General features: G+C 35.3%; 2 protein-coding genes across 2 annotated transcripts; one reads left to right on the forward strand and one right to left on the reverse strand.

Annotated features, from left to right (window-relative positions):
• Window positions 1-27,474: 27,474 nt before the first annotated feature.
• LOC147076302 (uncharacterized) lies at window positions 27,475-37,777 on the forward strand. The gene is made up of 4 exons (XM_085941229.1): window positions 27,475-27,708; window positions 27,830-27,922; window positions 32,643-33,090; window positions 36,742-37,777. Exons 1-4 carry the CDS (start codon window positions 27,580-27,582, stop codon window positions 36,783-36,785), a joined length of 714 nt encoding a protein of 237 aa, XP_085797355.1. The 5' UTR covers window positions 27,475-27,579; the 3' UTR covers window positions 36,786-37,777.
• Window positions 37,778-54,332: 16,555 nt separating this feature from the next.
• LOC147076303 (uncharacterized) lies at window positions 54,333-63,471 on the reverse strand. The gene is made up of 4 exons (XM_085941230.1): window positions 63,254-63,471; window positions 60,764-60,913; window positions 58,358-58,495; window positions 54,333-57,426 (listed from the first exon to the last, which is right to left on the reverse strand). Exons 1-4 carry the CDS (start codon window positions 63,398-63,400, stop codon window positions 55,921-55,923), a joined length of 1,941 nt encoding a protein of 646 aa, XP_085797356.1. The 5' UTR covers window positions 63,401-63,471; the 3' UTR covers window positions 54,333-55,920.
• Window positions 63,472-72,089: the final 8,618 nt, after the last annotated feature.

Consider the following 72,089-nt stretch of genomic DNA (forward strand, 5'->3'; position numbering starts at 1 on the left):
AAATCGCTAGTTCTACTGTAATAATTAATCAATACATACTTTTAAATTTCAACATAATAAATGTATGTGTGTAGGTTTTTGCTATAAAATAATAATTAAAAGAGACTTTAATATCTATATTTTTATTGATAAGCACATACTTCTTTTTTTTAATCGTAAAAACTACCGGAATTCAATGAGAATTACCGAAAAATCGATATTGACATTTTCATTCGGTATTGCAATCCCTAAGTTGAATGCAACTGTCTAACCTATATATATATATTATAATTGATTTATTTAGATCAAAAGCTGGTGTGTTTTTACCATGTCCCACCTCTAAATTCAAATAAACAAAGTCTGATTTCGTCATTAATTTTGAGTGTGTAAGAATAAATTTTAGTGTCTTCAATAGCTTACATTATATGTTTTTTGAAAATATACACTTTTTCCGTAAATTTGGACCAATATTGAAAAAAATCACGTTTGAAGTGTTCCAGGATATTTGAAAAAGTGGTATTCCAAATTCCTTTACCACGATTTTAGTATGAATGCAAAAAAATGCAATTATTAATATGTATTTTTTTAATCTAGCAACACCTTTGTATAACACTGACCACCATTTACTCACTATCACTATTTATAATGGTGTCGTAAAATTATCTTAACCTTATTACATTGACATAATAATATGTTTCCTTTCTTTATCAGTATACAAACCAACGCATTATAAATAGTCATAATAAAATTAAGTTTATTAATCCGTAATTTCGAGATTATAAATTTTCTGTTTCATCTACACTTATAAAATCTCATATAAGCGTGTCTTTATCGCACATTGTGTTCATTAAATCACTCTACACTATCTCCGTCGCTTTAACTTGAGGATGCTTTTCAGGGTCACGATTGATATTATAACGTAATCACTGCATTCGGAAAACATTTTCCATGTCTCGATTTAATGCAATCTTTTATAAGTGAATATTTTTACTAAACATTTTTTTCTTTAGGTACCTACGTTATGAGTGGATATGATCACTGTGTTTGGAAAATATTTATTACGTGTTGGCTCGATATAATAATATTACTTATTTTAATCGGATATTTTTACATTATTAATATAATTAATACAAACATAATATTTATTCTTGTATAAGAACTAAGTGATTATACTTACGTATTACTAATTCATGGCCGGTTAGCCGACTTTTATATCCATCCAAAGCTCACTCTGAGAAGTTGTTTAGACTTGCCAGTTTGAACTATGGGACTTGTATACATTTTATCTCGCTCTGTCGTAAGGTTGACGCTCTGTTATCTCGTGGTGGAATTGACTGGGAGGCACGAGTAAATGGTTGCGTCGTCAAAGCTAATTTCACGAATGCCTACTGAAGGTCAGCATTTTGGGTTTGTGTCAATAGTACAGTTGCAGAGTTAATTAATTATATACAGATCAGTAAGGGTAATATTTGATATACTGTAAATCTCATGTGTACGTCTTGAATTTAGATTTGTTATGTCTACAGTGTTTTGTTCTCTTAATAAATAAATAAATAAACAATATGTAAGTACCTACCAAGAGTTGTACCATTTGCTTTTTGATATTACATATACGTGGAAGTCGCATTATTTAATTTGTATTTAATACCTAGGTACTAGGTAAGTACTATTATCATTTCTTGTCATGATTTTTGTTCTCACAACTTTATGTCTGTGATCCATTACCACGCAAGTCAGGCGATGTAGTCAGTCTCCGGACTATTTTTTTGCGTGGAGCACCGCAGATCTGTTGACTTTTAAATCTGCAGACCAGGCTCATTGGATTTCGATATTTTTCTCTCCGGGTTGCCAGACTACGTCCGTCGATCGTCACGTAAATTAAATTTGACAACAATTCGCAATCGTTCGGACCGAATAAAAATCTGTAATTATTTTAAACATTTTTATTGATTAATTTGTTACTTTACACATTACAAAATGAAAGATTTATCAATTATTTTTTATTTATATTTATTAGATTCTTAAAAGAAAACGTAAATCTTGTATTGTTTTCACTGCAATATTATTTTATGCACGTATATATATAAATAACACACAATTGTAGGATAATTGGAAGACATTAAGATAATCGTAACTTTTGACTTTTGACAACTCGATCTTTTAATCGTTCTTTGAGCAGTAGCAAAGCATAGACAAATTGGACGATTTATTCTCCTCGGATTTCTGGCTCGCAAATGGAGCACCGGGATTATTCAATACGGTCTGAAGATGTCAAAAGGCAAAAAACCTCGAATAAAATGACTCACATTGATGAGTATACAACATAATTTAGAATTTATAATATAAAGTTATAATATTATTGTTTTTCTAGATTTCTACAAAGAGAATTTGCACAAGGCATCACGATACAAGTATGAGTCAACAATCCTCGCCTGATGGAATGATACAGTATTCCGAAGTGACAATAGATCAGCAAAATATTAAAAAAGAAATCTTAGAACAAGACACTCCGAAGGAACTTCGACTTATTCTGAGAAGAGTAAAACATTTCTCACAAAATTTTATTTGTAGCATTTGTAACGCAGTATTTGGATGCGGATCTGCTCTCAAAAGTCACAAAGTGGTTCACACGGATGTGATTGATTACCAAAGTCATGCACCTATTGAATATAATGTGGGCCCATATATATGCTCGCGATCTAGTGATCTTAAAAGACATGAAATGACACATACTGGTAAAAAACCTTATAAATGCAACGTTTGTTTTTATAGATGCTCGAAACCTGGTAGTCTTAAGAGAATTGTTATGACACATACTGGTGAAAAACCCTATAAATGCAATGTGTGCCCATATATATGCTTCCAATCTAGTGATCTTAAAAGACATGAAATGACACATACTGGTGAAAAACCTTATAAATGCAATGTGTGCTCATATAGATGCTCGAATGGTGGTAATCTTAAAAGACATGAATTTACACATACTGGTGAAAAACCTTATAAATGCAATGTGTGCTCATATAGGTGCTCGGAACCTGGTAGTCTTAAAAAACATGAAATGACACATACAGGTGAAAAACCTTATGAATGCAATGTGTGCTCATATAGATGCTCGAATGTTGGTAATCTTAAAAGACATGAATTTACACATACTGGTGAAAAACCTTATAAATGCAATGTGTGCTCACATAGGTGCTCGGAACCTGGTAGTCTCAAAAAACATGAAATGACACATACTGGTAAAAAACCTTATAAATGCAATATTTGTTCTTATAGGTGCTCGGAACCTATTAGACTTAAAAGACATGTAATGACACATACTGGTGAAAAACCTTATAATTGCAATGTTTGTTCTTATAGATGCTCGGAACTTGGTAGTCTTAAAAGACATGAATTTACACATACTGGTGAAAAACCTTATAAATGCAATGTGTGCACATATAGATGCTCGCTAGTTCATAGTCTTAAATTACATCAAATGACACATACTGGTGAAAAACCTTATAAATGCAATGTGTGCACACATAGATGCTCACGAGTTAGTAGTCTTAAAATACATGAAATGACACATATTGGTGAAAAACCTTATAAATGCAATATTTGTTCGTATAGATGCTCGAAATTTGATAATCTTAAAAGACATGAAATGACACATACTGGTGGAAAACCCTATAAATGCAATGTGTGCCCATATATATGCTTGCGATCTAGTGATCTTAAAAGACATGAAATGACACATACTGTCGAAATACCTTAGAAATGACGCAAAAAAGTAATTAATACATAAAATCAAGCATACATGTGAAAAATCTTATACATACAATGTGTGCTCTCTTATAGATTCTCGTAAATGAGTTGTCTTAAAAGACATGAAATCACACATCGTCGTTTGTCTGTTCAAACCTCCGATGTGACATGATTGAAATTTTACAAGAGGGTGAAAAACTACTTCATAAGCACAAAAAGAAAGATAGTAATACACCCTTGGGACGTTGGTCCTCTTCTGGCGTCCATATTAAAACATTTAAACGGCCTAAGCATGTCATCTGATCCTGAATAGTCACTTGGGTAAACGAATCGTATGTCCTAATTCCTTGATTAGTGAAAACGATTACCTACTCGACATTAGAATAAAGAATATTTCGAGGGTATACTTGCAGAGCGCATTAAGTGAGTTTTTGCTGTTTTTCTGTTTTAAATGCCAAAATTCTTAGAATTTTACGCTCTACGTTCTGGTAAAACGCACTTAGTCATAGGATATACTGGTAAGAAAATAGAAACTGCATTAAGTCATATTGTTATTTTTTTATACTGACAGAAAGCATTATATGACCTATAATGCGTTTTGTGTGTACAAAATACAGGACTTGTAACATGGCATATGCATTAAGTGTGACATAATGCATTCTGTCAGTATAAATTTTGTCAATAGATGTCACCATAGGGCATAGGCCATACCTTTGCAATTTTAATTCATCTGTCTTTAGTGATTAGTGAAACAATACATTGAACCATTTGAAGAATTTATTAGAATGGCTTCGTCTCAAAGAGCAAAACATAATATATTAAAGATGTGTTGGAGTTGTTCTTATGATCGCAAAAAAGATTACATTCTAAAAAATGTTGAGATTGAAATTCCCGTTGATAGAAAACCAAGGAATAAAAAAAGGAAATCCAGACAAAACTAAAGAGTTATTTCTTTTTCAAGAGTGGACAAAAAGTCAGAGTCTGAAATATTTTTTTAGAGTACTTTACACATTTCAAATAGATCAGTAATTCACGCGTTTAAAGAACAAGAAGACGTGGGACTACAGTTTACGTTACACGATCGTAGAGGTAAACATCCCCCTATTCACAAAACAAGCAATGAGAATTTAATCCATATAAAGTCTCACATAGAATCCTTCCCGTTTATGGAGTCACTACACGAGAAAGGACATATATATATATAAGGTAATATTTAGACAGTAAATTAACAATTTGCAAAATGTATAGCCTGCGTAAAGACTATTGACACAGATAACCTATCATAGAGTGTTCTGCAAAAATTATAATTTATCGTTTTTCAAACCAAAAAAGGACCAGTGCACATTTTGTAATAAATACAAAGTAAGTTGCCCCGAAGACAACATCATAATGGAAGAGGATTTTCAGAGTCATTTGAAAAGGAAAAATGAATGTCATTCTGAAAAAGAAAAAGATAAGGATATGTCTAATAATGAGTCCTTATTCATGACTGTAACATACGATCTTCAGAGTGTGTTACATATACCATCCACAGAGGTTTCACTGATCTATTATAAAAGAAAATTAAATATGTTTAACTTAACTATTTACGAAGGTCCAAAGCCGAATAAAGCATTTTGTTTGGCTTGGACCAGAATAAATGGAAAACGAGGGAGTTGCGAAATAGGAAGTTGTCTCATGTGGTATCTCAAGCAGCTTCCATCGAGTGTAACTGAAATATCTTTCTTCTCCGATACACGCGGAGGCCATAATAGAAATTTGCAAGTATCTGCTCTTTTCTTGAATCTATGGAATGTGATTCTATGCATAGTGCCATAGAAAACAGGCAAAAGTTTGCGTCGATTTATTGTACCAATGACTAAATGATTTTTGAATGTCTCGTTTCATTTCGAAAAAGAAACCATACGAAGCAAGCGAGCTAAAATATACTGACTTTTATGACCTCAAATTTTTGTCGAATCAGTTAATAAAAAATAAAAACTTGGCGTAAATTGGCTAAAAATGAAATGTCTTAAATATGAAAAGGAAAAACCATTTACCATTCAATATAAATATAATTTTAGTGATGTATACGAAACAATAAACGTTTTAAAAATTAGAAATGCTTCGCGTATCAACCAAATTTGTTTTGTAGAAATCAAAAACATTCCACAATTATAATATAAAAATCCATTAAAAATAAGTTGTGCCAAAAAAAAGGATTTGTGTGAAAAAAGTGTAATACTGGACATTTTTCATTGGTGGTTTCAACAATTATCTGCCGAGAATAACAGCCATCCAGACTTACTTCCGGAGCCCGATATAAATGATTCCGATGCCGAAAACGACAAATAATAATGAATATTCTTTTTTTTAATATTAATACTGATACTAATCTAATTGTTTTCATGAATAAGTGCAATGTGCAAGTGCAAGGAAATGCAAAGAATGTCAATCAGAATAAAGGCTAGTCGTAATATGTAGCATACTATCCAATCTGCATACCCTTCAGAGAAATGTTATTGTAGTTTACGGTAAATAATTTAATTCTAAAAAAAATCTGTTTAAAAATTATTGCGATTTATTAATATTTTCATTGTATTTTTTCTATATTTCTCTAATTTGAAATAAATAATGTTATTTTCACTAAAAATATTATTTTTATTTGTATTATTATGTACCAATCTAATCATTAACATAAATAAATATAACAATAATGCATTGTCATTTATCTAATAATATGTCAAAGTTAGCAAATAGTTACTGACAGAATGCATTATGTCAGCGGTCACTTACATTTACATTTTTAAAAAAATATCCATACAACTTATCAACATCAAATCTTATGTTTTGTATGCCAAAAAGGTTATTCTTTATAATGTAGAAAAAAAATATATAAAACATAAAACATTCTACGTGGGAGAAAGCTTTTGCCTTTTGAAAGACTTAATGCTTTCTGTCAGTATACCCTCGATTTATATGTAATACTCGGAAGGCTTAAATATTAAGAAGTTGTTCTTGTATGCAACGCATACACGTGCATATTTTACGGGGAGAGTCGTAAGCGTTGTCACGCGATGTAAAAAAATAAATAAACAAAATCGAGCGACTTGCGACTAGTCGCTGGCGGGCAGGTCAAATCGTCAATAGCCTTCCATCGAGAGAAGTCGAAAAATTTAATAAAATAACACTTAGATTTACACAGTAAAGGGTAATTCATTGAATAATCTTTAATTAAATTTGATGTTTTTTATGAGTAACTGTGAATTTTCAAAATTAAAAGAATTAAAATTTATAGTAGGTATTTAAAAAAGAATTTCACCTGTCAATCTTAAAGTGAAATCAATTTAGTTAATCTTAGCAACAAAAAAAACATAACTATTAATTATTAAGTAATTGTTTTCTTTTATCTTGGTAGATTAAATTGCTTCATAAAAGGGATGGTGGTCTTTTTAAATAAGTGATTTCATTTCCTGTAAGTGTTTGAAGAGATTAGGAGCTGGAATTTATATAGACTCACTGTAAGCCATCATTTTTTGGTATTCGGTATTTTTTGGAAATATCTCCCAATTTCGCGTCTTACTATTGATAATATATTCAACATTGTTTTTCTGGTTATAATATTATAATTATTGGAATTTCCTATCGTAAGAAATTAAAACTAAGTATCAATGTCTTTTTTCCTGTCAAAATTATCGAACATATTATTAGCGAGTGGAATTGTGTGTGTATGAAAACCTGAATTGCTATGTTAATTGACTATCGATGTCATACTTTCTATTTTTTGGGGCATTAGCCACATATGTAGATATAATCTGAGGTCCTCTTTACTTCTAACGGTTTCAAAGTATTCGGTAATAATGTATAAATGCAAAAACAAAAAGTATCTTAATAAACAAATATCAAGTAGTTTTTAAATTTGTACCTATTTGGTATCCGATAAATGTCATAATATTGTTGTACCTACCCATTCAAATGTTGTATTCAAACCCATTTAAATAAATTCTCGTCATTGAAATCAGATAGCTACATAAAATGTATGTTCTAATGACTAAAGTACACATAATATATTTATAATTCTATAGTTAATTGTGGTTTTGTAACTTACCGAGCACTCTTAGGTTTTTATTACGATATTTTAAAATATCCTTTTTTGTCGATATGACTATAAATGATACCTATCTACATTAATTTTAAAAGAAGAATTAAAAAATAATTCTAAATGTATGTAATCTCGGCAATAAATCATATTGCAGGTAGTCGTAAACCACTAATAATACGAGGGTGGGTCAATAATTCCTTAGAAAAAAGCATTAAAACAGTTTTTATTTTTGTATTTTTTTTTTATTTCTCAACATAATCTCCTTGGAGCTTAATACACTTGGTTAGACGTTTCTCAATTTTTTTTAAACCGTCAGAAAAATAAGTTTTCGGAAGGTCCTCAAAATAAGCATTTGTCCGATCGATGACTTCTTCATTTGAAAAAAAACGTTGTCCACTTAGCCATTTTTTTAAGTTTGGGAAAAGGAAAAAGTCACTGGGGGCTAAATCTGGCGAATACGGTGGGTGGTCGACCAATTCGAACTTCAATTCTTCAATTTTAGCCATTGATCGTAAACACGTGTGAACACGGGCATTGTCCTGATGAAAGAGGATTTTTTTCCTGTTTAAATGAGGCCGTTTTTCTTCAATTTTGTTTTTTAGCTGGTCCAATAAAGATGCATAATAATCCCCTGTTATTGTTTTTCCTTTTTCCAATTAGTCAACGAAAATAATTCCACGTGCATCCCAAAATACAGTAGCCATAACCTTACCAGCTTATTTTACGGTTTTCGCCTTCTTTGGACATGGTTTGCCTTTCGCAATCCACTGCTTTGACTGTTCTTTCGTCTCGGGAGTATAGTGGTGTATCCATGTTTCATCTACAGTCACAAAGCGACGAAAAAATTCATCCGGATTGCGTTGCATGAGCGACAACAGGGCTTTAGAGGCCACCACCCTATTGCGTTTATTGTCGACTGTGAGCAAACGCGGCACCCATCTTGCAGAAATTTTTTTCATGCCCAATTTGTCATGTAAAATAGAAATGACGCTACCTTTTGAGATCCCTGTAACCTCAATTATCTCACTCAACTTTAATCTTCGGTCACTTAACACCATATCGTGGATTTTATTGATCATTTCTGGTGTAGTCACCTCTACAGGACGTCCTGAGCGTGGTTCATCCTTTGTTGATGTACGACCACGTTTAAATTCATTTAACCAGTTAGAAATAGTTGCAAGTGAAGGAGCAGATATGCCGTGAACTAAATCCAACTCATTTTTTATTTCCTTTGCTGTTAACCCTTTTATATTAAAATGTTTAATAACAGCTCTAAACTCAATTTTCTCCATTTTCCATTTTTCCATTTTCCACAAGCAAATTTTTTTTTAAATGTACGAGAAACACACAACAACCCGACCAATCTGATTGAAACTTCGCAGCATACTGAATCGGTAGTGCCGCTGCATGAAAACAAACCGCTTACAGTACTAGTCGCGCCACCTGTCGGCTTTTCTAAGGACTTATTGACCCACCCTCGTAGCTTTCGCCCGAAAATAACATTGAGTCGGGAAATGAAATTCAAATGCCACAGTAAACGTGACCCTTCTTTTGTTTATGAAGAACACAATAGTTGTAGTAAATGTTTTTTAGTGTTTTCAGTTATATTATTCAAACTTTTTCGTCGGACAAACCGGTATACTATTTTTCAGTAAGTACAATTAACAATTACTCATATTTTATTCATATCTTCTCATTTTATACCAATAATTAATTATAAAGTAGGTATCAATGTAAATAAATAATTATAGTAAACCTCTTGCATTTACTTCTACCTATTAAAATATTATAGTTACACTATGTACTATGTCCATAAAATTGGTAAATTGTTGGTAGGTACAAGAAATTCATTTTAGGATAACTGAATCATTTTGCTTCTAATTTCATAAGTAGGTACCACATATTAATATTATATAAATAAATATTATCATAAACGATTTGATGTTAGAAGGCATACACATAATAATATACAATTATATTTTTTCTTAGTAGTGAAGGGTGGATGTAGGCTGTTAAGATCCGACGTAAATAATGCATTTTAATATTATTTGTGAGTCATATGTTCTTGTTTTTATTGAACTAATACTACAATAAATAATAGATTACATACGGTTTTGGATAGTTTTGAAAATTCAACTAAGCCTTGCCGAAACAAAACCATAATATTTTTGGTACGCTCCAGGCGATCCGATAATTTTTTGCACACTTTTTCATTCATACCTATTTATTTTCGTTGAATGTAAAATACATATTACACGTCATGTTGTTAATTCATTAAGTCCTACTTTAACCCAATAATCTGATAAAAAATATCATTCCATCTATAAACTATCAAAAATGATCTATGATGAAATATTTTATAGGCAGACCAGTATTTTTTAATAATATAGATATTGCATATATGTTAAGGCTAGGCTTGTGCAGGGCTTAATTGAATTTTTAAAACTAACCAGATCCATCTGTAAATAATTGTAGTTTTTGTTCAATTAAAACAAAAACTTATGACTGGCAAATTTAGTGCGCGCTGTTTTTTCGGATCTCAACAGCTTACCTCCACCCTTCGCCATTGCAATATTTTTCTATACACATGTCCGTAAAATTAGTTTATTTTATGTAGCTTTACCATTTTATATCGGTTTACCTTTTTCATGTTATTAGGTACTAAGTTTAGGTAGCTAGTTCTATATATACCTAATGATTCTCCTCGATTTGCCACAGTTCGATTAACTGCCGCCCCAAGCGACGCTTAATCTGCCTACCCCCACGGGACGTCACTGAGTACGCGCCATAACTGAATCCATCTTCATATTTTCAACACCTGAGTAATTTCATAGCATCAGTTCTAAACATGAAATAAAATTTAAATTGAAATGAAAAATGTTCATCTCTCATTTAAAAAATAAGGATTTCAGTCAATTTCCACACTTGAAAGAGCAGAATGAATGTGCTGCGGATAATAGAAATTTGACCAAATATATTGAAAAAATCAAGATAGGTTTTGCAAGAGTAATTTGAAAGTAGTTTTCATGATTTTGCTACTGCATGCTCGCATATTTATAAACCCATTTTAATTAGTGAAAAAAATGTTATGCAGATGCCTAGTAACATACAAATGGAACTGATTGATTTAAAAACAAATTCTTTATAAAAATGAAATTTTATGCTTTTTATTTTTCTAGAATAAACTTTTTCCAGACCAAAATGCTTCTGACATAATTAATTTTTGGCCTTCATTATCCTGTGAACATTTCCTAGAGCTAATAAAATTTGCAAAAAGTTATATAATGTCACTTTGGATCGACGTACAGACATGGTGTGTAAATTCCCACCACCGCTCACGTTATGTATATGCAGCCACGTCATACGCGGCCGGCTAACATAACCCTTACGTGTGCCAGATCAAAGAATTTAAGCCCTCATTTTGTCCCGAGCAGAGCCGCACGGGACTGGTGATGCAACCTTGCACCGAAGTGCGAATGCATGATGTTAATTTATATGGCAACTATCAGAGTGACTTTAATTTGAAGAGTCGCAAGGGGAGTCGACCGTACGCTCTGGCGAATTTAGTAAAGGCCGCAAAATTGGTCTCGGTTGCCACCATGTCGGCGTGTCCTATTGGGCCCAAATGGAATCGGAACCGGGCAAACAACTCCGCTCGTTCGGGGCCCATAAGTGGACAGTCCCACAGGACGTGCTCTACGTCCTGCTGGTCGTGTCCACATGAGCAACCCGAACCATGTCTTGCCAAACCAAACCCCTGCAGTTTGGCCGCAAAGTTTCCATGGGCAGTCATGGATTGACTAGTCCAGTGGGTCGGCACCAGTCTCCTCGTCATGTGTCTCACTGATACATCTGGAAAGTATAGAAAAGTCTGGCGGCCCTTAGGGGAGGCCACCCATCTCGCCTGCCATGCCGCATATGCGATCTTGTAGACTAGCTCAGATACAGTCTTTCTTTAGCTCACGCCCTCCACTCTCGATGGCGGTGTCAGAGGGACACCGGCGAGAGTTGTATTGATCCTTTTCATAAGGAGAGTGATCGATCCTCTAATTTGAACGTGCAAGTCGAGGGGAAAGACCCCCGCAAGGACTGCCAGGGCATCCGAAGATGTGGTCCTATAGGCCTTAGTAAGGCCAATCAGAGCAGCCCTCTGTCCGCTAAGCAGAGCCCTCTTCACAATTGTCAGCGAGGCTTTGGTGTGCCATACGCTGGAGGCATAGCCAGCGATGCCCATGAATATAGCCTCGTAGGCGATTCTCAGGACCCGAGGCTTTAGGCCCCAATTGTTGCCCGCCAGGCGAGCAACCTTCTGATAGGCTGAGTTGGTCTTAGCCACAATTACTTTAGCATGCTTCAAAAAGGTCTGCTTCTCATCCAGAACGACCCCCAAGTAGGTCACCTCTCGAGAAAACCTTATAGCAGAGTCGCCGAAATGCACTGCGGTTGATCGCTTATTTATGTTTATCTTTGAGCTGCCCTTGAGGAGGATAGCTTCCGTTTTGCCAGGTTTAAATGCAAGCTTATTATGTTTACCCCAGTTTAGGATTCTAAATAATGCGTCCTTAGCTACGCGCTCGAGTGTCGGACGGCTCGACGAGCCAACTAGTAAAAGAAGGTCGTCAGCGTACGCGACGAGCGCGCAGCCCGGTGGCAGAGGTAACGTCAAAACATCGTCAAAAAGTATATTCCATAGCAAGGGGCCAAGCATGGAACCCTGCGGACACCCCATGGTTGTCTCCCTGTAAATCAATTCAGTGCTAGAGTCGTATATAACTTCCCTTTTATTAAAATAGCTTTGCACTAGGGCAAAGAGGTCCCCCGGGATCTGTCGGAGCCGAAGCTTAGACAGAATTAATGGCCACCATGCGGTGTCGAAGGCACTGGCTATGTCCAAAAAGAAGCCTGCCACAATGACTCCTTCTGAGTCCTCAACAAATTTCTGAGCAAATCTGATGGCGTCCTCAGTAGACTTGCCGGGTCTGAAGCCAAATTGCCTATCCGAGATAGGGTAGATTCTCTCAAGGTAGTCCTCCAGCCTTCTGCTGATTAAACGCTCCAATAGTATTTCGCTCCGGATAGTATTTCATCTTCCTGGCCAGTACTAGATATTGGTCTTCTGGATGAGACTGACATGGTGTATGCTTTCTCTCGACTATATCCAAAATCCTCAGTAGGTCCTGATGGTTGGATTTTAAAGAGCTGTCATGAGTTGTTAACTGACCCCCTACTATATTTATTTAATCTCAGCCTAATTACTTCTGTCTTCCCAGATTGTTGGAGCCTAACCCATATTCGTCCGGTGCACAAAAAAGGCTCGCGCTCTGAAATAATAAATTTTCGCCCGGTGGCTGTTCTATCTGCACCAGCTAAATTATTTGAGTCTATTTTGCATAGGTATATTTATAAACATGTAGACGGTCAACTGACTGACGCTCAGCATGGATTTCGATCAGCTCGGTCAACAGTTACAAACCTTATGACTTATACTGAATACATATCTCATTCGCTGAACGTAAATTGTCAAGTGGACGCAATTTATAGAGATACCTATGTCAAAGGCTTTTGATCGGGTAGATTATGATATTCTTATCAACAAATTAAGTGCAGTAGGTGGATCTATAAATTTTATCAACTTTTTCAAATCTTACTTTTCGCATCGCTGTCAATATGTGGAGTATGCAAGGTGTAGATCCGACGTCTTTCAAACTTATTCAGGTGTTCCCCAAGGATCAAATCTTGGTCCAATTATGTTTCTTATATTCATTAATGACATTGTCAATGTTATAAATGGAATCCAGTTTTTACTCTTTGCAGACGATTTAAAATTATATGCGTCTATTCACAGTGAATTATATTGTCACATATTACAAAATAATCTCAATTCAATTGAAATTTGGGCGAAAAAAAATTTACTCGAATTTAATACTGATAAATGTGTGTGTATTAGCTTTTCGAAATCAAGATCTCCAATTATTTTCAACTATAATATGTCAAATAGATTACTGAAGCGTCAATCAGAAATTAAAGATCTTGGCATATTGTTTGACTCACGTTTATCATTTCGCTCGCACATCACTTCTACGGCATTGCGTGCGAGCAAGCTTCTAGGATTCGTCATGAGACAAGCCAAGTCATTCAAGAATTCAACTTTTTTACGTACACTCTATGTGTCGTTAGTACGGAGTATTCTTGAGTATGGCTCCATCAATTGGAGTCCTTATGAAGTTTCCTATAAGCTTGTTTTAGAGCGTGTTCAGAAAAAAATTCTTCGTCATCTCTATTTTAAAGATTATAATTATTTTCCTTTTGACACCTTCTCAAACGAGTCTTTTCCGACTAACTTTCTTCAAGGACTGCTCGCCTTTCATTCTCTTGAAGCTCGTAGGTCACTTCTGCTCTTAAAGCATTTTTCCCTGCTCTCACGTGGTATCATTTTCAATCCCGATATTCTAGAAAATTTAAATTTTTACGCACCCGTCAATTACATGCGCGGTCGCAGCCATGACCTATTTTGGGTGAAAGCTGTTTCCTCATGTCAGGCTCACCAGGCACCAACAGCGAGGGCAGTGCGGTTGGTCAATGCACTCCCTAGAGATGTAGATATTTTTGGCGATCCATTATATATTCTGTTTTTTAAATTCTATTTTATTGTTTAATTTGTACTTTTTGAATTATTGTTGTTTTTTTTAAATTTTATTTCTTTTGTATAAAAATATTTTTTGCTTTCTTTTTTTCTGATTTTCCGAACTGATTACTTGTAATTTTTATTCTAAATGTCATGTTTGTGAATATCCTGAATTAATAATTTGTTATGTCCTCAACGTGTCTTTTTCAAATAAATAAATACATTACCCAGCACTGGCAGAAGAGTAATTGGACGGTACGCTTTTGGGTCATGCGGTGGTCGTGTGCTCATTTTAGGTATAATCCTAAGGAGACCCTTCTTCCAACAGTCCGGTAAGATGCCCCTGCTCATGCAGTCAGCATACAGCCCGACTATCTCATGAGGCGCTCGAAGCCACGCCCTTCTGGCAATCACATTGCTGATCCCATCAGGTACGGGGGCTTTGCCCGCCTTGAGACCATCAAAAATTAATCCCACCTCCGACTGAGTAAACTCAGGAGAATGCTGAGTCTTCAACGGCAAGATTGCAGATATTCTTAGTTGACAGGTTCTGTCATCCTCATGTGCCGTAGGTATGTCCTGTGAAATTAGAGCTTACAGCAGTATGGATACAGACTCTGCGCTGTCCATCGCAAAGGTGCCATCAAGGCGCCGCATAGCCGCCATGACTTTACCAGGCCTTGAGCCCAGCTTTATCAAGCGGAAAGGCGGTCCCCACGGATTATAGCCCCCCATTTCAGAGACAAAATCCCGCCAGTGCTTTTTCTTGGCTTTATTTAACTCTTTTTTGAATTTTGCCCTTGCAGATATATAAGCAATCTCCGTAGGTTCGTCATTTCTGGGTAAGTCGTTCTGAGATCTTCTAGCTCTTTGCAATTTTCTTTGGGCAAGTCTCATGGTCCTTCTCAAAGACGTCAATTTTGGTATCCACCATGGCGCAATGTTGGGTGGCCTCAGAGAGGTTCTACCCAGCGTGGACTCCGCAGTTTGAGTAATGAACGCAGTCAAGTCATTGGCTCTTTGGTGGAGATCGTCAGCCGACATGGCAGATGCCAGTCCACTAATTTTGACTTGAAAAGCATCCCAATTAACACCGCTCTTTCGAAAACGCCTGGGAAGCAGTACGCTCTCCGTTTGGCTCAATGGGGCCGCATCTCCCGCAACTCTGAACAAAAATGTGATCAGACGGTGATCGCTAGCCACCGCGTCCGTGTGGACCTGCCAGTCCACGGCGCGTCTGGCAACGACACTGGATGTGAGAGTGACATCAATATGTGACTCATCATTTCTGGTGGAGAAAGTGGCCGGCCCGTCAGGCTCATTTAGCACCGTCAAATCAAAGGCGGCCAAGAGCTCCTCGAGTGGCTCAGGACGGTCCTTGTTACGTTTGGGCCCGGAGGGGGCCCAGAGCAAGGACTGGACGTTAACGTCCGCCCCAAGAATTATCTGCTTGCCTCTGCAAGCATATAAGATTTTCTCCAGTTGTTTTGTGCAATACAGGGTAAAAGAACTGTACTGAAAATACGCAGATATAACTACAATGGAGAGCCCTCTGTTATTAGCAATCTAGAGAGAGAGAGATGCAACACAGTCAGTGCGGTGTCAATTACAAATATGCAAGCTAGAGATTTCGGGGTAGCTTGTATGATACGGCCACCGCTTAATTATAGTTTAATTCAACTTAACCTCAAAATGAATTTTGCTCTACAATTGATTATTTGTGTACTGATATCACGTTACTATGGCGTATTTTTATGCCATCTAAAAGACATCCTTACTAACGCATATGTTTTATTTATATTTCAGATGAAGCATACCGCAGTGATGTTGTGGATGGAGACAATACTACTAATAACCCTACTACTTATATTGCAACAGGTTTGTATGACAATAGTTAAGTTTTTTAGCTCGTTCATTACTTACAAATTGATATTATAGCCTCAGGAAGGTTTTAGTAGTATAATATAAGTTGTAGATGAAAAAGTGTGTACTTTACCATTGATTTACTTTCATCTTTATATTGCTAACATTATAATATTATCGCATTTGATTACAGAAGCCGGATCGATAAATAATGAGGTTGACTTGGGGTACCTTATCGAACGGCCTTTATCAGTCACAGACCTTTTACACATTTTCTGGTGTCCCTCAGGGTTCAAACTTAGTGCCGTTGCTTTTCTCGATTTTTATAAATGACGTACTTCCCGGGTCGTTTCGGATGTTACGGTATTAAAACTATTCTTTAGTCCGAAGCAGACTTGAGAGTGGGTCTATTGTTTGGGCACCGCATCAGTTGACGTATGGTCTTATCCTCTTGAGACCCATGGGTTCAGAAGAAATTATTGATACTCCTTTACTTGAGGTTGTATGGATACTATCCGTGGCTTTATCCAACTGACTGTCTCTTAGGCATGCTTACATACTGCAGTTTGCAATTTAGAATAAATCTTTATTTAGTTACGTATTTTTTTCGACTTATACGTGGTATAATTCTGGGCAGTGATGACCGGTGTGTCCCTCATAACTATCTTAGAAATAGAGAACATCAATTTTCATTCTCCCAAGGTGCAGAACCAACCTGCCACTGGTAATGCCAATTGGGAGGGCGATAACTATGTTCAACGAAATTGCTTCGGATGTTGATATATTCCACCTACGTGAGAATGAGTTTTGGTGGACGTTGTTTTATAAATTCTAAAAATGTCTGCTTATCTCATCCGGTGTACTTCCTTGTACCTATCTAATTAATATTGTTATATGTAGGTACATATTATTTCTACTGTTTAATAACATATTATTATAATCTATCTCTTTTTTATGTAATACTTACTGTTTTATATTTCTTTGTTTCTAAATGTCATGTTGTGAACGTATTAAACTTATAATTTGTAATGTCCACAATATGTTAAAAATAAATAAAATTGAATTTAAAATATGCCGATAATCATATGCGCTGAAGCACCTAATTTACGGTGACAACGGACAGAAAAATAATGAATCAAATGGAAATGATATCGGTAAACTGAAAATAGTTTAATCACCATAACCCGGGTGGGCTTATCTCCTCTTGTTTGTCTTGAATCGCCAGTCGGATACATTGTCAGACATCTAGCCACTGGTTATGGTCTCCCCACGTGCGATTATTAATCTTGTTTCATCATCCGCCCACTCCTAATAATTATCCTGCCTAGCAGTCTTTTGGTTATTATAAATTGCTGTAAGTATTTATTATATTTTTATGTGACCTATGTGCATGCAATATTATTTGCTTACACAAACAATATTTTTCCATGCACTATAAAAGTTAAATAACATAAATGAAATTGATTCATCATTAACATGTGTTTATATTTTTAATGGCTTAATCAAAGGATGTTTATTATGTTACAGAAATCATACAGAAAGGACTCGATGAAGATTTGGTGAACGATGTCATCGTAGAATATATGGAAGAGAGCAATTTAGATGAGGAGCAAATGAAGGTTGTCAATGAAGTCGAAGGCATCCTATCCGATGAAAATTTATTTCCAAATGTGGCTTCGCCTGAACCATTCGTCACAGAAGAACCTCAACCTCAATATTCAGTTCATCAATCTGCCAATAATACTTTGCGAAATATACAAAAGGAGAAAAGGGATACATGTTTACCCTATGAAAACAGAAGTGGTAATGTAAAATCTGCAAAATTGTCTAAAATAATTGATTGCCTTCATGTCGGTTTAAATGTAGTACACACTTTAATCAGGAAGATCGAAGACAGATTTGTCAAATTTACTGGGGATTAAGGAGCTTCGAGCGCAAAAGGGATTTTATTTTAAGGAATGTAGACAGTGCTGCTCCGAAAACCCGAAGGGTACGAATTGCTGAAGGCAAACTATTCAAGGACTGAAAGTCATACCACTTTTATAGAAATGAATCAAAAGAAAGGGAATGCCAAAACTTCTTTCTTAAAACCCTTTCTATTTCAAATACTGTGGTAACGAATGCTTTCCAGAGTAGCAATGAGCAAGGTGGATTTCATGGAAAGGATATGAGAGGTCGCAAAAGCTCTGTGAACAAAACAAGTTCAGACGATGTGGATTTTATAAAAAACCACATCGAAAAATATGCGACGATGGTGAGCCATTATACGAGGGCATCCACTAAAGGAAAGTATTTGGACAGTAGCTTATCATTTGCGAAAATGTATGATCAGTACAATATTTATTGTGAAGAAAATTACAAGATTCCCGCAAGTGCATTTATTTATAGAAAAGTATTTTGTGAGAACTATAACCTTAGCTTCTTTCAACCAAAAAAGGCCCAATGTATGACATGCATGCAATATTTAAAAGCATCAGCCCAAGAAAAACTAGCCTTGGAAGCTACATACCGTAAGCATATCGAAAGTAAGGATGCAGCGAATGAATCAAAAAATGCTGAGAAAAATATTGCACTGATTGAAAGCGACAAGTGTCTCACGGTAATGTTTGATTTGCAGAAGGTACTACAGATTCCCACGTCACAAGCGTCATTTGTATACCTACTATTTGAGTAAACTCAATATGTATAATTTGACTGTTTATGAAAGTGCTCACCCAAACAGAGGGTTTTGTTACGCGTGGTTTGAAGTTGATGGAAAGCGAGGAGCATGCGAGATCGTCTAATGTTTGGCGATGTATATAAAAAATGAAGTTCCGGTCACCACAAAACATTTAATTCTATATTCGGACACTTGTGGGCGCCAATATCGAAATATACATAAGGCTTTATTATTTTTGAACCTAGTTCAAACGTCAAATTTAGAAGTAATCGAGCACAAATTTCTGGAAAGCGGGCACACCTACATGGAGATGGGCAGTATGCATAGTGCCATTGTGCAAAAAAAGAAATTTCTGGACGTCTTTAGTGTCCAAGACCTGCTGAACATTTTTAAGGTGAGCCGTGACTGTGTCAAGGAAATCTTAAAATAGTAATAAGCCACCATATCATGTCAAACAAACAATGTCATTGCAAACAAATGACTTTTGGTGACATGCTGGACTTAAAGGCGTTATCAAAGTCTTCAATTAGAAATAAAACAATCAATGAAAATCTAGACAAAGTGCATTGGTTAAAAGTAAAGTGCTTTCGATATGAGAAACATTCTCCATCAGTGCTATACTACCTACCTATAGATATGACTATTCTAGTAATTATAAAAAAATAAATGTGTTCGGTAATCACCCAGGAAGAAGAAGTGATGTGCCAACTGTCCGAGACACACCGTGTGCTTACCGGTCGAATTAATGTATTTCAGAAGAAAAGAAAAAAAGACTTACTTAATTCCAATGTGTAAAAACAATATAATACTCGTACCACCAGAATTACACCCGTGGTATGACAATTTACCCACCTCTACTTCTAAGGGTAACAATGTTCCCGAATCATCACAGCTTGTCTATGAGAAAGAAGTAGAGGAATAATGTCTAAATTATATTATTACTTTATATTTTCTTGATTAATTTTTAAGGAAATTGTTAATTGTTAATTATTTCTTTTATAATTAATATTATTGTCTAATTATTGTCATCTCCATAGCATTTATCCGATGTTTCTAATAAATAAATTAAATACTGTTCCAGAACCCTTCTCGGTTGACTACCTATTATGAAGCGGAAATGATCTCTTAATTATATTTTAAGTTTTCATCATTAATTTTATAAGGTACCTAATTGTTTTTATAAATTATTTTTTGTGTAATCATCATCCCCATATCGTTTATCCACCTCTAATCCAATGTTCTGATAAATACATTAAATGAATATGTATTCTTTTTTTTATTTTTACCTAGTCCTTAGCTACACAAATGTATGTTTAATAATTTAAAAAAGATGAAAAGTATCTTAATTTGAAACTAGATTATTACTAATCTTACATACAAAAATATCAAATTACTTCTATACTACTGCTACCTCGTACATTTCACCACATTTTTTTAATACATCTTTTCCGTTATTTTTTTAACTCGCCGGGAGTAGGGAAGGGTTCACAATAAATAACTCAGCGTAATTTAACTGTTATATTTTCACTAAGTCTCTTAAATAACTTCTCACAATAACTTAAATTTAATACAATAGCTTTATCTTATAACATTATTATCTTTACTCGCAACTTAACATTTCGTTCTTAACATAACGTCATCTCACTCGAAAGGGCTTTTTTCTACTGCTTTTTTTTTGATTTTATTTATCCTGTTTGCTTCCTGTTCTTGGAGCGTCGACAGGCTATGCGACATATCGTACGAGGTAACTCAACCAATCCCGATCGACCTGTCTATATCACGCCACTCTAACCCTTTAAGGTGGACTGATTCTAATATTAATATAATTAATACTACTTATTTAATATTATTATGATTACTTAGTAAATATTTTTATTATATTTGAATGGTAGCTAGGAGGAGGGTTACTTACTTATTCAAGACCAGCTGACTAATATACTGGAGGGCGATGATCCGGTCTTTTCGTACCCTAGAGGGGCCGTTTGCTGAAGGCAGACAGTTCTGTCGGTATTAATCGCCCCCCACCAAAAGAGACCGGAAGGCGGCTTTCAGCATCAACTGGACTATGCAACTACCCTTCTAGCTATTATTCTAAAAGTTAACCACCATGTGGATAGGGAATGACTACAATCTGAATAGTTCTAATGTAAAAAAAAATTAAATGATTTTACGAGATCTAATTTATTCTGCTAGTTCGACTGCAAGTCTTAAATTAAAAGTAACATTTTATATGTATCTCAATCCTTAATACATTTAACATCTTATACATAATCTTAATTTTAATTACATTTAACACAACATCATGTTTATATTTATTTTATTTATAAGTAACAATATCGACGACACAGTAAAGTAATTACGTCTTAAAATCTAACAAAACAAAGAAATCTCTTACCCCTATTCTGGCATCTAGTTCACTCAATTATTCTGCTAACGAGTGAGAAATCGAAATGTTCATCTACGTCAACATGTGGTGGAGCAAAAAAAAAATGATTTAGGAAAAATAAAGCCACCGAGATACCGGACGCAGATACGAATCCTCTCTTTCTATATTAAAATTGTCATGCTGTTAATAGTTCGAGACGAACTTTGCCAACTTTGGTGTACAGAACCCTTTAACCTATAAATTCTCTGTTATCTTACTATTTCGCTCTTTGCGGCTGAGACGACGTCGCCTTCCGTCGCGACCGAAATGACGTGGTCGTCTCTCTACCGCTGTCGGTCCTTCTACTCTTTCGGGCGGTAATCTAGCTGAAGCTTCGATTGGCAGCAGAGTTTCCAGCGTTCCTTCAGACATCCGCGTCCGGATGGCCGAAGCACATGGCTCCGCATGCCGTTCTCCTACACAAGCTTCTGTAGGGATGCAGGGCATTTTGCTACTGCACCCCACGAGGGTATCGATTCTCGTCTCTAGATCACTACGGATGGTGAGGTCCGGTAGCGCTATTTCTTTTTCTAATCTATTCGGCTTTAAGTTGCCTGTGATGGCGCTGCTGCTGTTGAATTCACAGGTTGTACGGTCCTGCAAACTCAGAGGACTTGCAGGCGGTACACCGCCTCTCGCCTCGTTCTCTCTGGACACGACCAGGTCATGGCTATTTCCATGACTCAGGTGTGCATCTTTTCCATCCATGTGCGTATAGGGGGCGGACCTGTCGGATAACACCGTTGCAGTACCACCACCCATTAACACCTGGTTGGTTTGCGACGTCGCTATTTGATCGGCGGCGTCGCTTTGGCTGTCACGGATTTCTGCTAGTGACGCTTTCTGTTTAAACACGGCCAGGTCATGGCTATTCCCATGACTCAGGTGTGCATCCTCTCCATCCATGGGCGTATAGGGGGCGGGCCTGTCGGTTAACACCGTTGCAGTACCACCACCTACTAGCACCTGGTTGGTTTGTGACGTCGCGATTTGATCGGCGGCGTCGCTTTGGCTGTCACGGATTTCTGCTGGTGACGCTTTCTGTTTAGACACGGCCAGGTCATGGCTATTCCCATGACTCAGGCATGCATCCTCTCCATCCATGGGCGTATAGGGGGCGGGCCCGTCGGTTAACACCGTTGCAGTACCACCACCTACTAGCACCTGGTTGGTTTGCGACGTCGAAGTACGCCTGCTGGTTTCTCCTGTCTCATCTATCTCCTCTCTATTCGCAACAAATGTTTCTGACTTACTTTCTAACCAAACACTATCTAAATTCCTAAGGAGTAAACTAGATTCAGCCTCAGTGTTAACATTATGGCCAGTCTCGGCTACATGCTTACGTGCTAAACAATGGCCAGCGTCGGCAAAAACATCAAAGACAGTCTCAGCAATCTTATTATTTTTACAAATATCTCCTTCTGCAGACTCGGCGGCATTAAAGCACGCACCCTGTACATTGGTTCTGATAACATTTTTAATTTGACCAGCTTCAGTCTTAAACCTAGGCATGAATTTAAATTGTTTGCCAATGTCGGCGCAAAGGAAGTTACTTAAATCTACTGATAAACAATGGTCAGCCTCAACCAATTTATTATCGGTGCCATGAACGGCCACGAATTTAAATTGTTCACCAGTGTCGGTGCAAGGGATTTTAATAACTCCCGTGTCCACTTCCATATGCTTATTATTTAATCTTAAACATTCAGCGTATTGTCCTTTTGGGCAAAGTTTGCTGTTTATGTCACTAGTGTTCTTATTAATAACTACACGAACCTTTGGAGATTCCCCGCGGCCTCGGCATGTCGAGTCACCACCAAAGCGAGCCAACTTACTGTTGGTAGCCACATCGGCATACGTTGACCGCCCGTGTGCGGTGGTAGGCACTTCAGGTGCCGGGATTTTATCAGAATCCCGAAACCCGCACTCACCAGACGCACACAGCGCGGCTAACCCCCGCTCACCCTTGCGCCTACTGAGCAGCAAGGGAGCCGCTGGAAAACTTCAGTGGTTTTGATCGAAGGTCGGACAATCCCTCAACTCGTGGTAGTCCGGGCATCGAACACAGCGACGCTGTCCCGTTGAGTCTCGGTCGACTCCACGGGGTCTTCCACCACGCTGGATACCACGTCCACGGTACCCACCGCGGTTACTGTTCTGGTGGTCGCGGTCGTCGTTGCCGGCACCTCTTTCTTCGGACTGCGCTGGTTGCGGCCTGCGCTCTTCTATGCGCGTTTCGCCTCTCCAATTCCGGGTCTGCCCTTCGGCTGGTTGTCGGTCATGCACGTCGCAACGGCATCCGCAAGCTTTCTGGGGTTTCGACTTAGGTGGCGCAGGTGTTGGTGTGACAACCAGCACCGCGTCTGTTGGTGGCTTCAGCTCCTCTGCTACATCCAGGAGCTCCTCCAGAGTCTTCCAGCCTCTGCGGTCTAAGCGTAGCTGGTCATGGTCCGTCAAAAGGTAATAAAACCATCCTGCAAGAATGGTGCTCTTTGTTTCAGGCATGAGGACTGCCGCTAATTCTTGCTTATTTAGCAGAAAGATGAATACACCCTCATGTGGCTTTTGAATTTGATTCTTTAACTCTGTCTCTTGCATCCGCCGTCGCGCAGGAGACTCAAAATATTGCCGCATTCTGTGTCGAAAGGCGCGCCAGCTATCGGAGGTGGGAACTGACTTGCCCCAATCTTTGGCCTCCCCACGTAGCTGGCGGAGTGCTATCCCAGTCCAGTTGCCAGCTGGACTCCTGGCGGCCTTGAAGTATTCTTCACAACTCGTGAGGAACTCGACCACCAGCTGTTTCGCACTGCCGTCATACGTAGCCTCCAATTCTGGCTTATGAGGCCATTTGCGGAATGGAGGTAGTTCAAGGTCTATTATCTCTCGTGCCGCTTCTGCGGCGCTGACATCCGTCCTCGGGCTGTCTGACGCAAACGTTTGTCCGTGTTGGAATTCGGGCTCAAACAGGTCGCTTGGTCCGGGTGTCTTTTCAATTTCCGGCATCTTAACAGTTCGTTCTATTGGGCACCACTGAGACTGTCCTCGGTTCTCAGATTTGGACCGGGTAATCGGCATGTGCCCAGTCCGGACAATTCTGTTTTCTTATTTAATTCTCGAAATTCGAAAATTCGGGATTCGTTTTTCTCGAATTTACGAATTCGGATTGGCGGAGTTCTACTGTAGTAATACTGTCGTATTGAATGATGCACGATTTCTGGGATTCTTTTTATCATTCTCTTTGGTGTTTCCGTGAATACACTAGTTTTGGCAATATTTATTTCTTATATTCCAAATCAGAATTTATTTATATACTTGTCAATAATTGTTTTGACGTTAAAACAAAATTAAAATCTCTGCTCTCTAAATTCTACTATTTAACTATAGAACAGCTGCGCTATGTTTAATATTTCCACGTATTTCGCTTATTGTTTTTATTTAATAAATTTCTATAATATTGTGTATAATTTAGTTGCTTCAACAATGAATTTTCGTCACTCTTATTGGCTATTGTTGTATTATACATCGTTATGTTCACTTGTTATTCACCGAATTTATGTATTATAAAATTAATATTATAACATGTCATTGTATATATTTTTATTTATCGTAATTATATTTAATTGTTTATTATTCTTTGCAAAAATTTTCTTCTTCGGATTTAGGATTTTAAGTTCAAAATCTTCGCAATTAAGATTTAAAATCTTCTTTATATTTAAAATTTAAATTGACACATGTTATCTTCTTTTTCTTCAATCTTAAAAATTGTACTTAATCATTTTTGCCCATCTCCTAACTCCGCGTCTGGCGAGTTTTCGGGAATTAATGTACATGTACTCACGTTTATTTCCTTTTATCTCAGGGTTGGGTTATCGGTAAGCGAATTCAGCTTTGCAAGCCCACACGTTGTTAGAGCCACTTGCTACCTCGTACATTTCACCACATTTTTTTAATACATCTTTTCCGTTATTTTTTTAACTCGCCGGGAGTAGGGAAGGGTTCACAATAAATAACTCAGCGTAATTTAACTGTTATATTTTCACTAAGTCTCTTAAATAACTTCTCACAATAACTTAAATTTAATACAATAGCTTTATCTTATAACATTATTATCTTTACTCGCAACTTAACATTTCGTTCTTAACATAACGTCATCTCACTCGAAAGGGCTTTTGTCTACTGCTTTTTTTTTGATTTTATTTATCCTGTTTGCTTCCTGTTCTTGGAGCGTCGACAGGCTATGCGACATATCGTACGAGGTATCTCAACCAATCCCGATCGACCTGTCTATATCACGCCACTCTAACCCTTTAAGGTGGACTGATTCTAATATTAATATAATTAATACTACTTATTTAATATTATTATGATTACTTAGTAAATATTTTTATTATATTTGAATGGTATCTAGGAGGAGGGTTACTTACTTATTCAAGACCAGCTGACTAATATACTGGAGGGCGATGATCCGATCTTTTCGTACCCTAGAGGGGCCGTTTGCTGAATGCAGACAGTTCTGTCGGTATTACTACCTACTAATAGTATCTACCTAATGTTATTTCTGTTTTAATTTTATTTTAAATTGGCCAGTTTCTATTATTATTAGAGTCCAATGTATTACCACTCAACTACAACATTTTATCTTTGACTATTCAATTAACTCAAAAATCATTGTGGCAAAAAACGTTAATTCCCCTTTTTGTAAATAAACTCAAAAACTTAATTAATATTACGATAAAAAAGACTTGACAATACTCAAATCGAATTCATAAATGGTTACCGAATATCATAAAGTAACAAGTTAAGGTAAAACTGTTTAAAGTATTTAAATAGAGAGGTTTCAATTTCATGAATTTAGACAAAGACGATTATCTCAAAACGAGGATTTTTGACTTAACGCCTTTGCCACTATACCGACGTCTTAATGTATTGGATAGCTCCAACTTGTTGTTGGACACATCGAGCCGTCCGACATGGGTCCCACAAAGGCTAGAGTCTGTCTTATATAAGCTGGCGTGCCTGGTTTCCCCACCCTTCACAATCTATCTCTTTCACGCCCATTGAACAGTTGAACGCGATAGCACCATGCTTTCCGTGTGACGAGTAGGTACGCCAGTTTATAGAATACAGACTATATATTATATACTTTTAAATAAATGGCATCATACTGCGGGCGTGAAGATTCCTTCACATTTTTCTGTGCGAATTGTATAGCTTCGTTTTTATTATATTATTATTAAATTCTTGTTTTAATTCTGTACTACCACACTTAGTATTAAGGTAGCATCATTAGAATCAGATACGCTTGATTAAGACCGAGCGTGGTGCGAGGCGGCCCGGTTTGCAATACAAAAAAAATAAGTACCTACACACCTACCTGAAAAACCAAAAAAACACGATAAGAGTAGTAACGATAAAGAAACATAACGTAGGTACCTATTAGCGACATGCAATAAATTGAATAGGTTCTCATTTCCCGATAATAGAAAAAAGGTGAGATTACAGAAAATGCTCTATGTGTCAACGCCAATATTGTAAATTAATAAAATAATATGTATGAGCTAGAAAATAATATATTCAAAGATGGCTCTGGGTGTAAGAGGTACCTAGCATGATTAATATTTTTAAAATATGCATTAAGGGCCGTTGTGTATCAAGTGACATTAGTATTAAAATGGATGACAATAATAATTAATGAATTGTGGTGTGTCGTCTTATTGTAATGTTCAAAAATGTCATTCCTACATACATGCTGAAAATAGTTTGAATTTAGCTAGAATTTTGACAAGCACTAATTATTATTGGCTTTTTAATATTATTTCAACTACGTAGGGAAAAGTAAATCGACATCAAATAATATTTAGTTATTGACAAAAGTAACGATACCAGTATCTAACATGTCAATACTTTTTGACGCCACCAATTGAATTGAACGATGGGATGCCATCTTGTTTCCTTCCGTTTTCCTCGTTGTTATTTGCTACCGTTCCGCCAACGCTGCAACACTTATTTTCATTCAATATAAGTATAGATTAAATACATTGACCAGTGTTAATCATTTCATTTCAATATAATAGTGTTTACCGTTTGTAAAACTGCTCTTATATCTATACTGACAGCAATCGACATTCTTGCATAACCTAAAAATTGTGACAAGTGTCTTGTGTTGTTTTTCAACGTCCTGTAATCAGATTATTGTAAAAATGGACATTAAAAGAGAACCGCTGGACGTTGAGTCAGATGGTGTAGCATATAAAATTATACCAAATATACACCAGTTTATCCCGAAAGGTCCTTCATCACCAGAAGCTGTTGGCGATACCACAATTAAGGTTATTTTGATAATGTTTTATCAATGTTGCGTTATGAATAGTATTTTGCACTCATTTCTTGTCTTCGAAACGTTCTATTGAAAACGTATACCTACTTACCTACTTATTTGTTTGTTTGTAGGTTGATATCAAAGCTGACGTCGATGGAAACTGTCTTCCGATTGAAGAATTCGGTCTTTGCTCGACTGGACCGATCATTAATAATAATTCACAGGTGGGTACCTACCTTACAGATCAATAATTATTGTATTGTAAAAATATCATGCGCGGCACAGGGGCGGCAGTTAGACAAAGGGCGGCGATTTCATGAATTTATGAGTTGCCGAATATTTTTTCTTTTATTATAATATTATTCAGTTTACTGAAATCAATGATCCGTCGCCAACTATAATATGTTGAGAGACACTTCCAAGTCCTTAGATAACGCTTTATAATTAATACTTAATTGTCTATTTTTCGTTCAGATGCACATACTACTATGGTAAATAACAGACTAAAAAAACCATATTTATGACTGCTATAGAAAAGTCTCAAAAATATCTTTCTGTCTATGATATTGTTATGAATAACTAATTACAGTTAGTTTAGTAGAAGTGACGGGAGGGGCAAATTTTATTGTTACATCACTGAACAACTTACATCGCGCCAGCCAATACTACATGGTTCTAAGTGTTCGTCCTTGAGAAAACAAAGCCTACAATGAAATAATATTCTAAACTGCCTCATTGTTACTTTTGTTTCGCCAAGGACAAACAGTTAGAACCTTGTAGTTCTCCACTTGCGATCAGTCACCTACCTACATCTGTCATTAAAACTTATTCAACTATGTATAAGAAAATCGTACCTCGTAGAGCTGGGATGGGCATGTAGACATGTTTCGTAGACATAGAGCATAGTTGAGGGATTTTCTAGCATGCTGTCTTCAAATAAAACAATTTGAGTAACACGTAAGTATGCGACAACTATTTGATAATTATTGTTCAATTGGAGGTCTATTTTCTTTATTCATTTTTTAGTAATAACACCATATTTAGGTACATATAATTAGTTGGATTGCAATAACTTGTTTAAAATTTAGATACCAATTTTCATAAGCTTACTATTATAGCTATTGCAATGGCGGCGTTACCTACACAACTCAGCTTCACCGTTGGACGGACCCAGTGGGATGGGTGATTGTCTACCCATCCCTTTTAAAAACATTGTTAATATAATTTCATGTCAGTGGAAGCCCATATGCGTTGGGGTGGATATGGTTATTATTTATATTCTTATATAGATATATATTTATGTATGGCGCCCACCGTGGCCTTGTTAGTATAACGCGTGTCTCTTGTAGGCCCCGGGTTCGATCCCGAGGCTGGTAAGCATTGTGTTTTTTCAATGTGTGATCAGTGTAAGAATCTAATAGAGTGGGCGAATGGCTAGCAACCATTCCTCGTAATATTTGCTTCAATATTTCATTTAGTGTACCTCCACTTTGTAGCGGTCTTATACCGTTCACTTAGGGGCAAAAATTGTTATTTACTTTTACTTAAATAGAATTCTCGTGTGGTTCTGGAAAATGTGTTTAATTTATATTACGCATACGTTAAATCAATTATGTTCGTCTAGTGTGCAATTAGAAATATTGATCAGATATTCCTGCCTATTAACTCTACTGTCAACACACTTTGTTTAAGTACTTTCAATTAGATGCATATTTAATTAACATACAAAATATTTTTCTGTACTGTATGTTTATTTTAGGTAGGTAGCTACATATATTAAGGAATTTAAATAAAGTTATGAATATAAAACAAGATTAACTTTTAGTATAATAATTGCTGGTTACCATATTTTCAATATGTATGTATGTCTATTGCATTATTTTTAACACACATGCCATGTTTATGCATTGGAGTAAGAAGGCAAGCAATATTGTATTATATTCTCTTCGAGAAGTACTAATTTGCATACTACCTGCTTCACCAAGTGCTTGGCAAAGATAACAATTTTTCCCAGGCCTATATTAGAGGGTACATTTCGGAATAAATACAGGGTAAAGGGATAACATATTATTTTAATGTTTAATATAATAACTGGGCATTTTCGCCAAAGTTTGTACATTACGATTTTTTAATGTCCCATGACTTCAATTGATTTTTTCCTAGTTAAGTATATATTATAGAATATTAGAAAGGTATGTATTTTTAACATGCAAATTTATTTATTTACTTTATTTAGTCAGTTGAATTAGGGATTGCAATACCGGTTTTTTAAATCCAAAATACCAGAATTTTCAGTATTAAGAAAGCACACCCGTTTACGTTTTTGAAAATAAATTATAAGTTATGTGCTGCTAAAATGCAAATCTATTGAGTGAATTCAACAAACGTGAAAAAATAATAAAATTAATTTCTTCAAATATATTTATAAAGTAATTGTCGCGATGAATTATCATATTATTTCGAAATAGAAAACATCCGTGACAAAATCTTCAATTATTCTATATTGAGGACTGTAAGATGTTGAATATAAGAAGTTTTCCTGCAGCCGCACTTATTTGCACGTGATGAACTTTTGAGCGCTTTAATTAAAATTGTCAATATATTTAAATTATTCATAGAAACTATAGTTTTACAATAATTAATCAATACATACTTTTAAATTTCAACATAATGTAGGTGTGTAGGTTTTTGCTATAAAATAATAATTAAAAGAGACTTTAATATCTATATTTTATTTTTATTGATAAGCACATACTTCTGTGTTTTAATCTTTAAAAAATATCGGAATTCAATAAGAATTACCGAAAAACCGGTATTGACATTTTCATTCGGTATTGAAATCCCTAAGTTGGATGCAACTGTCTAACTTGTATATGTATTTTAATTGATTATTTAGTTCAAAGGGTAGTGTTTTTTTACCATGTCCCACCTCTAAATTCAAATAAACAAAGTGTGATTTCGTCATTAATTTTGAGTGTGTAAAAATAAATTTTAGTGTCTTCAATAGCTTACATTATATATATTTTGAAAATATACACTTTTTCCGTAAATTTTGAAAAAAATCACGTTTAAAGTGTTCCAGGATATTTAAAAAAGTGGTATTCCAAATTCCTTTACCACAATTTTAGCATGACTGCGAAGAATCGCAATTATAAATATGTATTTTTTTAATCTAGCAACACCTTTGTATAACACTGACCGCCATTTACTAACTATCACTATCCATAATGGTGTTGTAAAATTACGAGTATCTTAACCTAATTACATTGACATAATAATATGTCTCCTTTCTTTATTAGTATACAAACCAACGCATTATAAATAGTGTTAATAAAATTTAGTTTAATAATCCGTAATTTCGAGATTATAAATTTTCTGTTTCATCTACACTTATGGTATCTCATATAAGCGTGTCTTTATCGCACATTCTGTTCATTAAATCACTCTACACTATCTCACTCGCTTTAACTTGAGGATGCTTTTCAGGGTCATGATTGATATTATAATGTAATCACTGCATTCGGAAAACATTTTCCATGTCTCTATTTAATGCAATCTTTTATACGTGAATATTTTTACTAAACATTTTTTTCTTTAGGTACCTACGTTATGAGTAGATATGATCACTGTGTTTGGAAACTATTTATTACGTGTTGGCTCGATATAGTAATATTACTTATTTTAATCGGATATTTTTACATTATTAATATAATTAATACAAACATAATATTTATTCTTCTATAAGAACTAAGTGATTATACTTACGTACGAGTATTACTTATTCATGGCCGGTTGGCCGACTTTTATATCCATCCAAAGCTCACTCTGAGAAGTTGTTTATACTTGTCAGTTTGAACTATGGGACTTGTATACATTTTATCTCGCTCTGTCTTAAGGTTGACGCTCTGTTATCTCGTGGTGGAATAGACTGGGACACCAGAATAAATGTTTGCGTCATCAAACTTAATTTCACGAATGCCAACTGAAGGTCAGCATTTTGGGCTTGTGTCAATAGTACAATTGCAGAGTTAATTAATTCTATTTAGATCAGTAAGGCTAATATTTGATATAATGTAAATCTCATGTTGTGTACGTCTTGAATTTAGTTTTGTTACGTCTACAGTATTTTGTTTTCTTAATAAATAAAAAAATAAACAGTTATGTCAGTACCTACCAAGAGTTGTTCCATTTGCTTTTTGATATTACATATACGTGGAAGTCGCATTATTTAATTTGTATTTAATACCTAGGTACTAGGTAAGTACTATTATCATTTCTTATCGTCATTTTCGCTCAAACAACTTTATGCCTGTGTATCCATTGCCACGCTAGACAGACGATTTACAGTCTCTGGACTTTTTTTTCGAGTGGAGCACCGCATATTTGTGGACTTGTAAACCAGGCTCATTGGATTTCGATATTTTTTTCTCCGGGTTGCCAGACTATGTCCGTCAATCACCACGTAATATCGAGTTGACATTAATTCGCAATCATTCGGACCAAATAAAAATCGTAATTATTTTATACATTTTTATTGATTAATTTGTTACTTTGCACATTATAAAATGAAAGATCTATCAATTATTTTTTATTTATATTTATTAGATTCTTAAAAGAAAACGTAAATCTTGTATTATTTTCACTGCAATATTCTTTTATGCACGTATACATATAAATAACACACAATTGTAGAATAATCGGAAGACATTACGATAATCGCAACTTTTGACACTCGACATTTTATTCGTTCCTTTAGCAAAGCATAGACAAATTGGACGATTTATTGTCCTCGGACTTCTGACTCGCAAATGGAGCACCGGCATTACTCAATACTGTCTGAAGATGTCATAAGACGAAAACCTCGAATAAAATGACTCACATTGATGAGTAAACAACATAATTTAGAATTTATAATATAAAGTTCGAATATTATTGTTTTTCTAGGTTTCTACAAAGGGATTTTGCACAAGGCATCACGATACAAGTAAGAGTCAACAATCCTCGCCTGATGGAATGATACAGTATTCCGAAGTGACAATAGATCAGCAAAATATCAAAAAAGAAATCTTAGGACAAGATACTCCGAAAGAACTTCGACTTATTCTGAGAAGAGTAAAACATTTCTCACGAAATTTGATTTGTAGCATTTGTAACGCAGTATTTGGATGCGGATGTGCTCTCAAAAGTCACAAATTGGTTCACACGGATGTGATTGATTACCATAGTCATGCACCTAATAAATACAATGTTGGCCCATATAGATGCTCCAAACTTAGTTGTCTTAAAACACAAAAAATTACACATCTTGATGATAAACCTTATAAATGCGATTTGTGCTCATATAGATGCTGGCAACTAGGTCATCTTAAAGTGCATAAAATGACACATACTGGTGAGAAACCCTATAAATGCATTGTGTGCCCTTATATATGCTTGCGACCTAGTGATCTTAAAAGATATGAAATGAACCATAGTGGTGAAAAACCCTATAAATGCAATGTGTGCCCATATATATCCTCGCAATCTAGTTATCTTAAGAAACATCAGATGACACACACTAGTGAAAAACCTTATAAATGCAATGTATGCTCATATAGATGCTCGCGAATATGTAGTCTTAAAAAACATGAATTCATACATACTGGTGAAAAACCTTTTAAATGCAATGTTTGCCCATACGGATGCACACATATGAGTATTCTTAAAAGACATAAAAACACACATAAGGGTGAAAAACCTTATAAATGCGAAGTGTGCTCATATAGTTGTTCGCAACGTATTCATCTTAAAATACATAAAATGTCACATACTGGTGAAAAACCTTATTCATGCAATGTTTGCACATATAGATGCTCGGCACTGGGTAATCTTAAAATACATAAAATTACACATACCGGTGAAAAGCCATATAAATGCAATGCGTGTTTATATATGTGCTCGCAACTAAGTAATCTTAAAAGACATCAAATGACACATACTGCTGAATAACCTTATAAATGCATTTTGTGCCCATATAGATGGTCTCGAGTTATAATTGCAATGTTTGCCCATATATATGCTCGCAAAGTGTAGTATTAAAAGACATAAAATCACACATCGTCGTTGGTCTGTGCAAACCTCCCATCTGACAAAATTGACATTTTACAGGAGGGTGAAAAAACTACCTTATAAGCACAAAAATAAAGATAGTGATACACCCCTGGGCGTTGGTCTTCTACTGGCGTCCACTCTAGACATTTAAACGACCTAAGCATGACACCTGATCCTGAATAGCCACTTGGGTAAACGAACCGTATGTCCTTATTCCTTGATTCGCTAAAATAATTACTCGACATTAGACTAAAAAATATAATATATAATACTCGGAAGGCTTGGAGGATTTTTATGTAAATTGACTATCGATTTCATACTTTCTATAATTTTGGGCATTAGTCACATATGTAGATATAATCTGAGGTCCTCCTCACTTCTAACGGTTTCAAAGTATTCGGTAATAATGTATAAATGCATAAACAAAAAGTATCTCATTAAAAAAATATCAAGTTATTTTTTTAATTTGTAACTATTTGGTATCCGATAAATTTCATAAAATTGTTGTTCCTACCCATTCAAATGTTGTATGCAAACCCATTTAAATAAATACTCTTCATTGAAATCAGATAGCTACATAAAATGTATGTTGTCGTAAATCACTTATAATAGCTTTCACCCGAAAATAATATTGAGTCTGGAATGCAATTAAAATGCCACAGTAAATGTGGGCCTTCTTTTGTTTATGAAGTACACAATAGTTGTAGTAAATGTTTTGTAAGTATGCGACAACTTTTTGATAAATATTGTTCAATTGGAGGTCTATTTTCTTTATTATTTTTTGAGTTATAACACCATATTTTAGTACATAGAATTAGTTGGATTGCAATAACTTGTTACTTCCGTAAAATACAGAAATTAAAACACCAATTTTCATAAACTTACTATAACTATGGCAATAGCGGCGTTACCTACACAACTCAGCTTCACTGTTGGACGGACCCAGTGGGATTGGTGAATGCCTAACCGTCCTTCTTCAAAACATTGTTAATATAATTTCATGTCTGAGGAAGCCCATATGCGTTGGGGTGGATATGGTTGTTACTATTCTTATATAGATATATATTTTATGTATGATGCCCACCGTGGCCTTGTTAGTATAGCGCCTGGCCCTTGTAGGCCCCGGGTTGGATCCCGAGGCTGGTAAGCATTGTGTTTTTTCAATTTTTGATCAGTGCAAGGATCTAATAGAGTGGGGAATGGCTAACAACCATTTCTCGTAATATTTGCTTCAATGTTTCGTTTAGTGTACCTCCACTCTGTAGCGGTCCCATACCGTTCACTTAGGGGCAAAAATTGTAATTTACTTTTACTTAAATAGAATTCTCGTGTGGTTCTGTAAAATGTGTTTAATTTATATTACGCATACGTTAAATCAAATATGTTCGTCTAGTGCGCAACTAAAAATGTTGATCAGATATTCCTGGCTATTAATTCTACTGTCAACACACTTTGTTTAAGTACATTCAATTAGATGCATATTTAATTAATATACAAAATATTTTTCTGTACTGTATGTTTATTTTAGGTAGGTACCTACTGATACCGAGAAGAATGGGTGGAGAACTCACATGTATGCTGGCAGCGTTCTTCACGAGTATCACCTTGATTGAGGGTTGTGTGGACATCAGGACATATAATTCAAGATAAAACACGTCTTTGATTTGACAATTTCCCTGCGCAGGGACGTTTAATTACATTAACTTTTCAGACATTGGTTGGATTACATCATTAATTACACTTGCACAGGAGTCTTAGATTTAGATATCGCACAGTCACTATGTGGGAGCACGTGTTTGAACACATTGGCCAAACTGGCGCGAAAACGTTTTATCGAGGACGCGACGCGTGGTTTTGAGGTGGTTTATTATTAACACAATAACGGGGAAAGAGATTCACTAATTTATCATATTGGGGCAAGCGTGGCTTTGCACTTCGCGTTGAGGAGGGCCCACCGGGCCACGCTGAGCGCGTGGTCCTAGAAACCTACCACTCTCCCGGGAGAATTTGTACTGCCTGCAATTATCTCCGACGGATCTATGGGTGATGAGACAGGAGGGAGGGGCAAAGGGATGAATTAAAAATTACGGTAAATTTTTGTTTGTCTCTCGGCAAGTTACCATTTCCTAGTAGCTGGGCTTAGGTACTCGCCCTTTTTGCCGCTGTTGAAATGTGCCATGATGATGTTATTTCGTAAATCAGGGGTGGTGAACCCTAATTAGAAGGCGTTTGATTAGGTTGCGGATTTGTGATTTGAAACTGCGGGCCAGGGGTTTTTTCGTCTGGTGACACTACATATATTAATGAATTTTAGAATTGCGCGCGAGTCAGGCCACTCACAGTCTCCGGACTATTTTTTCACGTGGAGCACCGCAGATCTGTTGACTTTTAAATCCGCAGACCAGGCTCATTGGATTTCGATATTTTTCTCTCCGGGTTGCCCGACTACGTCCGTCGATCGTCACGTAAATTAAATTTGAGATTAATTCTCAATCATTCGGACCGAATAAACATCAGTAATTATTTTAAACATTTTTATTGATTAATTTGTTACTTGACACATTACAAAATGAAAGATTTATCAAATATTTTTTAATTATATTTATTAGATTTATAAAAGAAAACGTAAAACTTGTATTTTTTCACTGCAATATTATTTTATGCACGTATACATATAAATAACACACAATTGTAGGATAATTGGAAGAAATTACGATAATCGCCACTTTTGACTTTTGACAACTCGACATTTTATTCGTTCATTGAGCAAATCATAGACAAATTGGACCATTTATTGTCCTCGGACTACTGGCTCGCAAATGGAGCACCGGCATTACTCAATAGTGTCTGAAGTTTCAAAAGGCAAAAAGGTCGAATAAAATGACCCACATGATGAGTAAACAACATAATTAGAAATTTATGATATAAAGATCGAATATTATTGTTTTTCTAGGTTTCTACAAAGGGATTTTGCACAAGGCATCACGATACAAGTAAGAATCAACAATCCTCGGCTGATGAAATGATGCAGTATTCCGAACTGACAATAGATCAGCAAAATATTAAAAAAGAAATCTTAGAACAAGATTTTCCAAAAGAACTTCGACTTATTCTGAGAAGAGTAAACCATTTCTCACGAAATTTGATTTGTAACGCAGTATTTGGATGCGCATGTGCTCTCAAAAGTCACAAATTGGTTCACACAAATGTGATTGATTACCAAAGTCATGCACCCAATAAAAAAAATCTAGGCGTAAATGGATGTTCCCAACTTAGTTGTCTTAAAACACGTAAAATGACACAAACTGCTGAAAAACACTATAAATGCAATGTGTGCCCATATATATGCTCGCGTTCTAGTGATCTTAAAAGACATGAAATGACACATACAGGTGAAAAACCTTATAAATGCGATGTGTGCTCATATAGATGCTCGCAAATAAGTAGTCTAAAAATTCATAAAAACACACATACAGGTGAAAAACCTTTTAAATGCGATGTGTGCTCATATAGATGCTCGCAAATAAGTATGCTTATGATACATTAAAAACACACATACAGGTGAAAAACCTTTTAAATGCGATGTGTGCTCATATAGATTCTCGCAACAGGGTCATCTTAAATCGCATAGAATGACACATACTGGTGAAAAACCTTATAAATGCAATGTGTGCTCATATAGATGCTCGCGAGTTAGTAGTCTTAAAGACATAAAATGACACATACTGGTGAAAAACCTTATAAATGCAATGTGTGCTCATATAGATGCTCGCGAGTTAGTAGTCTTAAAGACATAAAATGACACATACTGGTGAAAAACCTTATAAATGATATATTTTTTCTTATAGATTCTCGGAATCTGGTAGTTTTAAAATAAATGAATTGACACATACTGGTGAAAAAATTTATTAATGCATCGTTTGGTTTTATATAGATGCTTGCGACGAACTCGTCTTAAAAAACATATAATGACACATACTCCTAATCTTAAAAAAAAAACAAAAAATATACATACTGCTAAAAAAACTTATAAATGCAGTTTGTGCCCTTGTAGATGCTCTCAAATTAGTAGTCTTCAACCATGAAATGACACGCACTGGTGAAAAACCCTATAAATGCAGTGTGTGCTCATATACAATCTCGCTACTTGATTATCTTAAAAAACATCAAATAACAGATGTTGGTGAATAACTGATAAATGCAATGTGTACTTATTTCATCACATTCGCGAGCATCTCGCAAAGTAGTCATCTTAAATTCCGTAAAAATGCAATGTGCCTCATATAGATGCAGGCTACTTGATCATCATAAAAAACGTCAAATAACACATTGACGTTACGCCGGTCCTGGTATAACCACAAAGGCGTTATTCCCTCAACCGGCCCTGTCCTTATATCAGGTTAAGAACCTTTGCTTAGGCTAGCTCAACCTTAAGTAGGAGGGGGTAGTCAACTAAAGTTCTGTTCGACACTATTAAACACACCGTAACAATATTATTTATTTAATTGTTCAAAAAGAATCGCCACCTAGTAATAGGTTGACGCCAGGATCTTTAATTATATTATTAATCTCCAATTTTATTTTGTTTCGTAACTTAAGCCATCGAATGTCAAAGAAAGCTGATCGGCTGTCACTTGGTTTTTATATCGGATTATTTCTAGGTAAAATAGATCGCAAAGTTATTTCAAAATAAAACTCCTTGGTAATACAGTTTTAAATATTTATTAAATTATCTTTCTATGGATCAATTTATTATAGTTAACATTTATAAACAATTTAACATTATATTTTAACTTTAAACAATTATTATAATTATTTTATAAACTGATTTAATTAATTTAAAATATAAAAACTAATCGTAATTATTTTTATATTTATTTAAATGTATTGCTGCACACTTATATATTAATGAGTCACCGTCTATAAAGTTTGGGAAACCATGTTACATTTATAGATATTTTGCGAAGTACCTATGACGCGGTACTTAATGACGTATCCGTTTGTTTACAAATATTTTCCGTCGACGCGTTAATGTCCGCGTCACAATGAGTGATGACGACATGACTTATGACGCGACATTATTTCACGTAGAATATTCTCGATGAATATTTCAAAAATACGCGATTTTACTGTGTTTTTGCTCGGCAGCTACACAGGTCAGAAAACTTAGCACTAGTATTGAAGATCGACGACTGACTTTTTATAGAAAAACATGTCTTTTTATACTCTTCAGAAGGGGTCTCCCCTAAAATTGATGTCACAGATGCAAAAATCCCCCACTCTTAATTTATGTTTTCATCGATTATCTAAAGAATCGTCCATAAATTTGATTAGAAATTATGTTTACGCGTAAGGGTTCAAATTCTTGTCATTGAAATATGGATTTTATTAACTTAAAATACAGAAAAAGATAGGAAAAGCTCGTACATTACTTTTCGGGGCGTGTTCACACGCAAAAAGTGGACCAATGGGGCCGTTTTTCTACCTCCTCCATCAGACCAAGAGCCAGGTCCATGGACCAATTACAGAAAAGCAGTTTATTTCCCGGCTTTTCCGGAAAATTATGAATATTTGATTAGGTAAAAACAAGCGGCCTATAGGTATCTATAGGTGAAACAAGTTTCGTAATATTAATCGTAAAAGTCCCTCTGGTACTTTTGACATAGATTGACTAAATATCTTCTGACAAATCAGGATTACAATAAATAAAAATGAAAAAATATCGGTTCAAAATGATGCGTTATTCGTATTGCTAATACGAATAACAGAATCAACTGTTCGAGCATATTATCATCGTGAAAGGAATGAGTCAAAATTCAAACCCGTCTTTTTTTTTATACCCGTATCTTCCCCACTGGTTTTACTCCGCTGAGGGGTAAGTACGATTAAAATTTATATAAATTACATTTATGCGGTACTTTAAACTCGAGATTAAGTTTTAGATCTAAGTAAGATTCCTTCGACAAGTATTGATTTATAAGGTTTGAAATTTACCTGTTTAGGGTAACTTTTTATTATTTGAAAATGATCTGTACGGCTTAATTGACAGAACTAAGAATTAATTTTTATTTGTAAATTAGCAAAATAATAATGTCCTCGGCAAGGCCTGAACAAGAACGATGCATGAGTGCGATAGAGAAAGTATTCGGCACCCTTATAATCTCTGTGATATGCATTAGAGTAAGATAAAAAGTCTACATATTTTTGAGTTAGTTTCCAAAATTATCGCTGGCAAACTGTGGTGAATCGTTTCACGTAGCGTCGATAATCTGCGAGTTCGTGTTGCTAAATTTGCTATTTTTGTGTTAAACATAAAGTCAGTGATAAATATTTTTAGTTAATTAAGTAGGAAAGGTGGTTCTGCGTGTTGTAATAAAATATGGCAGCCGTACTGATAAGCAAGAAGATGGTATAATGTTTCATAGGTAAGTTAATACATGTTCGTGACAATTTATTTGTATATTATTATTTATTTTAATATCAGTGACCTAGTGTTTCTTTAAAATAACTTAAATTATGGATATCTTTACCTAATTGGTTGCATTTTGACCTCTTAAAAATACTATATAACGTAAAAAAAATATTAAATTATATTTTAATTCTGAGCGTCTAGTGCGAGCACTAGCGAAATGTTATATGGTCTCGAACATTTGTGGGCGAATGCGTTCGTTCGCCCACAAACCAAACGCACGGCACTTAGCTTCATTTAGCGATGCAACGGGTGGCGTCTAGATGTATCTATAGTCTATGGTCCTCGGACTTAAAATATTATAATTTCGATTCTTGAAATTCCTTTATCTACTTTTTAAAAAGTAGGTACTCAACTCGTACGTACTTTATTATAATTAATACATTAATTTATTATTTAAATTTAGTTTGCACAGCTAGTCCTTACAATGTTCAATCATTAGATTTTAATTATGACGTTATCTGATTTTATTTATTTAAGATATTTTACAATGTTCAGCGGCAAATACATCGCAACGAATTTCAAATTTTTTCACGTAAACAAAATTTGATTTTATATACTTCAAAAATGAATTAGTTATGAATTGGATGAATTGGCATTCATTAACAACATTTAGCAAATGATATCACATGAGTCGTTTACATATTATTGTTTATTTTTATCCTTAATTCCAGACATTTCAATTACTCACATTTATCTTACAAGACCGTTTGGTCTACCTAAAACAAACTCATCCATAGTTCACTCTGAGTGGCTGTAAGTCGCTCAGACTGTACTACGGGACTCAGTACATGTTCATTATAGCTTCATGTAGAGGCAGGCTGCGCAATTTCATACATAAAATGACATTTACGATCGGAATCAAAAGTTGTGATGTCACAAAATCGTCGCAAGAAATGCCGGCTGAAGGCGTGCATTTCGTGGCCATGTCAACATATTGGTGAAAAACCTTATAAATGCCATGTATACTCATATAGGTTCTCGCAAATGAGTAGCCTCAAAATAAATGAAATCACACATACAGTTGTAAAACCAAATAAATGCAATGTGTGTTCTTATAGATGCTCGCAAAGGAGTAGTCATAAAATACATGAAATCAAGCATTCAGATGAAAAATCTTATGAATGCAATGCGTGCCCTCCTATAGATGCTCGCAAATGAGTAGTCTTATAAGATATAAAATCACACATCGTCGTTGGTCTGTTGAAACCTCCGATGTGTCAAAATTGATATTTTACAGGAGGGTGAAAAAACTACTTTATAAGCACAAAAATAAAGATAATGATACACCCCTGGGACGCTGGTTTTCTACTGGCGTCCACTCTAGCACATTTAAACGGCCTAAGCATGTAACCTGATCCTGAATAGTCACATGGGTACACGAACCGTATGTCCTTATTCCTTGATTAGTTAAAATAATTACTTGACATTATAATAAAGAATATTTACATAAAATACTCGAAAGGCTTGAAGGATTTTTATGTTAATTGACTATCGATGTCATACTTTATAATTTGGGGCATTAATCACATAATATATATAGATACTATCTGAGGCCCTCCTTACTTGTAACGGTTTCAAAGTATTCGGTAATAATGTTTAACATCAAAAACAAAAAGTATCCTATTAAAAAAATAGTTGTTTTTTTTTTTTAATTTGTACGTATTTGCCATTTGGTATCCGATGAATTTCATAATATTGTTGTAGCTACCACTCACATGTTGTATTCAAACCTATTTAAATAAATCTCTTCATTGAAATCTGATAGCTACATAAAATGTATGTTCTAATCTAATGTTTAAAGCACCAATAATATATTTATAATTCTATAGTTAATTGTGGTTTTGTAGCCTATCGAGCACTCTTAGGTTTTTATTACGATATTCTAAAATATCCCTTTTAGTCGATATGACTGTAAATGATGCCTATCTATATTAATTTTAACAAAGAAGAATTAAAATATGATTCTAAATGTAATCTCCGTAATAAATCATATTGTAGGTTGTCGTAAATCACTAATAATAGCTTTCACCCGAAAATAATATTGAGTAGGGAAATGCAATTAAAATGCCACAGTAAACGTGGGCCTTCTTTTGTTTATGAAGTACACAATAGTTGTAGTAAGTGTTTTATAGTGTTTTCAGTTATATTCAAACTTTCTCGTCGGACAAACCGGTATAATATTTTTTAGTAGGAACAATGAACAATAAATTGTATTCTTATCTTTTGCATTTACAGGTACCTATTATAATATTATAGTAACTTTATGTATGTCCATAAAATCGGTGAATTGTATGTAGGTACAATAACTTCATTTTAGGATAACTGAATCATTTTGCTTCTTATTTCATAAGTAGGTAACAAATAGTAATATTATATAAATAAATGTGATCATAATCGATCTGATGTTAGAAGGCATACACATAATAATGTACAAATATATTTTTTCTCAGTAGTGAGGGGTGGAGGTAGGCTGTTAAGATGCAACATAAATAATGCATATTAATGTTGTTTGTGAGTCACACGTTCTTATTTTAATTGAAATAATACTAGGTACAATAGTTTACATACGGGTTTGGATATTTTTTTAAATTCAACAAAGCCTTGCCGAAACCAAACCATAATATTTTCGGTACCTACGCTTCGGGCGATCCGACAATTTTGTGCACACTTTTTCATTCATACTTATTTCTTGTCATGGAATATAAAAAACATATTACACGTCATGTTCTTAATTCAAAGTCCTTAAAGACCTTAACCCAATAACCTGATAAAAAATATCATTCCATCTATAAAATATCAAAAATTATCTATGATTTAATGAAATATTTTATAGACAGACCAGTATTTTTTTAATAATATAGATATTGAATATCTGTTAAGGCTAGGCTTGCGCAAGGCTTAATTGAATTTTTAAAACTAACCAGATCCATCTGTAAATAATTGTAGTTTTTGTTCAATTAAAACAAATACGTATGACTGACAAAGTGTAGTGTGCACTATTTTTTCAGATCTCAACAGCATACCTCCACCCTTCGCCACTGCAATATTTCTCTATACCCATGTCCGTAAAATTAGTTTATTTTATGTAGGTTTACCATTTTATGTAGGTTTACCTTTTTCATGTTATTAGGTACTAAGTTTAGGTAGCTATTTCTATATATACCTAATGATTCTCCTCGATTTTCTGCAGTTCAATTAACTTCCGCCCCAAGTGACGCTCAATCTGCCTACCCCCATGGGACATCACCGAGTACGCGCCATAACTGAATCCATCTTCATATTTTCAACACCTGAGTGCTCTCATAGCATCAGTTCTAAATATGAAATGAAATTTAAAATGAAATGAAAAATGTTCATCTCTTAGTTGAAAAATGAGGATTTGTGTAAATTTCCACACTTGAAAGAGCAAAATGAATGTGCTGCGGATATTATAAATTTGATCAAATATATTGAAAAAATCAAGATATTGCAAGGGTCTTTTGAAAGCAGTTTTCATGATTTTGCTACTGCATGCTCGCATATTTATAAACCCATTTTCACTTAGTGAAAAAAATGTAAGGCAGATACCTATTAACATACAAATGGAACTGATTGATTTAAAAATAAATTCTTTATTGAAAATGAAATTTTATGCTTTTTATTTTTATAGAATAAACTTTTTCCAGACCAAATTGCTTCTGACATAATTAATTTCTGGCGTTCATTATTCTGTGAACATTTCCTATACCTAATAAAAGTTGAAAAACGTTATATAATGTCTCTTTGGATCGACTGGGATCAACATACAGACAGTAAAAAAGCAGCTAGTGTCACTGAAACGGAGCCGTGTAAGTACACCTTACCACAGATACGCTGGATCGATTTTTTTCATCAGCACGCAATTCCATTCTTCTTATTGTGCCATCTCCTAGCGGAGGTCGGCCACCATCAAGGCGATCTTATCTTTGTCGTCTGCTACCCGGAACAGTTTGGTGGAGCTGCACTCGTACCAATCACGGGTTTCTTAAGCCACGAAATGCGGCGCCGTCCTCTGCTACATTTCCCATTGATCTTTCCTTGAATGACAAGTTGGGAATTGCTGTATTTTTGTCCTATCATAATGTGGCCTAGATATTGTAGTTTCCTGGTTTTGATACCAGGTAGAACATCTCGGTCCTTCTCCATTCGATTGAGAACTTCAACATTTGTCGGTTCAGTCACACTACACCCGGTCTGTACAACGAATTTCCAGGATGCGTCTATACAGCCACATCTCGAAAGCTTAGATTTTCCTTGACATCTCTTGGTTTAGCGTCCATACTTCCATACCATAGAATAGAATTGAAAGCATATTATAACAACAGACCATACGCAGTCTCAGACCTAGGTTAAGATCTTGATTGCTAAAGAGGCGTCTCATTTTGAGAAAGGCGCTCCTCGCGATCTCAATTCTCGTTTTTAATTCCTAACCGAGTGGTCCTCCTGCTTGGTACAGTGTACTCGGCGCAGTTGCGACCCCCCTCCCCCACTCCGCTCGTCGAGAGTAGTGCACCGAAACCAACCTTATCTAACCTAACCCCTCTTTTCCAAGGACACCTCACGACACGCCATCTTTTTTACATGTAACCTCACTTTTTTTTCTCCATCAGATGCGTGACGTAATCCCAACTGCAACTGCGCCTAACACACCTAAACCAATAAAGGGTGGTGTTGTGTCGAGTCAAGGATAAAGGAAGGAAGGTGATTTCTTCGCCAACCAATGTATTTCTGCTCTGCGTGTCAATTATCATTATATCAATTTATAATAAGTTATACAAATTATGTACATGCCAAATTGCGTGTATTATTTATTACCCCGCGTCACAAATTATGTCACTCGGCGCAGTTGCCAGCCACCCCCCCACCCCCCCTTCCGCTTGCCAGTGGTAGTGCACCGAACCGAACCTAACACCTCTTTTCCAAGGTCACCTCACGAGACGCCATCTGTATTCCATGTAACCTCACTTTTTTTCTCTATCAGCTGCGTGACGTCACCCGACTGCCACTGCGCACAACAGGAGGACCAGTAAAGGGTGGTGTTGTGTCGAGTCAAGGATAAATCAAGAAAGGTGACTCAGAGGTCAGTGAATGAAACAAATTTTTATTCATACATAAGTTTACCCTCCGCCTTGTATTTATGCCATATCTACTTCGCATACCAATTTTTTACTGGTCTGCGTCTCAATTATCATTATACCAATTTATAATACCTAAGTTAAACAATTTATGTACTTGCCAAACTGCGTGTATTATTTATTATCCCGCGTCACAAAATATGCGCGTCATAGCTCTCCTCTCGTGATGCGTCATCGCGCAGACCGCTACACCACCCCAGAGTGGTCCTCCTGCTTGGTACGGTGCACTCGGCGCAGTTGCGAGCCATCCCCCCCCCCCCTTCCGCTCACCAGTAGTAGTGCACCGAACCTTACCTAACACCTCTTTTCCAAGGTCACCTCACGAGACGCCATCTGTTTTCCATGTAACCTCACTTTTTTTTCTCTATCAGCTGCGTGACGTCACCCCGACTGCCACTGCGCCCAACACACCTAACCCAACAGGAGGACCAGTAAAGGGTGGTGTTGTGTCGAGTCAAGGATAAATCAAGGAAGGTGACTCAGAGGTCAGTGAATGAAACAAATATTTATTCATACATATGTTTACTCTCCGCCTTGTATTTGTGCCATATCTCTTCTTCGCCAACCAATGTATTACTGGTCTGCGACTCAATTATCATTATACCAATTTATGTACTTGCCAAACTGCGTGTATTATTTATTACCCCGCGTCACAAATTATGCGCGTCATAGCTCTCCTCTCGTGATGCGTCATCGCGCAGACCGCTACACCACCCCAGTGTGGTCCTCCTGCTTGGTACGGTGCACTCGGCGCAGTTGCGAGCCATCCCCCCCCCCTTCCGCTCACCAGTAGTAGTGCACCGAACCTTACCTAACACCTCTTTTCCAAGGTCACCTCACGAGACGCCATCTGTTTTCCATGTAACCTCACTTTTTTTTCTCTATCAGCTGCGTGACGTCACCCCGACTGCCACTGCGCCCAACACACCTAACCCAACAGGAGGACCAGTAAAGGGTGGTGTTGTGTCGAGTCAAGGATAAATCAAGGAAGGTGACTCAGAGGTCAGTGAATGAAACAAATATTTATTCATACATATGTTTACTCTCCGCCTTGTATTTGTGCCATATCTCTTCTTCGCCAACCAATGTATTACTGGTCTGCGACTCAATTATCATTATACCAATTTATGTACTTGCCAAACTGCGTGTATTATTTATTACCCCGCGTCACAAATTATGCGCGTCATAGCTCTCCTCTCGTGATGCGTCATCGCGCAGACCGCTACACCACCCCAGAGTTGTCCTCCTGCTTGGTACGGTGCACTCGGCGCAGTTGCGAGCCATCCCCTCCCCCCCTTCCGCTTACCAGTAGTAGTGTACCGAACCTTACCTAACACCTCTTTTCCAAGGTCACCTCACGAGACGCCATCTGTTTTCCATGTAACCTCACTTTTTTTTCTCTATCAGCTGCGTGACGTCACCCCGACTGCCACTGCGCCCAACACACCTAACCCAACAGGAGGGCCAGTAAAGGGTGGTGTTGTGTCGAGCCAAGGATAAAGGAATGAAGGTGACCCAGAGGTCATTGAATGAAACAAATATTTTTTCATACATATGTTTACCCTCCGCCTTGTATTTATGCCATATCTCTTCTTCGCCAACAATTTATTACTGCTCTGCGTCTCAATTTTCTCTATACCAAATTATAATTAGTTATACAATTTATGTACTTGCCAAATTGCGTGTATTATTTTTTACCCCGTGTCACAAATTATGCGCGTCATTGCTCTCCTCTCGTGACGCGTCATCGCGCAGACCGCTATACCATCCCAGAGTGGTCCTCCTGCTTGGCACGGTGCACTCGGCGCAGTTGCGAGCCCCCCCTTCTTGCTCGCAGGTAGTAGTGCACCGAACACAACCTAACCTAATGACACGAACAAAAACGCCGACCTTCAGTTGGTGTTTGAAAAAGAGTATAGTTTGGCGACATAACTATACAAATCTAGCCTTGTAGTCCATTCTGCCACTCAATAGCCGTGCGACAACCTCGCGACAAAGTACAAATCAAATATATAAGTCCCATAGTTCTTGTTACAAGTCAAAAACGACTTCTCAGTACAAACTATGGAAGAAGCAGAAATAAAATCGGTCAAACAACCATAGACAGGTAGTTAGTAAGAATAATCATTTAGTTGTAGATGATAAATGTAGGTATAAATGTTAACAATTTTTAATAAATATAAAGAAAAATTTATGTATAAATTTCGGTCCAAAAATCGAGAGTTCTCATGTGAAATTGTAACGCTGTGATTAAAGGCCCCGATATACACTTACGGGTGATTTTTACCTCGATCATTTTGAAATGTGAATTACTTGATTAATGGCTATTAAACTTTGAAAATAAAACATTTGAAAAATTTGTTTGCATGAATTGATAAGTACATACTTGATTAAACTTTGTACAAGTATTAGAAATGTATAAAAAATAGAAAAATTAAGCAATTATAAATTCCTGTACTGTACAGTAATGAATAATAAAAATCCATACCTATTAAATTAGATTAAGGTAGAGCTAAGCTATTTTTGTAAAAATATTGTAAACACACAAAAACACACAATATTGTAAGCACACATAAGTACATGTCTATGTGCGCGTAGTTATAAAATACGGATTTTTACATGCTAAAAACTCGCGAATTCCAGTAAATATTATAAAAATAACTAGTAGGATGTCTCGAGACCTTGGCTTAGATAGGTTTCTACCCATAAGCAACAATAATTCTTGATCACGCTTCAATTAATTGAAGAAATAAGATATTAAAATTTAATACTTGAAAATAGTTCCTGACCTTGAAAATTACGTACATCTGCGTACGAAAATAAATTGGCTCAGCTGTTTTGCGCCGCGCAGGGAAAATAGATTAAAGATTGCATTTAAATTATTATTTTTAATCTCTATTAAAGAGACGAATAAATTAGTGGTTGCTTATGATTAACATCTCTGTTAAATTAAAACATATACATGTTTGTATGTGAATAGTAGGTATATCATTGTAATATTATTGTGATAATTTTCGTTCTGAGAGAAATTATCAAATGAGAAAGTTGTTTCGGGGCCAACTAGTTTTATTTAAGTTAGATAAATTTCTATTCGTCTAGAATGGTTTAGAGTGGTGGAAAAATCCCATAGTAAATTTTGATGGACGTAATGCCTTTGCACTATCGTTTTAAGTAAAGGGGTGCCATCCCCTTACTTTGTACATGAATACCTATTACGATAGCTTATTGGAAAGCTAAAAACAAATAATTATAATAACAAATTTTAAAAACTATTTTCATAAATAATAAATAAACTATAGTGAATAAATTTGTAAACATAAATAAACTTTAGTAGGTACTTAAATAAGTTTGTCAATATAAATAAACTATAGTGAATAAGTTTGTTAAGACAAATAAACTTTTGTAAACATAAATAAACTTTTGTAAACAAGTTTATAAACACAAATAAAATAAATTTTATTTTATAAATTTAATATTATGTGACTAGAGAACAATTATAATCTTTTATAAGAAAATACTTTACGAAATAAAAATATTTATCAAACATTTACGTATATTATAAGTATTATAAGTTTTAATTGTTTGAACAATAATAAATAACTTAATTAAGACACTGTGAACATTGAACCTGAATAAATTTGGTATCACACCAACCAAGAGTTTTATTTACGGATAATCAAAAGTCGTGTTACCACAAGGGAGATCCACCTCCTGGTTCATCCTTAGTATCCTTAATGACGACCCGGTTAACATTTTGAGCTAGCCGCGAGCCGGGTCACGTTACTAACCTAACCTTAAATATCAAAATCCGCGCTGTAGAAGATGTCGGTAAGATTAATTATTATAGTATCCATATTTACAGTAACGAGGATGAACAAAGACTATGCCAAATACAGGTAATATGCAGGGTTTTATACACAAAACGTACGTGCCGAAAATATGTCTAGACATGTGCATGATATGCTTGACCGCGAATGACTTTGAAAAACCCGTTGACCGGTCGACTCGAGGTGACCGCTGTTGACTTTGGAAAAACCAGTGTCGAAAGGTGAGCGTATGCAAATTAAATGCGGGCGGCGGTGTTGTCACGTGACCTGCATAATTAAAAGGTCATATTTGGCCGGATTTGCAGAAAGATATATTATAAGAATCGAATGCAACACAATAAAAATGGCCAGTCGCAAAACATATTTCTATCATATTGTCAGTTGCAACGCGGAATTGTTGAATCACCTGGATTCAGTTGGGATCGATCGGCGGCCGCGAAAACATGTCTCGTCGAGAAAATCCCCGTAGAAAATCTCGGGAGCGCAACACCGTCAGCCATCTTAAAAATGAGGCCAGTGACATGTTTAGGGTTCTCGAAATGTACCAAGATGGACACCGGCATAAAACCAATATCCGGGGATGTACCTATCAATAGCTTGAAAGCTTTTAAAGTTTATTAAGCACGTTGTTTCCTATAATTATTACTAATAATTGTATTACCAATTTGTTTGTTTTGTAATGTAAGTTTGTACCTACTTGTACAATAACATAATATTATATAATATAGAAAAACACTTTCTGAGAGAGTAAATTATAACCAATAGAAAAATCTTTTTTGAAAAAAGTAAGCCACCCGACCGGGATCGAACCCTGCATCTCCACGGGTAAATGCCCCAAATCGTCCCATTTATCCAATATTCTACGGTGTGACATACTAATAGCGACAAATTTAAACTATTGGTCATTTTAATACCTACTCATTACTTTTTTCAAAAAAGATTTTTTCTATTGGTTATAATATACTCTCTCAAAGTGTTTTTTCTAAATTATATAATGTTCAATAATCGAATGATATATTCTTAAATCTTGTGAATTATTCGTTTGAATAAAAGAAATAGTTAATTATAAATAACTTAATAATTTAAACAATAAAAATATAAAATTAATACAATAGTGCCTCATTTTTAAACCAACAGTATATCATACATAATTCTTTCTTCTTTCAACCATGTCCGATCCTAATAGAATCACATGGGCATTCACAGAGTAGAGGTTTGTATTAAAAGATTTTGTTTTTTACGAGAAATGGATGTAAGCCACTTGCTTCAACCTATTGGGTCCATACCCTGACAGACACAAATTGAAAAACAATATGTGTAGGTACTTGCCAGACCCAGGATTCGAACCTCGGACGCACAGCGTGATAGGCGCGGCCACCGTGTTAATTAAAATAAGCACATAAATACATAACATGAAATTGAAGGAGTCCAATCTCTTTGCTGGGAGTACATATTACACGTGATGGGGGATGATATTTTGGATAGTCCTCGATATACGACACACGATGTGACATGAACCAGTATCCGCTGGATTCACGCCAGTCTGCTTTTCTAATAAATGTACGGGAATCCCACTTAATTACGAAAATTGCGTTATAATGTTGACTATCGGTTGTTGTAATATATTAAATTAAGGTGGGTATCAATTAAATGCCTTAATTACCAACCAACGTCATGGATTACTCCAATAATTTGTTTATGTACGTACTTGCTTTTGCTGATGATTTAATAAACTATATCTTATAGCAGAGAAGGAAAACCAAGAGCGATAGACAGGCACAAAACGATATGGAGTTTTCATCACTTTGCAAAACCCTCCGAAGGAAGATTAGAGAAGACCTTCGTAAATTCAATGTAAACCTCATACAAGCAATTGTGAAAGCAGGCAGAAGTTTAAACAAAAACAAGCAATGCTTGTCGATAGGAAAACGTCAAATCACAGTACTAAAAGCAAAAGATGGTTCTATCGTCAGAAAAGCGATCTCTACAGTGATGACACTGACAATACGACTAAAGACTTAGATCTTCAGAGAAATGGAAATTCGGAAGACCATACTCCCGAAATTACATCCTGGGAAGTAACCCATGCTTTAAATTACATGAAAAGTGGGAAAGCCCCCGGGGAAGACGGTTTAACGATAGATATCCTCAAAAAAGCAGGAAAGGATGCAAATGAAGTACTTGCACAATTGTTCACGCAAAGAGGATGTCCCAGAGGTATGGAAAAATGCCAGCATTGTCATTCTTCTCAAAAAAGGTGACAGAGAAGACCTAGCAAATTATCGTCCAATAAGTCTACTCCCTATTCTCTACAAGACGTTCACAAAAATTCTCTCAAACCGTCTGCAAAATGTACTAGACGAGAACCAACCGAGAGAACAAGCCGGATTTAGAGGAGGATATAGCACTATGGACCATATCCAAGTCGTCAGAGAAATCATAGGGCGGTACCAGGAATACAAACTGCCACTATGCATGGGTTTTATAAACTATGAGAAGGCGTTTGATTCGATAAAGAAATGTTCAATACTCGACGCACTCAGAAAACAAGGAATCCCTGGACGCTATATAAATATTTTCAATAATATATACAGTAGCGCAACAGCATCTGTAAATCTCAATAAACCATCGCGCAGATTTCCTATCAGCAAAGGAGTCCGACAAGGTGATACAATCTCACCTAAACTATTTACAGCTACCCTTGAAGACTTATTCAGGCAACTTGACTGGAATGACAAAGGGATCCCCATAAATGGAGAATACCTGAGTCATCTGCGCTTTGCCGATGACATAGTAATTTTCTCGCAACACTCAGAAGACCTCCAAAGCAGAATGCAGGAACTCGCTGAAGTAAGCAACAAAGTAGGTTTGAAAATAAATGTAACAAAGACGAAAGTCATGTTCAACTGCTTTGCAGGCCAAAAAGAGATCCTCATCAATGGCACTCAGCTCGAACAGGTGAAAAGCTACATCTATCTGGGACAACAAGTATCTATAGATGGATGCATATTTGATGAAATTCTTCGCAGAGTAAAGCTAGGCTGGAGTGCTTTTGGCCGCCTGAATAATGTCTTCAAAAGTGACCTTCCACTGTGCCTAAAGCGCAAAGTGTTCAACCAGTGTGTGCTTCCCGTGATGACATATGCGTGTGAAACATGGACCTTAACTAAAAGAGAGATCCAGAAACTTAGAGTAGCACAACGTGGTATGGAGAGGTGCATGCTGGGCATAACGCGAAAGGACAAAAAGAGGAATGAGTGGATAAGGAAGCAGACAAGGGTTTGCGATGTAATAGAGTTTATTAAAAGCCTTAAATGGAGATGGGCTGGACACATAGCTCGAAGAAGAGACAATCGTTGGACAAATCTAGTCATCCAGTGGTATCCAAGAAGTACAAAACGTCCACAAGGTAGACCTAGAGGCCGCTGGATCGATGAAATGATAAAGTTCTGCGGAAGTACGTGGCAACGCAATGCACAGGACCGAGAGAAGTGGAAGCAACTTGAAGAGGCCTTCATCCAGCAGTGGATAGATTCAGGCTGATGATGATGATGATCTTGTATTTAACGAATAATTCACAAGATCTAGCGCGAACCCAGCGGTTACAGGTTCAAGTCCTGACCAGCATCGTACTTTACTATAAAATGATTTTTTCTAGTGAATATATGCAAGAGATATTTGCAATTATGTACATTCAATAATATCTATTTATTTATTTTTAACATATTTTGGACATTATAAATTATAAGTTTAAGACGTTCACAACATGACATTTAGAAAAAAAGAATTATAAAACAGTATTACATAAAAAAGAGATAGATAGTATGTTATTAAACAGTAGAAATGTGTAAATACAAAAATATAATTTAGATAGGTACACGGAAGTACACCGGATAATTTAAGCAGACCCTATTTTAAGAATTTATAAAACAACGTCCACCTTTACTCACTCTCAAGTAAGTGGAATATATCAACAACCGAAGCAATTTCGTTGAACATAGTTATCGCCCTCCCAATTGGCATTACCAGTGACAAGTTGGTTCTGCACCTTAGGAGAATAAACAACTGATGGTATCTATTTGTAAGATAGTTATCAGGTACACACAAGTCAACACTGCCCAGAATGGCAGAGTTTTCATTTATACCTTGTATAAGTCGTAGCTAAATAAAGATTTCTTCTAAATTGCAGACTGCAGTATGTAAGCATGCTTAAGAGAAAGTCAGTTGGATAAAGCCACGGATAGTATCCATACAACCTCAAGTAAAGGAATAAATAGAATATTAATACTATCGACCGAAGGTAATTGATGAAATTTGATTTTCAATTCTAATGGATTCAATCTCTGTACTATTCCATTTAAGTCGTTTTTTTTCGAACAGGGTTTCGCCTTTCGGCATCTTCAGGCGTTGTGAACACTCACCAAAGGTAAACACACACTGACAACGAACACTCCTAACTCTACCTTATATAGTAAATCAATACAATAAAGTAAGTAAAAACTCCATTACCTACCTATCTAGTCAGAGTTCACAAAAAATACAATAAACAAATTATGAATAGTTGAAGTGTCAGTAAAAAGCCTAATTAGTAAAAACCCTATCTTATTAATAACAATACTCTTGATAGCATATTATTATTATGATAAATAGTCAAAAACCTAATAAAAGATCATTGTTCTTTATAAACAATAAAAATACTAGGTACACTCAAGAGGTGTAAATCGTCAATTCTAAGAAAAATAATTAATGGAGTTAACTAATAAGAAATTAGTCTTTTATAATACTCTTACATAGTACGTACTTTTATAACCTTATTTTAAAAAAAATATACATATAAACTCGCTTAATATAACATATATATAACTCACATAATATATATGTATATACAAACCTATACATACCTAAATCCTCATCCATACATTCTCATACATACATTATATAAATGTTGTGTCAATAATGTTATTGATTATTGATAATGTTAATGACCATATTATAAAACAGTCTCATATGTAAAACATCATATAGGATATAACAAATGAATTATTTGTTGAATAAAAGGAATACCTAATATATTTATAAAAAAAACAACTGAGCGGTTAATATAATATTTATATATGTATAGCTTTTACAATTTTATAATATTGTTAACACGATTTTACATGATTATACATTTTAATAAGTGGAACAAATAGCATGCTAAGCCAATAAATGATGTACCTTAACCTCAATATAATAATAAAATGTAGATATGTAGTCGGTTTAATTTAGTTAATATACATCTATGTAGTCTACCACTACAGTGCGACTGAAAACATGGTATGTTTGGAGACTCGAGGCATGGTTAATACATGTATTGTTCGATCAAGCCAACTCTCTGTGATGAAACGGCACCTACTGGTTGGTTTGTCGAACCATTCGACATTTACTAATTTAAAATTTGTAAAAAAAAATCAGGAAGTATTTTTATGGTAATTTAATCCAAATGAAATATTACAATAGTTTACAAGCCTCACAGAAGCATTACCATAGTGGTGTCAGTAGGTATAACTAGCGGTTGGGCCAATCATAGTAGCCCTCATTCATTTTCTCCCACCTACCTCCAAATCCCTTATTATTATCACAAGACCACAGGTCATGAGTCGACCGTGATTAAGAATAACATTTATTAATTAGACATCCGACGCGCCTAGGCTTGTTAAAGCTATCGCCTTCTATTTGTTACGACACAAACGAGGCCGCGTTAACTACAGAGTAATTCTCATCTGTTTGACCTTTGTTGCGCTAAATCTGATACGGATTGAGCGAACGTCGCGTCTATTATCTATCCTGAACTTGACATCATTCATCCTAAAACCAAAGTTAAACCGTGAGAGTGACATTCCGAACTGTCCATTTACCAGTGCGCGAACACCGAACTGGCTCCAGCAGGCGAAAAGGTCAGTGTCTGGTATTCTGTTAAACAACCGTTTTCTCTAGATCCCGTTAAACAACCCTTTCCTTTATTTCCTCTAGATCTTGATAGATAGTAATCAACCAGCATCCTAAAATTAAGGTATACTGCTATAAGCGCAACCAACTTGTAATGTAGGCGTCTAATTACAAAAAGCGACAAGTCCACAATTCAATATTTTCGGGAAACAACGTTTTTATATTTCTAGCTTCAATTGTTTGTTTTAACGTGAGATTTTTTTTTCTGTTGTATTCTATGTCGAAATTAGAACCAAATGGCAATTTGTTTCAGCCGATAAACTCTTAAATGTAATGAATATAGGCAAAATAAAATTGGACTTAGCGCTACTTGTACTTCACTTTTTAATTTATCCCGCACAAGGCACATAATGTCCGTGGCACTGTCATAAGTTTACCAGATGCTACAGCATGGGTGACGCCCTTTTCTATATTGAACGTCCCCTTATTGGTTGACTTAAACACGCGCGAAATCAACCAAACTTTAAATAGTATGAAAAATGGACTTGGCGCTTTTTGTAATAAATAGAGACTTAAAATATTTTTTTTCGTAGGGTTATGTCGCGTTTTGGAATTTATAAATCAATACATATTGTGTAAAATTATACAAAGAATACGTGCGTATTTTTTTCTAGATTTTGACCAAATGTGGACTTATCGCTTTTTGAAATTAGACGCCTCAATTATTAATACAAGTTTTTGTATTTTAATAATTATACTATGTTTAACGAGAGATGTGTTCTTTTATGTTTTTTCAATTCATATGGCGTTTTGCATGCAACGGAACATGTCTCGCATTTATAAGGTTTTTCACCAGTATGCGTCATTTTATGTAATTTGAGACTAATAATATGCGAGCTTTTATAGGAACAAACGTCGCACTCATATGGTTTTTCCCCAGTATGTGTTCTTTTATGTGATTTGAGATGACCAATCTGGGAACATCTATAGGAGCACACATCGCATTTAAATGGTTTTTCACCGGTGTGTGTTCTTTTATGTCTAAGCAGGTGATCAAACGTATTGCAGGAAAAAGAACACACATCGCAATTATACGGATGATCACTTGTATGCGTCAATTTGTGTTGTTTAAGATTATCAATCCGCGAGCATTTAAAAGAGCATACATCACACGCATACGGTTTTTCGCCAGTATGTGTAATTTGATGTTTTTTTAAGCCATTCGATTTACTGAATGTGCGTGCACACGTACCACATGAATATGGTTTGACACCGGTATGTGTCATTTTGTGAACGTTAAGATCACCGATCCGCGAGCATTTATATGAACATACATCGCAATAAAAAGGCTTTTCACCTTCATGTTTCATTTTGTGTAATTTGAGTTGATTAGACCGCAAGCCTTGATAAGGGCAAAGATCGCATTTGTACAAATGTTCACCAGTATGACTCATTTTATGGACTTTTAAATGATGGGATGTTGTACATTTATAAGAGCATACGTTACATGTATACCGTTTTTCTCCAGTGTGCGTCATTTTATGTAATTTAAGACAACTAATTCGTGACGATGTATATGTGCACACATCGCATTTGTATGGTTTTTCACCAGTGTGTGTCATTTTATGTATTTTAATGGAATTAATCCGCGACGATTTATATGAGCAAATGTCACATTTAAATGGTTTCTCTCCTGTGTGTGTCATTTTATGTTTTTTTAAATCGTGAGACTTATTGCAACTATAAGAACACACTTCACATTTATACAGGTTTTCCTCTGTGCGATTTTTTTGGAGTAATAATTCATTAGAACTAACATCGCAGTGAAAATCTGATGGATTTTTAGGAATACTTTCGTTGGAAGTATCTCTTAAATCATTTTGATACTGCTTATTATCAGACAATTTTACGAAAGATTGCATATTATTCGCAATCTCCTCATTATGAAGTATTTTATGGCGTGTAAGCCCGATAAAAGAACCAAAAATTGCGTCACAAGAACTGCAAATAAAATTACGCTGGAAATGAACCACTCTTTTTAACATGATTCGTACAATTTTAGGACGATTCAATAACACAACTTCTTGCTTCACATTTTGTTCATCTATAGTTGTCATTGAACACTGTAACATTTCTTTCTTGATCTTTTCGGTTGAAGATTTGAAGACTTTGGTGAGATTATCTTCGTTATTGAAGATGATGGAACTCTTGTAAACTACTCCAGTCTCATCTTTAACGTGACATCTTGGAAAAAATCCCTGCACAATTTAAAAAAATCTTAATACACATGAATAATATAGGATACATTATGTGGACTTCAAGAAGTCCTTACTTGCGAGTGTGACTCCGGGAGACTACAGAAAAAAACATTGGCCTAATCTGCGAAGTTGGAATCTGGTGACGTCACTACATACATGGCCTTTACAAGCTATTTGATAAACCTGACGTAGTCATATATATCAAAACTCAAATTATGCAATGAGCCGGGCACATGACTCGAATATATGACCAAGCGTTCCTTGCATTACTACGATTTCAGTGGCTTGGTGGGATACAAAGAGATTTGTGAGCAATAGGTGTGATTGACATGACCAGTAGATTGCATTAGTCTGCTTGATGAAGCGACATGATCCACTCTGGACTGTAGTGCCATAGAAAAAGAATGATGAAAAAATCGGTGTGTGTACTTATGTAGGCGCGCATAATTAATTCACTGCCTAGGCAACGGAACAATTTGAAACTATAATATTATACTGTATAATCGTCGCGATTGGAGTATCATACTGTGGCGTAATGGTAGTGCGTTCGGCTGATAACCGAACAATCGGTGGTTCGAATCCAATCGAGTGCGGTTATTTTTGTGAAAAAATAAATTATGTGTTACATGTCACACGCCAAAAATACACTTTGATCTGATTTTTCAAATCCACCTAAAGAAAGATAACTTCAAAAATCGATAGGTAATACATTTCATTATCTCCGATTTAAAATCGACCACAAGAGTGACAAACATAACAATTTTTGTGCCCCATAACAGAAACGGCGTCGCTTCATGCATTATTGTCTATAGATTTTAAAATAGTACGAAACAATGGTGACAAGGCTCGCTTATAATCATCAGGGAGATTCTTGTTTATTCTCATATTAACCTAAGATGTTGATGTGACAAAATAATCATGATATAAATACCTCATCTACAGTTTTATCAGCGGAAAAAGAACACCCCGCTACATGACTGTTATACGCAACTTTGTCGCTTTTTCTTTCAAATGTATCCAGTTTCCAAATTGGTTCAGCCTTTACGTTTGCGATGTCTATAATATTATTCTGAAAACAAGACAATCGGAAGACATTCAAAGAAAATAGACAGATTATAAAATGATAACGAAAGGCAAATAAAATGAGAAATATAAGACCCGCAGAAGGATCCAACCTACAATAAGACAGTAGAAGAGCTGAACATCCGTCAAAATGAGAGAAATAGACGTGTACTGCATGCTAATCCTGGATATGAAAACACAGGGACGAAGAAGAAAACTCACAGTATTAAAACACGGTTCCGAAAGCGTCGATGACATTGAGCTACTTTACAAGCTACAAGCTGGCGAATTTACAACCTACTTGTAATTTCGCTCATTGAACTAGCTAACAAGCAGATTGTAACAATCTATCGAGAAAAGTTGAAAGTCGAGCTACTTTACACGCTACTCGCTGGCGTGTGGGTCGATCTACGTCAGCGTAGTAGAGCGATAGTGGCGAACTACTCATTACGTCCTAACAAATAGTACCATAAATGACGGTTTCAACTCGCTAGTTTGTTGGCTTCTGAGCGAGTGGTGGGTCATAATCACAATCGCACTAGTTGACTCGCCTGCTTTTAAACTTGCCGACTAGCAGCTTGTAAAGTAGCACAATGTCATCGACGCTTTACCAACACCAACGGGTCTATTCTATACACAAGGCTGATTTCAGCCGCTACGACGGCTAACTAGGGTAGGTTTGTATCGAAATATTAGCACTTATTATAACAATAAATTACTTCTAATTGTTACAATAAGTGCAATATTTAACAGTACCTCTCTTCGCTGTGATAAAATTTAGAGCGAGATAGACAGTTTTGACTGTTTAGACGGCTAATTTATTGTAACAATTATTTATAATACCTAATAACATCAATATGATAGTGAAAATAATTATCACTTTAGCGGTCGATAGTCGCCTTGTGTATTGGATAGACCCTTAACAACTCTTTGAATGAAAAATATTGCCAAAAATTATCAACAAACAGGCCTCAGGAACAGTTACCCAAGACTGAGTTTGCCACGCACTCGGGAGCTATTTAACTAAATTTACATTATTTTAAGGTGACAGTGCACGTGGGAGAGAGGCGCGTATAAAAATGTTATTAAAAACATCCACGCTCACGATGGCAGACCGGTTACCCGGCAGGCGATGTCGTGGGTCCCGGGTCTGAAAATGTAATTTTTCAATTTTATCTCATACATTAATCTTAGCATATTTTTATTTACAAAAACCAGCATCAGTAATTTTAATTTAATAACATTAATCGTAAACATTATTTAGACAAAAGGATTAAAATCATTTTTCTTTTTTTATAAGTCAATTTATAAATTTGTCTATACATACGTCATTGACTAAATTAATAATGTCCGACATCCTCGTTCGTTTTGTGAGCCAGTGTTGCTGTCTTTCCAAATTGGAATTATAGTACAGAGCCCCCAAAATTATAGTATTTGGGGAAAAAATATAGTCCGCGTTGTCATTTGTTGAAAATGTAGTGGTTTTTGAGAAATTTCAATGGCCTTTTCTATAAGTACCTCTTCCGACTAAATATGCTTAGCGGCAAATTAAAAAATTCAATTTTAAATCATGAACCTCTTTTACTTCTTTTGAACAACTTTTTTTCTCGGCTCGCTAAATTTTCTGAAATTATGAAATTATAGTATTTTGGGCGTTCTATACTTTTTTATATATCGTACATAGTACGCGGACCAAAATTATAGTACAAATACTATAATTATAGTATGGTTGGCAACACTGTTGCGAGCGGCCGATTGCTTGCTCACACTGGAGGGGGTATGCTTCTTGTCTGCAGCGGGGAAGGGGAATGAATGAAAAAGAGACGCTTTGATCGAAATAATGCCGCGAGACATTATTTTGTTAGCGTGCAGAATTTTCTAGACGGCCAACAGTAAACAACATTAAACTCGACTAGTGTAGTAATAGTAGTAGCAGAAAACTAAATAGTATTAACGAGATAAATATCGCCGATTTCAATTGATTCATTCCCGAAGTCCCAACAACAGACGATGTCCAGCAAGAGCATACTGAGCGAGAAGAGGAATCGTCTCGCTCTCGACTTGGCGGGATATGTCAAAGGCCTGGAAACTGGTACGGACTGGCAAAAGGGATAGAATTATTCTAGCTTGAAGATGAGACCGAATCACATACTGGGATGTGGCAACAAGAAATAACAACAACCAAACAGATAAAACTTAATATGTGGGTAGTATATTTCCAGGTTCCAGTTCCATTACTTACTATACTTAGCATAAAAAGAATATTATTGCGAACCTCATTCACTGGCCTGAATTCCGAAGAACAGCCGGGTTGTGAATTTTCAACATTGAATGAGTTTACTGTATCTTCAGGAAACTCATTCTTGAACTCAGCTTCATGAAGAATAGTCTCAGATTTAATATTGCCCAGATTTGTTTTCGGGTTCTGAAAAAAACAATCAAATTAAGTAGGTAGGTACATCCAGAAGCCCGATTTTGAACGAAGCGCTTTCAAAGTGTGCAATGCAGTGACGTTCCGTGGGGTTAGGCAATATTGAACGTCGCTTGGGGGCGGCAGTTACTCGGAGGGCGGCAAATCGAGGAGAATCATTTGATATTTATAGAAATATCTACATAAACTTAGTAATAACGAATATTTATCTTTCCATTAAAAAAATCAGCTCACTAGTTGGAAACAATAACTAACATAAAAGGTTTAACAGGGGTGTAATTTTTTGTCAGGTTCGCGATGTCTAGTTTATTCTGTTTATTCCGATTTTAGTCTGTATCGAAGCGTCGCGCCGTCATTATATCGATTTAATACATAATGCCTTTATAATAAACCTTTGCGATCTAAGACTAAAAATATCATTACAAAATAATGTTGCCAAGTTTTGTGAAGAAGAAAAACGACACGGATCGACCATAATTCCACAACACGGAGCAAAAATGACAAAAAAAATCCCCACTTTTGGGGAAAACATAATTATTAATTATAAATTTAATTTTGTATGTTTTAGTGGTACCTATCTATAATATATTTGTAGAAACGTATCAATACAACACCTTTAGATATTGGAGTCATGAAAGGATGATAAAAAAATACTGTATAAAAAATGGGGTGGCATTTTGGCGCTGCCTAGGGGCGGCATTTTGTCTAGGGACGTCACTGATACAATGCGTTTAGCATTAAAAAATTAAAAAATGTGCGAGGCTACCTAGCTAGATCTTGACAACCGCGTCTTTCGCATGCCGAATGCATTAAACTTCACACGCTTCGACGGTAGAGGCGCTAACTGCGTTCGAATTTTGACAGTTGTCAGATTGTAAACAGATTAAATCCTAACGTCGAAATGCATTTTGCATATATGACCGTTGGAAGCAGTGTTGCCAAGTCAAAATTTTTAATTTCAGTAGAATGTGTAAAAAAAATTCAGTAGATTCGACAAAATATCAGTAGATTTCTGTTTTAGGAAAAAAATTTTGCCGCGGGCCGCAGGTTCCCAATTTTTCATAGTCGGCTTGTTTTTTTTAGGAGAAATATTTCGCCGCGGGCCGCAGGTTCTCAGATTTTCATGGTCGGCTTGTTTTTTTAGGAAAAATATTTCGTCGCGGGCCGCAGGTTCCCTATTTTTCATGGTCGGCTCGTTTTTTTAGGAGAAAAAATTTCACCGCGGGCCGCAGATTCCCAAGGCTGGTGGGAATTTTGAAGAAATATCAGTAGATTTCAGAAAATATCAGTAGATTCAGTATATTGCCAAAAATATCAGTAGATCTACTGAAATTTCAGTAGACATGGCAACGCTGGTTGGAAGTGTTATTTTGTGTTTAAATTCTCGTTTCAGTATTTACTGTGAATTTGTAATACAGAAACAGACATGTTTTATTAAAATTAGATTTGTAAAACACACCGGAAGAACCGTGCAATTCTAATATTGAATCTTGTAATATTGGAGACGTTTAAATAATTGAACAATGAATCGTTTAATAATGTAACGTTTACGGATATGAACCGATTAAATATGATGTCATTACCATATTTTAGGTTATTTTACGTCCCCAAAATAGAAGTGATTGACACGGCAATTTTGTTGCCAAGATTTGGTGACCGGACGGATGCTTTCGATGCGTTTGTGAAACGATTCCGCTTATCGAAACTAATGTAAATCCAGCTGTTATGTGAGCATAGACAAAAATATATTACAAACTCTTACGCGATAATAAATGTACACCCGACAATTTCGTTTCATTATTGGACACAGTTCGTACCGCTATAGGTACTTCATTAAATTTAAAGCTGGATACCTACTAGGGTTTTCTACTACGTGTGATATTGATTCGTTCAAAAATCGGGCTTCATGCGCATACATATAATATGATATTTGAATATTTTAATTTTACACAGATATTTATTAACGTACCCGGAAATTTGTACGTAAACAGTTCACGGCAGGACACTTATTCGTGCGCCGCAGTATGTGAAACATGAGTTTATTTGTACGTATGCTACATGAGGAGATGTCTTTACTACCTATGTTAGGTTAGGTTAGGGTCAATTTAATGGGAACAATACTATTTGCAAACTATCGCCGCATTTTGTAAGATATGTACAAATGTATTCCACGGTGAAATGTTCAACGAAGAACTCGTCATTTGATAAAATGTTATACGAACTCATGTTTCACGTACTGCAGCGTACGAATAAGTGTACCACGATGAACTGCATACGTACAACTTACATGTAACCATTTATTAATAGTATAGCTTATCGGTTTGAAAAACTAACCTCAAAAATGGAAAGGGCGCCATCGGCAATCTCTTGCTTTAAATAAGCGTTGCCATCCGGGTGGTTTGGATGCAATATTGGCACATCAAACCAATGCTGCCCTTCTACATCACATTCTAATTCGTTTGGTTCGATCTTTAGGTCCATTTTACGTATATAAAACAATAATAAGAGGAACCTAGTAAAATCAGTATGTTGACAGACGTGACAATAGACGATTGGGCGTTGGTTTATATGGTGCTGCCACTATGATAAATACAGCATAATATTATTGATGTTATTATATTTATATTGTAAATAAAAATAATGGCTTGTAATCTTCGTTTGAGTTATTCAGAAACTTTTCTCAAATAAAATTAAACATCCAAAACAACTTTATAATATTGCAAAAACATTTTGTTGTCAAAAGGGCCCATTTGCGTCAGAATGTTACCAGTGAAGTAAAATTAAGGAAATATAAAAATTAAAATACTTATAATAATATTAATTTTTGATTGTAATTTTTGACACATTTACGGTTGTTTATTATCGTAGAAGATTTTTGGGTTTTCATTGCATATTTATCATTTTTTCCTCGACGTTTTTGGCTAGATGCACATAGTACCTATTCTCAAGAGGTCTCTCTTGTCTGGATTAATGGCCTCTGCAAGGGGTCCGAAAGAAGAAGAAAATACACACGGTTAATAACCTAGAAATCTATTACGATGACACAACATAGTTTATTGTGACGAAATGCAGTTAAAATGTGGTGAATCTAATTTTAAAATTGTCAATTTTAAGGTTTATTTGGTGCTGTAAAGTGTAAAGTACCTACCTATCTACACTTATTATTATTTGATTGTACCTACATGCTTAGTCGATTACCTTATATTATATTAAAATTATTAAGTAAGTAGTAAGTAGTAAGTAAGTATATTGTAATAATGTGTTGGCTAAGGTATATAACAAACTTATGCAATACGTAAACCGATGTATATTGACTTTATGTTTCCAAAAATTTAATAACTAACTAATAATACGTCAATTAGAAGACGTGAAGTATTTTTTTAATAAATTAGTTTTAAGAATTAATAATCCTGCCATTATCAGCCAACCTGCGGGTTGCACTGATTTTGCGTGATTGCAGCTAATAATTCCGTTGTGTTTTTTTTTATTAAATAAAATAAAAAATGTTTATTCGTTATGATTGTAAATAATAATGTACGTATAGCATGACAAGATTCATGTGTTGTTTTGCTATGATATGAGAATGTGCCTTCTAGTTTATCGAAGTGAATTACATCTTATAAATAATAAAAAAAAAATAATCATTACTCAAGTCAAAAGTTACCAATAAAGATATATTTTAAAATTTGGTGGTTCTTTTTTATAATACCTACTTACCAGAATATCCAATAGGTACATTAGGTACCTACCTACGTATATTGCTGTAGCATAATATTATGAATTTATAAAATAAAACCAGATCACACTTAGGGAAGTACCTAACACAATTATCGGTCGATAGCTTTTAATTATGTAACTCCTTCTATGAAAAAAAAAAGTTTAACTAACCCGAAAAAGGTTTTTCCTTTGCAATACCATTTCGACCAGCATTATGCTACAGATCAGAGAGGTGGAAATTAAATGAGTGATTCTCAGAAAATACAGGTTTTAAGCTAAGAGAGCAGAATCTTGTGTAAGATCTTTCAACCAATTTACAAAGATTGCATGTAATCATGATCTATATAGGTAGAGCTATTTTTCGATTAACCTGACATCGCCAAGTCGATAAAATTCGAACGTCCAGATCCGAAGAATCCAGAACGAAGCATAATCACGATTAATAGCCTGGAACACCGCCATCTTTAGAAAAAAAGCCTGAGCATAACTTTTTGCACAAGCAACGAGTGGTCCAATTTTCAGCTGTCAAAATCAAATTCCAGATTGTTTGACATATTGATTCGCCCTTTCTCGTTTCAAATTGAATTATAAAAAAATCTCAAATTAAATATATTATCTATCAGTGTTGTTAATAAATAATATACATTCCTGTTATTTATCAGCTGTCAAAGTCTGATTTCCAAAAAATGTGTTGCATTGATCTCTGCATTACATTTGTAGGTGTGTTAATGCTAGTGTATTATTTATCATGTACTTAACTCATCCATCCATATCAAACCATTCCCTATGTGAACACGACAGACGTGTCAGTAAGAGCACTCTATAGAACAATGACAGGTCATCCATAGACAACAATGGGAGGGTCGGAAAAAGTAGGACCATTCGTTAATATATCGGCTTTCTACTTGAGTCAGCAATGCCTGAAAAGAATGTGGAGTGAGGGAAGACAATTGCTTTTACAGATTTTTGAGTGCTGGGTGTAACTGGAGGACAGAAGGAAGTTGTCTCCTTAGGGGGGGGGGGGGCAAGGTTCATCTTGTGCTGTATTCCACATAATAATAATAAGTAATTTGAATGGATTAAGAAATAAAAGAATATTATAATGTTGAGTTTGTTTATATTTTTATATGAAGGTACTATTCTATTCCTTTCTTTACGTACCTACATTTTAGGGTTACTGTGTATTTATAATATATTTCTAAAAAATCATAAAGCATAGTTAACACATTATGGATTATAATAAACAGATTATTAGGTACCTATATTATAACAGTTTTAAATTCATAATTTTCCATATAAATAAATACAATAAGATTAAATAGTATTCACAAACAGAACAGAATAACTAAATTAATATATTGTGATTATTTTATTATGTATAATAAAAATAATAAGCTACTTAATTAAAAGTATGTTATTTATTATACTTAATGAATAATAATTATTGTGACCATGGTTTTATGAAAAAAAAATGATTATCTAATAAAAAAGATTAGTAAAACATAATGAAAAACAGATTGTATCTAGGTACATTTTCTTATACATCTTATGAATAATGTACAAGTAGAAGGTTAGGCATTAGAATATCAAAATACCATACCTATAGATATACCAGTGACGAAATGATTATTTGATGCCAGTGGTGAAGGGTGGAATTATGCTTTTAAGATCCGACATAAATAGTGCACACTAAACTTCATCAGTAAAAAGTATTTTGTTTTCATTGTAGATGTAGATTTCAGTGTAGATGGTGTTTGCTAGTTTATAAAATTCAATTAAGCCCTGCCTAAACCAAACCATAGATGATAATAGCAAAATAATTCGTTTTACAATAAAATAATGGTATTTAACCATACATAATAATTTTATATATTTCATTGATAAATGAATATTTTATATCGACTATGGCTTGGTTGGCAGGGTTTCATAAATTAAAAAAATAACCAACACCATCTGATAACAATTAGTATGACTTAAAAGTGTGCACTATTCTTGCCGGATCGCCCTTAGTATACCTAAAACTATAATAGTTTGGTTAGGTAGGGTTTAATTGAATTTTAAAAAATTACCAGCACCTTCTGAAAATTATTGTACGAGTATTATTCGTTCAACTAGTATGACTGACAACGTTTAGTGCTCGGCCGTAGTGATTTAGTGGGCGCGGCGCGGCGGAGTCTTGCGAAACTCAAACGTATAACCATGTGTATTCTGCCCCAAAAAGAACACTGTCTACGAACATTTTACACACAGTTATACGTTTGAGTTTCGCAAGACCCCACCGCGCGACCACTACGTTCTTGCACTTAGGCATAAAGTCTACTAAAGCGGGCCTGCGGGGCGCTCGCGCATTTTTTTATATGAATCAACGTAATCAAATACGCTAGCGTACACTGGATTTGACGACGCATTGTGCCCGCCTGCCCCATGAGTCACCGTTGTGTGGCTTCTCAGCGGCACGAATTAACGAAAATACAACGAAGTCCATTCATTGAACACGGCAAGCAAAATCACGCTCTGGAAGCGTCGTGGATAGACGGGCGAGAAGGCATTATTTAATAACAGAGAACTCATTGTTTAGTTATTGCGTGTCCGATATTTCGCTGGTAGAATGATGTCATCGTGAATATTAATTTTAAGCCCCGAGAAATAATATAATATTTTTATTGCTTTGTTATAAGAGACGCTGATAATAATAATTATTTTGTGCTTCTTGGGCTCCTTATTACATAGGTGAAGGGTAATGCGCGGGTGGGAAGGGGCCTACTCAGTAGTGAGCGCACCGAGCGCTTTTTTGGTGGGCTTTATGCCTTAGTGTACACTATATTTTATTTAGAATCTTAACAGCCTACCTCCACCCCTCGTTACTGTTAGATGCGATGTAGTCTTTAAAATAATAAAATGATACATACTAGCGAAAACTAGTAAAGTTGTAGTAGGATTGAAGTACGTTTAAAATTCGTTGTATTTTGACATACAAACATGCAGTACATTTAAGTTTTAAATTACTACTGAAAAACATACTTGGGCATTTTCGCCAAAGTTTGTACATTGCGTTTTTGGCATGTCCCATGACTTTGATTGATTTTTTCATAGTTATTATATTATAAAATGTTGGAAAGTTATGTACTTTTAACATGCAAATTTATTAATTTACTCTATTCAATCAGTTAAATACAACTATCTGACCTGTATATATTTTTAATTGATTATTTAGATCGAAAGGTAGTGCGTTTTTACCATGTCCCACCCATAAATTCAAATAAACAAAGTCTGATTTCGTCATTAATTTTGAGTGTGTAAAATTAAATTCGTAGTGTTTTCAACAGCTTACATTATATATTTTTGGAAAATATATAGTTTTTTCGTAAATTTGTACCAATATTGAAAAAAAATCACGTTTAAAGTGTGTCCCAGGATATTTGAAAAAGTGGAATTCCACATTCCGTTACCACGATTTTAGCATGAAGGCGAAAAATTTTCACTATAAATATGTTTTTTTTTAATGTAGCAACATTTTTGTATAACACTGATCGCCATGTACACTTTAAATTGTTGGTGTGTGTCGGTATCGCTATCGGAACAGGTTGCTTTCTGGGTTGGTCATTTAAGAAGTTCCACTACTGTTACCACGATTTATAAGGTAAGAAAACACATATTTCTATTTCACATACTACACATATGGAGCTTATCTTTCATACTACAGATATAATAAAACATATCGCAGGTTTAACAATAAAACTAAGCTAAATTTTGGCTTCAAACACTTCTGAAACAGAATCCGTTACTTCCACTCCGAAACTATATTGGTGGTAACGTATATGTGGAATGTAAAAGTAACGAAATGGCATGCATAAAGTTGGGTTTACAGTGTGTGTTTAGTTCTTCATAGATTATAAAAAAAATTATTTTGTCTGTTCGTATGAAAAACAAAAATATTTTCATTAAAAAATATAAAAAATAACCTGACTATAATATAATAATATAATAAAGATTAAAAAAGTATGTGATATGTCTGAATACGCAAAAATAGCGCACATAAAAGTATGGAGATAAAAAAAAACAACAGAAGGAAAAGAAAAAACACCAGACTGAAATAATTGCGAGACAGGCACTGGCTCTGTCATACTCTTTCTGTTATACGCCACCAAAATTTTAAAACTTCTCCATACATTTTAGGCATAGAAATTTATAAAAATGTATGAAAAAGTATTTTTTTGTCACGTTTAACAGAAATGTGTACTCGATTAGATTTAATACCTAGAACTGTAGGTATTCACGAAATGTCAGAAAAGTACGTCTTGATTACAATCAACCTGTATAGCTACATTTTATGTTGATGAATACAATTAAATTTCAAGACAACATAAAGTCGAACTTGGTTATTACGAGGAAGATGGGACCGACTGAATTTGCTTGTTATAAGCGTTACTCGTTATATCAGAGAATAGGTATTTTTAAATGAGCATGTCACATTACACAAAAAGCCGAAAATAAAAAATTTGGAAACCATCGTAAAAATCCCCGAAACGAGCATGGCATTCATAAACTACAAAAGAAGTTGTTTATTGTAATTAACGCTGGTAGGTACCTACGGACTTCACAAACCTTGGATTTTTCAACCATATGCGTGGATACTTTTTTATTATTGTCGGTGAAACACCAATAAGGTAGGTACTTAGACACTTTACTAGTGTCATAAACGTAATCCGACCCCGGCGGCATCCTGTCCAATCGGATTTTATTGCTTAGGGTCGAAATGTTTTAAAACGGTCGACACATTAACAGTATTTTAGCTCGGTATATCCGATAAGTTGCTCGTTATAACAGTGAAAGAATTAAATGTATGGCGAAAATCATAAACCAATTGTCAACAAATGTTTCGTTATTACATCCGAGATCTCGCTATGTCAGAGATCGTAATAACCGAGTTTGACTATAATTATTTTCGTAAAAGTTATATACTCCGTGCCGCGCTAGGAACTCGCGTCTGAATCCCTTGCTGATTTTTTTTTTCATATATTGTTAATTTGCTTAAAAATATTTTTTATCTGAGTTACAAATAATATAAATGCCAAATAAAGTTATGGTAATGTATAGTGTGTCAAAATTATTACCTACCTTATTTTACAAGTATTGTGAAATTTATTATAAAATATGTCTATTTTAGTGATTAAGTTTGATTTGTTTTGTTATTTTGACGCACGTTGAATATTTATCTGTCTATCAAAAAATTCAAATAAATTTCATAAAACAAAAATTTGTTTTTATGGTAACATGTAACTTAAGCTTTACAAATTACACTCCGTTACCATTTCGTTCCATTCCGAAAATGTCCCCAAAAAAGTTGAACGTTAACTATTTTTCATTTGATTATTAAATAACGAAACTTATTTATTTTTCCAATAAAATTTAGTAAAAGTGATTATTGTCTTTAAAAAAATAGCAGAACGAACATTGATTGGTTTTTTCAAATACTAAAGGAAAAATGCTCTGCCATTATAGACATAGGGTAACGGAGGGGAACGAAATGTGCCCAAGAATTAAAATTCAATAATATTTTTTGACTATTTGTAGTTTTATTTTGAAGTGTATGGTTTTTTTAATCTAATAGAGCTCTTTTAAATGATAAAAAGTGTTTCATTCATGTTTTAAAAGCTAAGTTTCGTAGTCACGGAACGGAAACTTATTATGCCCAATTTCATAATAAAAATGATATAAATATTGTATTAATCAATATTTTGCTGAAAAATTGCTATCACCAATTCAGCAATAGAACAAGGAATCTGCTAGCTATATAAAAATGGTTAATTTGAGTGAAAAAATAATATTACCCAAATTTCAAACATGTACAAACTTTGGCGAAAATGCCCACTTACAAAGTAAAATTAACTTAAAAATATCTATCTGATGATATGAAATTCATTTCATATCTTAACAATAAAAATAATATACATTTTATACATGTGTAAATCCAGTTATATTGAATATTAATATGTACTCTCTGTCGTCGTTAGGTATTATACCTAGCTCGTTATTGTATTTCTGGCTTTAAAAGGCTAAACATTTAAATGCGTTTTAATCATATTATCAGGCGCGGACCGGACAACCTGGAGAGACTATAGTCTTGGGTGGCTTCCAGGTAAGGCGAAGCAGAGGAAGAGCGTCTGGAGCGACCAAGTGAAAGAGCTGACTGGGGTGGGCACTATCCGTTCTGCCCGAAGAGAAGCGGAAGATCGAGAAGGATGGAAAGTCTTGGTCGCTCAAAGGATGGCGAAATTCAAATGTGGTCACGATCCTCAACCATGAGTGCGCGACCAAGAACTAGGAAAAAATACCAGGTCGCACTACTACGATACATAATAATATTTATACCTTTCCATCAATCTGTCATAAATCAATTAATTATAATGTAGTTTAATACTTTATATAATTAATATTATACTCCTATGTTAGTACCTATTGCACTCTTGTCAAACTTTTATGAGAGTATCCTATCATTTGCTCATTTACGGTTAAGGTGACGCACCAGTGAAACGCCAAATAATTTTCAACTGTACGCGCGACGGAATATGTACTCGCTTCGCATTCATTGAGAGAACGTCGAGTCGGACATACGTCACTTTGCTGCGTGATGGCGACGGGCCAATTAATTCTAAAATCGTGTAAAGATGACTAAAAACGTTACCCATTTACTTTAAAAAGAAAACATGTCAATGAATATATTATTATTGTTACTAATAGAATAATAAACATAACATAAAATGGACATATGTTGGATTTATATGAGAAATAATATTTCGTTTGACAGGCGTCTTTTGCACCCGCGACCCGCAATCCGCACATCGCCTAGCAACGATCTTTTTAGACCGTGCCTCAACTAATGCATGGCCTTAAGTATTTTATTTTATCTCATCTCACCCATTTTATTGCGTCTAATCACTGTCTTCCTTTCTCCTACACGTTTACAAATATCTTCTTTTGTGCGTTACAGATATATAGATTAAGACACATTATATATTATAATGATTGCACTTGAAGATATTTTACATGATTAAATAGTTTTTGCATTTTTAATACTTCATGAATTTAGTTTTTTTCTAGTGTGAGTTAGTTTATGTCTTTTTAGGGTACGTGGTACGTTAGTTTTGTATGAACACAAGTCGCACTCAAATGGTTTTTCACTATTATGAATCAATTTATGTTTTCTTAGGTCGCCAATGAGTCCACATTTATAATCACATTCGTCACAATTGAATGGTTTTTCACCTGTATGTATTAGTTTATGCCTCTTCAAGGTGTGCGATTGCGTGCACTTGTAATCACACAAATCGCACATATAGGGTTTTTCGCCAGTATGGACCATGTAATGTCTTTTTAAGATACTGAATTGAGTACATGTGAAATCACATTCTGTGCATTTAAATGCTCTTTCGCCTGTATGCATCATGATGTG

The sequence above is a fragment of the Rhyacophila brunnea genome, unplaced genomic scaffold, assembly GCF_057557595.1.
Source record: "Rhyacophila brunnea isolate RB1 unplaced genomic scaffold, BYU_Rbru_1.0 scaffold_13, whole genome shotgun sequence".
Lineage (NCBI taxonomy): Eukaryota > Metazoa > Arthropoda > Insecta > Trichoptera > Rhyacophilidae > Rhyacophila > Rhyacophila brunnea.

Excerpts from the sequence above, each read along its gene's own strand:
- LOC147076302 (XM_085941229.1), top strand. The coding sequence starts at position 27,580 with ATGGACATTAAAAGAGAACCGCTGGACGTTGAGTCAGATGGTGTAGCA. Across the intron at positions 27,709-27,829 it reads TTGGCGATACCACAATTAAG|GTTGATATCAAAGCTGACGT; the intron begins GTTATTTTGATA and ends GTTTGTTTGTAG. Across the intron at positions 27,923-32,642 it reads TCATTAATAATAATTCACAG|GTTTCTACAAAGGGATTTTG; the intron begins GTGGGTACCTAC and ends TTGTTTTTCTAG.
- LOC147076303 (XM_085941230.1), bottom strand. The coding sequence starts at position 63,400 with ATGGACCTAAAGATCGAACCAAACGAATTAGAATGTGATGTAGAAGGG. Across the intron at positions 58,496-60,763 it reads AATTCAGGCCAGTGAATGAG|AATAATATTATAGACATCGC; the intron begins GTTCGCAATAAT and ends TCTTGTTTTCAG. Across the intron at positions 57,427-58,357 it reads CTGATAAAACTGTAGATGAG|GGATTTTTTCCAAGATGTCA; the intron begins GTATTTATATCA and ends TAAATTGTGCAG.